Here is a 72,089-nt window from a genome sequence, read left to right as displayed (position 1 = left end):
TCACTCCTCCCACTCGTTCACTCACTCCTCCCACTCGCTCATCATCTCCGGAGTACTAATCATCATCACCTGCATCTCATCATTCCACCACCCTTTATATTCAGCTCCTCTTCTCACATTCATTGTCTGGTCTCGTCTCTACAAGACACACAGACTCTCTTACGCGACTCACCTGCTACTCACCTGCTACTCACCTGCTACTCACCTGCTACTCACCTGCTACTCACCTGCTACTCACCTGCTACTCACCTGCTACTCACCTGAGATTCATCCGCCTTCCGTCTACATCCGAAGCTCTGTCTGCCTCCTTAAGTCTTCAGCCCTCTTCCTGAGATCTTCCAGCCGCCATCTGAAACAGAGACTCTGATTATTCTTCAGTTAAGTTCCTGTCTGATTATCATCTGCTTGCATACTCACCATATCTCCATCTGTTTCCGTGTTTGTGTTAATAAAGCTACATTTCACTTACCACCTGTCTGACTCCTGTTCCATCCGTGACATCTACTGCCTTCAAAAATCGATCAGATGAAGTTGTCTCAGGAGACAAGAAGATAAGCTAACATTGACAGATGTGCCTTGATGCCTTCCTATTAGGGGTGTCGCAATATACCGGTATTGACGATAATCGTGATATTCAAAGCATGAAATATCGACATTGTGTTAATTTAGAGCAATACAATATACCGGTATTGGCGATATTGCCGTTTTCTAGACAGCGCTCGTCCGCGCCCGCGCAGCTAGAGTGAAACACTCTGTCCACACCCGAAAAAAGTAAGCTGAGCTCTCCAGTATTAACAACAGAGTTCTTCGGCTTCAAAGAAAACAGCACCTTAGAGGTGGTCGCACACCGGACGAGAAGCGCAGCGCCACGTCTTTAAAATTCGAACACATTCTGTATGAGTGTACACACACCGGACGAGAAGCACAGCGCGGTTCTATTCGCCGTCTGTCCGCGGCGCCCAGCAACGGCTCAGGACCTTGTTCAAAATCCTGCCGCGACACAGAGCGCAGAAAAAAGTGTTCAGATCACAGACTTAACAACTATTGTATTTAATTGTACAGTATAATCATAACATAGTACAGACATTATCTCAATTCCATAATGTCCTTAAACATAATGATATTGCTGGCCATAAACTGAGAAAGTGCGTGTCCGGTGTGCAATACCTCGAGTTGTCATAGACGCGATGCGGCTATTATTTTACTAGTCATCATGGAATGGGAAACGTGACATTAACTGTTAACAGGGGGTTTCTGTGTTCATATATTTAATAAAGGGTGATTATTAAAATTAAGAACCCCGTTTTCTTTACTCATCTTATTTTTGTATTTGTATTTGCACTTGATTTTTTTATTCAAATCTGCTATCTGCATGACTTTATTGGCGCTGGTGCAACAATAGGTTTAAGAGCTTTTCAGTTCTTCAGGAAACCTTCAGACAGTGTTTGGCTTCAGTTTGAAACCAGATAAACTTCACATTCTTGTCTTCCTTCACAAAAATTTGCCATAGATTGAGTACGCAAGAAGTAAAAATGCATGTGCCTTGTGTTTATCAGTATCCTTATGTTTGTTGGGTAAAAAAGAAAAACTATATGAATTCTTTTGGCCACAATAACCGTGGTGTGAAAAATCTAACATCGTGACAGCCCTACTTCCTACCTTGGAATGCATCCTCCGAAGGCAGCATTTAAGTTTTCGGATGCAGCCAGTGTTGACGTTGAAATTATGAATGGGGTCATCAAAATTAGATGGTTACAATCTTTCATTAATAATGATTCCTCTCCTCATTCTGTTTTGAGATTCCTACTGCTGTAATCAAAAAATGTGGCAACATAAGATTTTTGTTGCAACTCTCTAAACTCCCAGTGAAACTTTCTGCTTTTCAAGTATTATTATACTGAAAATTTATTTTAAAACACAATTTTAGCCCACATAACATGTCAATCTGGAACAACAGATGTACAGTATAACAGTGAACAGGAAATCTTTGTTTATTGATGAGTGGTGGCAGAAAAGAATGTGGTCACTAACACATGTTATGGACAACTTAGGGAATGTATTGAGCCATGATGCTTTTTTGTGGTAAATACAATCTAAGTTGCTCCTCTAAAATATATGATACAATTATCAAGAGTATTCCAATGCCAGTGATTAAATTAGTAAAGGAACATTTGAAATATTCAATGATAATACCTAAAATGCATGATTAGATAGAAAAAGTAAGCTTTGGTGATAGAAAATGCTCTAACAAATTTTAAAGGAATTATTTACTAGTTGGGATATGGGATCCAACTAGTAACCGGAGTTATTTCCGGTCTCAGGGTACGCTGGCGTGTTTTGCTGCCGCTCCTGTTACTGTTTGATTTGTTTTATCATGTTATTTTAAGTCATATTTATTAAGTTTTTAGTTTTGTTTTTAGTACTGTAACGATTGCGATGTGGCGGTGCCATTTTATATATTTTGGATCGTAGTCATTAGTTTTGTGCTTCACCTGGACTAAGCTGCAGGCTGCAGCGTGTCTCTGGATCATCGCCTTCAAAGAAAATGATGGGCTCCTGTTTAATCAGATCACTCCAGCGGGTTTTGGAGTATTAGACCTCCCGAGGCTATCTGGCAGAGGTGGAGGCATTATTGTGATTTACAACTTGAAGTTGCGCACAAGCTCTGTGACTGTTCCCCAGTTCTCGTCATTTGAATGTCTGGTCCTGAGTATTTCTGCTCCTGTATCCATCATCATCGCTACAGTTTATAAACCACCTAAGGCTACGACACACGCAGCTTTTTTGTCAGATTTTGCGGACTTCCTGTCGATGCTGACCATGAAGTTTGACAGAATTCTAATTGTGGGAGACTTCAATATTCATGTTGACCGGAGTGACTCAGTAGCGGCTAAGGAATTTCTGTCGCTAATTGACTGTTTTAGCTTCAAACAGTTTGTAACTGACCCAACTCATAACAAGGGTCATACACTGGATCTTGTGATAGCTAACGGCTCATTTGTATCGCAGTTTTCATCTACTGATATTGGACTGTCTGATCATTCAGCCGTCTTTTTTAACCTCGAACTATATCATTCAAATGAGCCTACCATCCGAACAGTAACTTTTCGGAAGTGGAAGTCTATCGATCAGACGGCTTTCTCCAATTCTGTGGTTTCCACTCTAAGCGATCTTCATCCTATATCACTGGAGGAGAAAATTCTGCAGCTAAACTCCACTCTTGCTGCTAATCTTGATACCTTTGCTCCTCTAAAGTCACGTAAGGTCACATTCGCTCGTTCTGCTCCCTGGTATAATGACAATCTGCGTTCTAAAAAAGCCGCTTGTCGGAAAATGGAACGCAAATGGCGCCTTACTGGTCAAAGTGTCTACTACCAAGAGTGGAAGGATCTTCTGGGGGGTTATCGTTAGGGGTGTAACGATACATCGATATGGATCGATGCATCGATATAACGTCTAACGATACGATGCATCGATTCCACACTTAAAATATCGATATACACCTTTATTTTGACACTCTCATTCTCACGTAACATCCTTCCGCCAAAGCGCACATTTTCGTTTGCTCACCAACCGCCTGCCGGTGTGTAACGTTAATCTCCTCATCTAAAAAAGACGCCTGACAAGACTGACTAAACCCTAAACAAGTTTTTTTTCACAAAAGTCGGTATTGTCCGCTGTCAAGGCATCGCGAGTTCATGTTTTACAGCAGAAACAGACAAGCACTCGCACCCTTGTTGGTGAACACAACACGATAAGTCCGTTTTAGTGACTCAGCGCGCAGTATTCAGGTCAGATGTCACTTTGAAAAGACGCGCTGGCTAAGAGGAGTTTCGTCAAAGCTGACTAAAAGTGATCGAGGATGGATAATTTCAATGAACTCGTGATATCTTCTTCAGGGCGTAAAAGGAAAATAAAACCTGAAACATTTTCATGGACCCTTACTAAAGCAGCTCGTTTAGTGGTGAGGGAAAAGCTCCCTGTACTGCGTGTACATTATCACAACAACAAAGTTTGTTAGGCGTCAGCTGAGGAGATTAACGTTATGAAGATTAACCGAGTGTTGTATTATTTATCATAGCAATTACTTGGTTTTGTTTGACTCAGAAAGATGAAATGTGAATGTATCTGCTCTGCTAAAAAACAAACAAAAAAAAAACAAAAAACAAAGCATACTTTCAATTAACTTTAATTTTGATTGCTGTTTGATTGATATTAACTTGGATGCACAATAATAATAAAAAACATGATTTATGAAAATGAACAAGAACGGAGTACTTGCAAATGATCACTTCTGCTATAAATGTCCCAATTGGGAGAGGGTGTGCAATTTTCAAAGAGTTTAATTAAACGTTCATGTTATATATTTTGATTGCATTTGTGAGTTAATAAAAACGCAACTGGTTGTGTGAACATAATATCTAAATATCGATTAATCGATCGATATAGCCCTGAATCAAATCGAATCGAATCGTATCGTGGAATTTTTTGAAGTATCGGAAAATATCGTATCGCTGGCTGAGAGAATCGATATCGTATCGTATCGTGATGAACTGTCCGATTTACACCCCTAGTTATCGTGCTCTTATGGAGTCTGAAAGATCCTCTTATTTCTCTCAGGCTATCGTAAAAAATCAAAATAATCCCAGACATTTGTTCCAAACAGATTGCTTCAAGTTAATCCTGGTACCACAATGCCTGTTTCTCAGCAGCTCTGTGACTCTTTTCTACAGTTTTTTAATTCGAAGATTGTCAATGCTCGCAAAGAAATTCATGTTAATCCTGACTGTGCCACTTCACTCCTTTGTACATCTGGGTTCACTGGTGTTTCTTTTACTCATTTCTCACTGCTTGATTCTGAGGCTCTCACATGGGAGGTATCCAACATGAAATCAACCACTTGCTTGTTGGATCCAATTCCTACGAATCTATTTAAATCATGCTTCCCTGTGTGGTGCCCTATTATCCTTAGCATTATAAATGAATCATTGGAAACTGGGGTTGTTCCAGCAGTACTAAAGACTGCTGCTGTTACGCCTGTACCAAAGAAAGATAATGCTCCTGTGGATGATTTTAACAATTTTCGTCCCATTTCAAATCTTCCCTGTTTGGCAAAAATACTTGAGCGTGTTGTTGCCTCTCAACTCTGTAATCATCTTACAACCAATAACCTCTTTGAACCCCTTCAGTCAGGTTTTCATAAATGCCATAGCACTGAAACGGCGTTGGTTAAAGTTACCAATGACTTGTTGATGGCCTCTGATTCTGGAGCTACCTCACTTCTTATTCTTCTTGACCTTAGAGCTGCCTTCGATACTGTGGATCATGGTCTATTACTTACCCGTCTGGAAAGTGTTTTTGGTGTGTCCGGGACAGTTTTAGACTGGTTTAAATCCTATTTTACTGATCGTTCCCATTTTATTTCGATGTGTGGCTTTAGGTCTGACACTTGCACGGTGCTTACTGGTGTTCCTCAGGGATCAGTTCTAGGCCCTCTACTCTTTAACATTTATCTATCTCCACTTGGGCATCTGCTGCGATCGCTTGGCCTTAATTATCACTTTTATGCTGACGATACCCAAATCTACATCCATTCTAAATCTGGTGAAGACATTGATGCTTGTTATCTTTCTGGCTGTATTTCTGAGATTAAAGCATGGATGAATAATAATTTTCTTTGCCTGAACAGCGGGAAAACTGAGATTATGCTTATAGGTTCCCGTCATCAAATTCGCAAAGCGGCGCCATTGTCCCTGTTTGTTGATGGCTCTGTTTTAGAGACTCATAGTAAGATGAGGAATCTTGGTGTAATTTTTGACACCAGCCTCACTTTTGATTTCTTTGTCCAGAGTACTGTGAAGGCATCGTTTTTCCACCTCAGAAATATTGCCAGACTACGCCCAATGCTAAACTTATCTGTCGCGGAAAAGCTGATTAATTCTTTTGTGGTCTCGCGGCTGGATTATTGTAATGCAGTCTTAACTGGAGTTTCTAAAACCACAATTAATAAACTGCAATATGTACAAAATTCTGCTGCCCGGATCTTGACGGGAGCTAGGAAATTTGACCATATTACTCCAGTTCTGAAGTCCTTACACTGGCTCCCGGTCAGGTTCCATGTTGATTTTAAAATCATGATGTTGACATACAAGGCATTATACGGCTTAGCTCCGCAATACTTATCTGGTTTATTAACCACTTACACTCTAAGTCGCCGACTGCGCTCCTCACAGCGTAATTTGTTAACTGTTCCACAAACGCACCTAAAATCTATGGGTGACAGGGCTTTTTCTGTCTATGCTCCTACACTTTGGAACTCTCTCCCCCCTGAACTTAGGGAAGCACAGACTTTTGGCATTTTAAAGCTCTTCTCAAAACACATTTCTTTAAACTTGCATTTGAATGCTGATGTCTAATTATGATTGTTTTATAGTTATTTTTATATTGCTGTTATTGTTTCTATTAATTTTTACTTGTAGTATTTCCCGGTGGACTGTGGTTTTATGTACAGCACTTTGAGAAGCTGCTTTTAAAGGCGCTCTATAAAATAAAGTTTATTATTATTATTATTATTATTATTTATTACAACAATGTTCCCAGGACCTGTAAATGGAACTTATATATTCCATCATTATAGGAGAAAGAAAAAAAGAAAGAAAGAATGAAAGAAGTGTGTAAAATTAGGACCAGTTTCCTCTCATTTCCTGTTAACCCTAAATGTAAGGAGGTGCACTTTAAAAGTATGAATCATATATACCCTGCAAAAGAATTTTTAAGAATAAGATTTAATGTTGGTGATTCAAATTTATGTCAAGTTAGAGAAACAGATGAACACTTGTTTTTTTCAGTGTAACTTGGTGTACGCATTCTGGAATGATTCGTTCAGTTTGATGCAACAAAGAATACCTGCAGGACTGATACTGATAGCCTACATGGGAAATTTTTACGTTTGGTTTGTTAATTAAGGATAAAAAGGTGTCTTTGTAATGATAAATCATTTGTTGCTTTTGCTGAAATTTTACATACACAAATGTAAATTTTTCAAAATTCCTCCAAGTTTATATTTTTTTTAAGAGTTTTTTCAGTAACACTTTAGAATAATTGCACGCTATTAATCATTAGTTAAGCATTAGTAAACAGTTAATTTGTCATTTATAAAGCATTAATAGACATTAATAAGCAGTTTATAAATACAGTTATAAATGCTTTGTTCTTATTTGTGCTTTGTTCTTCTTAAAGCATATCTATAATGTGTTTAATAATTGTATTTTCATACTTTATTAAAGATCAATTTATCATTTCTAAATTAATTATTGCATTATTTACAAACCGGTTATTTAGGAGTTGTCAGTGGTTCATAAGATCACTTAGAAAGTGTAAGTAAATGATTAATAAACTGTTTAAATACATATTATTATTCAGATGTAATAGTTACTTAGAGTGTTAATATATGCTTTATTAACATGTATTTGTAATGTTAATTCATGGTTAATTCAGGTAGTTATAAAGCATTTAGTAGTGGTCAGTTAACTATTTTTGTGAGCTCATCTAAAGTGAGGACTATTTATGCCTTGTAAAGCATTTACAACAGAGATTTAAAGGCTGTTAAATATTTTTATGTTCTGTATCACTGTGTTGTGTTTGTTTCCTTTTTCTGTTTAGAAGATCAGTGAGCCTTTAAATCTCCTTTGTAAATACTTTACAAAGCATAGTCCTCACTTTAGATGAGCTCACAAAATAGTTAACTGACCACTACTAAATGCTTTATAACTACCTGCATCTACTACATTTACTTACACTTTCTAAGTGATCTTATTAATCAATGACAACACCTAGTTTGTAAATAATGGTAAATAGTGTTACTGGTTTGTAAATAATGCTATACTTTATTTAGAAGTGATAAATTGATCATTAATAAAGTATGAAAATACAATTATTAAACACATTATAGATATGCTTATAAATCAAGAATAAAGCATTTATAGCTGTATTTATAAACTGCTTATTAATGTCTATTAATGCTTTATAAATGATGAATTAACTGTTTAGTAATGCTTAACTAATGATTAATAGCATGCAGTTATTATAAAGTGTTACCATTTTTTCTAATATATCTGGAGACATTGAGAGGGATGACAAGTCGCAAAGCAAAGTATGTGATGTGAAAATTGTAATGTAATCTGTAATCTCAGTCTTTGTTTGTAAATCTTTCAGTTATGACTGCCTTTCTTTTAAAGGGACATTAAGTAGGAATTTCTCCCATCTAGTGGTGAAATTGTATTTTGCATTCAAACGAATAATGCTCTCCAGCGCCTCACTTTTTCAAATGCGCGTTGCATCTACGGTAGCCGTTATGTACCAAAAAGCTATGACAGGATGTCTTATAATAGCACTTCAAGTTTTTCTTCGGGTGAACAGGTTTGTTATTTAAAACAAACTGAAACTTGAAACAACGAAAAAAAGAATGTTACAGTATGAATTACTGACTGTGAAAAACATTAACTATGGTAATTAGTAGTAATGCCTTCTTTACTCGTTATATTTTTTGAAGTACGTGCATTGTTAGATATCATCATCATCAGAGCCTTCTCTAACGTTACTTTACTCAATAGCTGCTATTCATCAAAGAGCCTGTTTAACTTTTAACTATAAATGTTCTACTGTCTATATAATAAAGTACACAACCAAGCAATGAAAAAAAAGCTTGTAATTAAGACCGTAACATTGACTTACCTGTCGAGAAGAAAGCAGGCAACTTCAGCGTCTCTTTTGAAAGCTTTCTCCTGCATTAGCCGACATTAACCCTTGTTTTTGTAATCTCCGGTCACGTTTCCTTTTACGGTCTATTTTGGACTTTTTCGACGACGAGGACTCATCCTGTGACTCAGCATATGTATGAATGAACGATGTATAAATAACCGTGCAGTGCATCCTTTTAAGCCTCTCACTGCTCTGCGCCTCCGCTTCTGCTGGCTTCAGTCATGTGACGCTGGTTCTGAACGAAAACGCGTTGTGGAAACACGTTGGCCTAGTACTTTTTGTCCCTCTCTGCTATTATAGTTTTTCAAGATGGCGGAACTACATGGAAGCCTCCGTGGACCTACCCGTCCTATGTATATAAAGATAATAAATTCTTCGTTTACGAGGATTACTCTGATCATTGGTATTTGTACACCATTGAGGGCATATTTATTAATAAAAATATTGATTTTAGATAATAAAATACCTAAAAAGCTACACATAGTCCCTTTAATGTTCAACAAGTATATGAATAAAAAAAAGAGTACTGCAGTGATGACGCCAACCCAGAAGTTAGCATCACAATCCCAAACATTTCATGACTAAATATAAAGCTGATATTGATACACAATTCTCATTTTGCAGTGTGTTCAGAAATGTCCATGTTTCTATACTGAACAACTTTCGGAAATTATTGACACATTTATTAAAGATAATATCCAGCAAGATATATCCATAACTTTTAAATATATTATTTTTGATCACTTTGATCCTGACCCTACTAAAAATAATACTTGCTTTTTTATAAATTAAATGTATCTTCTTTGCAAATTTTATATCCATAAATGTAAGTTTACCAACAACAAACCATTATTTTCTACGTTTTTGTGAGTTTAAAATTTATCTTAATACAATTACACCTTCAGTAAATAAGAAAGCAAGTAGAACATCTTCCATTTGTAAAGACTTTTAATTTGTAAAATGTAGATATATGCTCCGATCACAAATGAACCCAACTTATGAATTATGAATCCTAAATACAATCGCCAGAAAAAAGGCTAACCTCAGGCGAACTACACCACGGTCCATAGACATAATAAATACATGTATTATAAATATATATGTATTTATTATGTCTATGCCACGGTCGCTTAAGTTCAGCGTCACCCGCACCGCGCTTCCGACAACTGGCTAAAGGTTGCAGGTTTAGGTTTGCCTTCCGAAATTTCCTTTAAGCTCATACACAGGTTCTATCCTGTTAAGAAATTTTTACAAAGATTTAAATCTGACATTGAGCTAACATGCTCTTTTTGTTTGAATTCTGATGAAACAGTGGTTCACTTATTTTGGTCATGTCACTATACTCAGAAGTTCTGGAATGATATCGGTGTATTTGTCAAGTGTAAAATTTTGCCAGGCTTCTCAATACATATGAGGAACATTATATTTGGTTATTTTGACTCAGACCCCACAAACGAAAATATCTGTTTTGTTATTAATTTAATTTTTTTCCTGAGCAAATTTTACATTCACAAATGCAAATTTACAAACTGTAAGCCTGTCTTCTCTGTCTTCTTAAAAGAGTTGGAAAATTATTTAAATATGATTTCAGTATCTACTAATAAGAAAGCTATAAGGACTGTTAGGATTTGCACTACCTTTGATCTCTTCATGTGAACATTTTATGTGATGTAATGGCCCTCTTCTTATTTTTTTATTTTTTTTTTCTTCTTTCTTCTTTTTTGTGGTTGTCTCATTTATTATTGTTGTGATTGATATTATGTGATGTATACTTTCTCTTTGTATGTTCCCGTTATAAGCAATAAAAAAAAAGAAAAAGAAAAAAAAAAGGTTTGCCTTCCAGTTGCTTTCAAGTGGTACTCGATGCAGAGCCAAATGGGAGGAGCTAGAGCTCCAGCTCCTCCCCTCGCTGGATTTAGTGGGAGGGGCCGCGCGCAGGTTAACTTTCTCGCTATCAAAGAGTTACGTCACGATCTTTTCCCGCAGCGTTGCATTCCGGGAAGGCGCCGCCATTTTAGGTGGTAACTCTATCAGTTGCCATGGTTACTTCTACAGTGAGGCCAAGATAAATAGCAAAAGAGAGAGAAAAGATCAGCTTGATATGCGTTTGCATTTTAGCGATATGCCACAGTTTCTTGGGAAGATATGGAGAAGGAAAAAGCTTAAAGAAACGGCCTATCACGTTAATGACGTAGCCTACGACATTGCCAGAATGTACGATCTGTCCGCACACAGCAGGTCCAAAATGCACATCCAATATCAGATTTATTTCCACATATAAATAAACCCCAGGCAAAATTAATAATTTTTAAATATATTTTATATAGTCCTATAATGTTTTTTATATAATATATTAAAATGTATATTTGTTAAGGCTATCTTCATTGCCTAGATATAATTAAACAAAAACACATCTAACAGAACATAACCTGAGTTGTTCATTTTTTACAATATGTTCTTATTTATTTATTTTTTATTTATTTATTTTTTCATTAACGAAATGTCAATCTTCGTCTTTATAACAGAAGATACAAAAATCTTCAGCCTATTACATGTATAACGGATTATCACCTTATAAACAGTCCTTTGTGGAATAAGGCTATATAGAAATAGCATAGCCTATGGTTATAGCATCTTAATTTAAACTTTATTTTGGTATTAGGTTATTAAAATGCTAACTCGTCTATCTAATGTAAAGAGCTGGATAAGGCTACTTAAATAGGCCTTATGTCATTAAATGTAGGCCATCTACGATAGACTAAATATTTTTAACGTTAGTCATTCATTTAAGCAATGACTAATATCGCACGTTAATCAATCCTGGGTGCAGTTCAAGCATCAAGCACCGGCAAAAGTAGGCTAATGATAATAAATGTGTCTAAAAAAAATAAAGCATTTTCATTATGTATTAATAGGCTGTGTACAGTATCATAACATTGAACAACTCAACAGAAATCAGATGATTTAGATTAATTCACAACACACACGTAAATGCGGTGGACAAAAAATAAATAGGGGTGCACTATCTAAGCTTTCACATTGCCTTTTAAGTCTAGTAATTTGCAGACGCTTTTGTCCAAAGCAGCTTTAAAAGTGAGGAAAACAACGAAACCGTTATAAAGATAAAATAATACATAGATAAAAAGTTTCAACCGTTTTTAGAAACACACACACACACACACACACACACACACACAGTGTGAGCAATGTTCTTATTAGGTGTTTACGCGTTTGTCACAGAAACGATAAATATTTAATCATAATCACGACAAATATTAGAGAAAAATACAGTATGATGTATGCCAGCATATTGCGCATCAAAACAAACTTGTCCTTCCATCACGGTTGAACTCGCACTAGATCCAGCAACAGTGAGCTAGAGCTCTAGCTCCTCCCATTTGACGCTGCAGCGAATTCCCGCTCACTAAATTTAGCAAGGTGGAGCTGGAGCTCCAGCGAGGGGAGGAGCTGGAGCTCTAGCTCCTCCCATTTGGCTCTGCATCGAGCACCATTTCGTTGCTTTTGGCTCGACTGATGCAACTAAGTGTCAACAGACTAGAGGCGCACCGACGATTGGTGGAAGGATGCGTGAAAGCAAATCTGATTGGAGAAATCATGGTCGTACAAATCTGAATCCACGCCTTCTGCAGGACTGGAGGAAGTGTAAACCGGCGTGTGTGCAGGAAGGGAAATGGCGGACGCTGTGTCTATTTTCATGTCAATTGGCCTTAGTGAGCAGAAAGCTAAGGAAACCCTGAAAAATGAACTGCTCTCATCAACACTCAAGAAGGCCATCGAAGTGGTACTTAATTAATTAATACGTATAATGAATAATTCCAGTTGTGCGCTGTAAAAGTCATTAGCCTCTTAAGAACTTACATGGCAATTTCCTTACCTTACATTACGAGGGGTGTTTGAAAAAGTTTGGTAATATTGCTGATGTTACTGTTGTGTTTTTGTTTCTCAGGCTCAAGGGCTGCTTGGGTCCGCTGGCATTGATAAGACTACAGGCACTCTGCTGTACAGTATGGTGACACGACTTAAAGACACGCATCGACTTTCTCTCCTCACAGAATACATCATTACACGAAAAATAACCACGGAACTGCAGTTGTCAGGTATCTGATTGTCTTTATTATTCTGTCACACTGTTCTTTTTTGTTTAATGTTTTGTTTTCTTAAAGTAATTGATGTATATCAATATAATTGTTTAGGAATCAATAATTTGTACATTTGTCATTTTGTCATTTTTTAAATAAATGAGAAATTATTATGAATATAATAGGGCTGATGCTGATATGAGCACCAATGTTTTGTGGAGTACAAAAAGGCAATTTAAAGAGAAAACTATAGTAGAGAACACTAGACTTGGCACACAGAATCCAATGCCACATGTCGATATGCTTAGTGACGCATCCGGTGGCACATCCGGTCTTTCACTGGCGTGTGATGGTGGATAGTGGCATGTGCCACTGACATTGTCGCCAAACACTGACACTGACTGACACGACACCTGACTGACACCGGCATGTTACACCGGCATGTCCAATTGGCATGTGCCGATGGATAGTGGCATGTGTCACTAAAACTTGTGATGTGCCAATGGATTGCGTAATGTGCAACTTGCGGAACAATATGCTTTATGCTGTCAAACTAATTATTTATTACATCGCTAATTTAATGTGGCAACAAAAATGGATTTTATTTATTATACATAATTCCATAAAATATTTTTTGAAATATTAAAGCCACAGAATCTTGTGAGATTGATGAGAATCTTGCGCTGGCCAGTGTTACACTTACTTATACTGACACCTACTGGCATGAGTCCGTGCAGCATCATGCAAAAATAAAGGTTTACAGTAACCAATGCGACTGTTAATGCATTATTTGTAGTGACCCATAATGGATTTAATTTGTCTTTCCTAGAATGGGCAGTTTGCGACTTTGCGTGATAAACAACATACAGTAGCACTGGTATTTCAAAACATTCAGTGGCACATGCCACTCAAATACATGTGCCAGTCACAACTTGTCAATCACAACTTGAGGTGTCACAACATACTGCCACATGTTCCGCGACTCTGTGTCTGTCAGGTGTCGTGTCAGTGTTTGGCGACAATGTCAGTGGCACATGCCACTATCCACTATCACATGCCAATGAAGACCAGATGTGCCACCGGATGCGTCACTAAGCATAGCTACATGTGCCATTGTCTTCTGTGCACCAAATGCCATGTCACTTAATGTTAATGCTGTCTCTCCCCTGCATGATTAGTTCTCACGAGCAAGGCCCTTTCTCATAGTTCACTAATTTGCTGTTCACCACTTGTTGACATTTTTATTGCTGTTATTTTTTCTCAGCGGCATTGGACTTTGTGAAAAGTCACCCTCAGGAACATGTGGATCGGTGTGAGTTTGAGACTGCCTGTGGGGTGGGAGTGGTGGTCACACCTGAGCAGATAGAGGATGCAGTAAGGACGCTTCATTCACAAATGTTCACAAAAAGTTTTTCTGTGGTGTGAGTATAGACTAGATATTATAGGAGGAGAACAAATATGGCAATCAAATGTTTGGACACACCTACACATTTATTATTAAAGGGGTGGTTGATTATGATTTCACTTTTCTAACTTCAGTTAGTGTGTAATGTTGCTGTTTGAGCATAAACAACATCTGCAAAGTTCCAACGCTCAAAGTTCAAACTAAAGGAAGATATTTGCTTTTAAGTAAATCGTTTTTTAAGGACTACAACAAACGGCTGGTAGGGACTACACGACATTCCTCCTGGGTTAGTGACATTTTATAGATTATCATGACTGAATATGCTAATTAATGACTAGAAGATAGTTAACTCCACATCAGCTGCATAAATTCATCAACTAACCATTCAGAAATGTCCTGTTGCATTCTACATGTTGTCACTTCTTGAGTCTCACCATCATTGTCTGACTTCGGTTTGAACATAAAAGGCTAAAAGTTTTTGAAATTTTCATTGCATGTCTGTGTGAGGTAAAAGGACATTACTCCAGTCTTCAGTGTCACATGATCCTAACAGAAATCATTCTAATGCTGATTTGATACTCAGTTATCAATGTTGGAAACAGTTGTGCTGCTTAATTTTTTTTTATAACCTGTACTTTTTTCATGATTCTTTGATGAATTAAAAGTTAAAAAAAAGTTTGAGGGCAGTAAAACATTTTTTTTAAAGAAATTAATACTTTTATTCAGCAACAATGTGTTAAATAGATAAAAAGTGAAAGTAAAGACTTATATTGTTAGAAAAGATTTATATTTTGAATAATTGCTGTTCTTTTTTTAAGTTTATTCATCAATGAATCCTGAAAAAAGGATCACAGGTTCCATAAATTATTAAGCAGCAACAACTGTTTCCAACACTGATCAACAAATCAGCTTATTAGAATGATTTCTGAAGGATCATGTGACACAAATCAGCTTATTAGAATGATTTCTGAAGGATCATGTGACACTGAATAATTTTCGCTTCGAATGGAAGCATTACTCCAGTCTTCAGATTCAGACACCCTCTCTTCAGCTCCTGAACACATAAAAAGTTTATATTTATGTTTTAATATGACAAAAAAAAATTACCTTCCCCAAATTTTCAATTAATTCCCATAAATTCCTGTTAAGTTTCCAACTTGGAATATTTCCAAAATTCTCCAGATTATGTTCCCACTAGTACTAGGGTATCGTTATTTTTGTTTTTGACATCATTTTGTGTGAATTAGTCCCATCAAGTGCAAGACGACGTGAAAGAGAGCTCAGTTTAGTATTCGCGCACTGTCTAAGACACAGCTTTCTAGGCACTCTTCGGATGCTTGTGCACACAGGGCTTTCCACACAGCACACAAGGCTTTCCACAAAGCACGCAAATAATGGATTGATCTCCCTTTTGCGCATGAATATTTAAATTGTCAAGGGTTAAACTTTCGTAATGATGCAGCGCCAACCCGTCAACTGTCCCGAGCATTGTTCGTGTTTGTTCACATTCATGCATTGTTAGAATTCATAAAAATGTTACTGGCCAACTGGCGTGTGACACCGTTTTATATATTCACCAACGCCGATTTTTACTCTCATCTGGCTCTTGGCAAGTGTTAATTTTAGGCCCTGACTACAGGGAGTATTTCACAATTAAAGTGCTGAAATATCAAATAGTTACTTTATAACTGTTCTCTATTGTTATATTTATTTTAATTTATTTTATTTAGTATTGAAATTGTTTCCCCTCTATATTTAAGCTAATTTTATAGTACTTTTATTAAAGTTGAGTACAACACGTTCAAAATATGCTAGATTTCTAGATGATTAGTTTCTATGCTAGATTAGTTTCATAAGAATCCTTATCCACCATTGACCTAATAACTATTCAACAGGTGGAACTAATTATCAAGAAACACAAAGATCAGCTTTTGGCAGAGAGATACCGCTTCAACATGGGAATACTCATGGGTGAGGCAACATGTCATATGTCATATGAGTACAGTCGTGTTGTGCTGGTGAGGAATAGTGTCTGTTTGTGCTCTTTAGGTGAGGCCAGAGCTGCTATCAAATGGGCTGATGGAAAGATTGTCAAGAATGAAGTGGATATGCAGGTTTGTGTGACAGTTTTACTACCTTACTCTAATCAGTCTAAATCATTGTTAATGTACGTGCACTGAATATTTCTGTTGGCTTTTAGGTATTGCACCTTCTGGGTCCAAAAACTGAGGTAGATCTGGAGAAAAAGCCCAAGGTATATATTTTTTCACGGTCACTATTTTGTTGTTTTATTGCTGGTGAGGATCTGGTGCACATCAGAGGGTTCTGTGAACATGTCTCATTACTAGGGATGCCAATTTTCACAAATTCCCATGATCGATCGTGGTTTAAATTAACGATCAATTAATCGATTAATCGTTAGCCTTAATGTTGCAATTTGCGTCTGCTGTAGTGGCATATGGCCAACAGCATGACAGGGTCTGCAAATGCTGCTCAAAACTACATGTTCCTCACCAAATGAATGAGAATGGTTTTTAATCTAAATAAAGGGCTAGTAGGATTGTGAAATGTTTCAATGTGATTGATAATTTAATCAAATTCATTATTTAATAATCAAATACAATGACTAATACAACATGTCATCAACACCGCCTCAGATGCGAGCTTGCCAGAATGTGTGACTGTTGTGGACGCGCTCTTCCTGCAAAAACACGCTGAAAACAGCAACTAAACCCAATGAGACACCCCCCCCCCGCCGCCCCCCCCCCCCCCCCCAGTCATAGAGGAAGCGGGAAAAGACCTAAACTTCAATGGTGGTAGGATATCAAAGGAGGAAATAAGGAGAGCCTGCAAAAAAACTGAAGCTAGGCAGGGCACCGGGGAAGGATAACATCCCACCTGATACTGAAAGCAGATATCAACCTCCACTGATATCCTCCATCCTAAATGACATCTGGGAAAAAGAGGAGATTCCCAAAGATTGGAAGGAGGGGTTAATTGTCACAGTCCCCAAGAAAGGAAACCTCAGCGAATGTAAAAACTGGAGAGGCATTATGCTCCTCTCAGTCCCCAACAAAATCCTCTGCCGAATAATCCTAGATAGAATACAAGAACCACTAGACAAGATTTTCAGGAGAGAACAAGCAGGTTTCCGGACAAACAACTCCTGTACAGATCACATTGCAACACTCAGAATAATTGGCAAACAACGCATTGAACGGCAGTCATCATTATTCATAAACTTTGTCGACTTTGAAAAGGCCTTTGACAGCCTAGACAGAAACATTCTGTGGAAGCTGCTCCGACATTATGGAATACCCATAAAACTGGTCAACATCATTAAATGCATGTATGATGGATTCACAGGTCAAGTCACCTCAAATGGTAAACTCTCGGACACCCTCCTTATAAAAACAGGAGTACGTCAAGGCTGCCTACTGTCTCCCCTCCTCTTCCTCATCACCATCGACTGGACAATGAAAATGCCAGTGGATGGTCAAATTTCTTCTTCTTCTTCTTCTTCTTCTTCTTCTTCTTCTTCTTCTTCTTCTTCTTCTTCTTCTTCTTCTTCTTCTTCTTCTTCTTCTTCTTCTTCTTCTTCTTCTTCTTCTTCTTCAAGACAAACCGCTTTAACAGCCTTTTCTTCTGTGGAAATGCACAGAACAGGGTGATATTTGGCACAAGCTCTGACACCAGCCCTGGCATTATGTTAGTGTAAAACATATTACAGATAATAACGTTATGGAATCCGTATTCCAAAACAGTGCTCAATTTTCTCTGCTGAAGCACGTGCTTTGCTTTTAGCTTTGGAACAAATTGAAAATACACAACGAAAGGATTCTATCATTTTTACAGACTCTAAATCTTGCCTTCAAGCAATGGACACTTTAAAAATTGTTCATCCTTTAGTGGACTGCATCTTAACTAAAGTGGATTATCTACAGAATCAGTTCTTCAGTATTATCTTTTGCTGGGTTCCAGGCCATGTTGAACTTTCAGGAAATGAGCAAGCTGATAATCCACTTTAGTTAAGATGCAGTCCACTAAAGGATGAACAATTTTTAAAGTGTCCATTGCTTGAAGGCAAGATTTAGAGTCTGTAAAAATGATAGAATCCTTTCGTTGTGTATTTTCAATTTGTTCCAAAGCTAAAAGCAAAGCACGTGCTTCAGCAGAGAAAATTGAGCACTGTTTTGGAATACGGATTCCATAACGTTATTATCTGTAATATGTTTTACACCAACATAGTGCCAGGGCTGGTGTCAGAGCTTGTGCCAAATATCACCGTTCTGTGCATTTCGACAGAAGAAAAGGCTGTTAAAGCGGTTTGTCTTGAAGAAGAAGAAGAAGAAGCTGATGCAGCTGCTAAGGAAGCTCTTAATCAGGAAGTTAATGAATGTCAAATTCCTCCCTCAGATATCAGACCTATTATTAATCGGTATATATTAGATAAGAAGAGTGGAACACGTGCAAGAATAATAAGCTGTGTGAAATTCATCCGGAAATTTCAAACAGACTCTTAAAATTAGATCTGATCAAGTGGTATTCACCAGATGTCGTATAGGTCATACAAGTTTGACTCATGCTTTTTTGCTTAAAGGTAAAGACCCAACTTTATGCATGTTCATAAGATTCCCCTCTCTGTTAAACATATTTTAACTCTCCTGGGTATAATACAAGTAGAATTATTTTTTTATGAAGTTATTTAACTTAAGGACTTATTTAGTAAGATTATGCCTTATATAAAATATGATAATTTAAAAACAAAAATTATAATATGACTTGTTGTGTTTGTTTGCTTGGTTTTATTGTATTTATATGATATTTATATTTTTGTAATTTAATTTTTGCCATGAAAATAGCCTTAGATACTGACATGGCATTAAATAAAACAATCTATCTATCTATTACAGATAATTATGTAGTTATGTCAACTATGCAGCTGTGAAATGTGCTGCCATCTTTTTTTCTTTTATCACAGGCAGCCAAAACCAAAGCTGCAGAGAAGGATGTGAAGATTGAGCAGGTTTCTGGTAAGACACAGAAAACTATGAGACATTTTTTACTGCACTTTAATGTGATTTATGCATCTTTAGTTTTGTGCTAGTGAAATGCTGCTTCAGAAATACTAGGGGCTAGGGTTAGGCAGTATGACAATATAGTGGTGATAATATGAAGTTTCTATTGATAGAGGTTTCTTCAATCGTCTTGGAGACGTTGCCACAGTTCTTTTGGATTTAGTCTATCACAGTTTTTTCTGTTTCTTCATGTAATCCCAGATGGACTCGATGATGGTGAGATCAGATCTCCGTGTGGAGCATACTGGCTGTTGTCAGACTCCTTGTGCATACAAAAATCTCACTGGATTATTTTCAGTTAATGGCAAAAGAAATGTGACACTACAGCAAAAGCTACCATTAACTGTCTTAAAACCATTTTTTTTTTTTTTTTTTTTTTGCTGAAAATACTAAGACTTTTGGAGAGTACTGCATATCTGAGTGAATCAGCTAAATGAGAGAATTTAGGCTGAGACTTCCAAAGGAAATTGATTGGATCATTGTTGTTTTCTAATTGCTGCGATCTTTGAGATTTTTGCACAGCTTCAATTGGCTTCCAGTATCAGTCGCTTCCAGTTATTTTAGCTGTACAAAAACAGTCTGGTATGCTGCTTGATACTGCAAACTGGTATTAGTAAAAAAAATATTTTTTAATCATATTCTAATTTATTATCGTAATTGTACACACTGTGTTGTACTGCAAATAGTGTTCTCATTTTTCACTATGTTCTATTTATTTAACTTAAGCTAATGAATCGTAAGTTTCACACAGTCACAGGAAATGGCTTACTTAATTTAAAGGGGGGGTGAATTGCTGTTTCATGCATACTGAGTTTTTTACACTGTTAAAGAGTTGGATTCCCATGCTAAACATGGACAAAGTTTCAAAAACTAAGTTGTACGTTTGAAGGAGTATTTTTGTTCCAAAAATACTCCTTCCGGTTTGTCACAAGTTTCGGAAAGTTTTTTTCGAGTATGGCACTGTCTTACGTAAGATAGAGCGGAATTTCCTTATATGGGTCCTAAGGGCACTTCTCCGCGGCCGCGCGCGCACTCGCAGACCAGAGAGAGAAGAGAGCGAAAGCAGTATGTTACCTCAAAGCGCTCTGCTCGGCTTTAGGGAAGTCAATGTCACCAAAGAAGTGGGTTTTTGGTTGGCAGGGCAAGACAACCCTGCACAGATTCCCAAAGAACCCAGCGTTAAGGGAATAGTGGATGGAGTTTGTTTTTTCGAAGCATCAACGGAGGTTGTGCACGACTCTTTGTTCCCTGCATTTCGACGATGATTGTTTTATAAACAAAGCCCAGATCGACTTATTTGCAGATCGTCTAATGCTTAAGGATCGAGCAGTCACGGTGAGTAAACTACTTCAAATGTCTCTCTGTGTTGTTGTTAGATCAGTTAGCACAGCTATAGCACACCGCCCACACGGCCCGCCCCCAGCCGCTCGGTTTTTTCCGGAAAGACTCGGTACAGCCAATCTTTAACTTATAAATATAATAAAACTAAAGACGTTTTGGAGATATGAAGGATGCAATACTACTCTATAGGTACTCAAGATTAACAGGAGATTGAGTGAAAATGAGCATTTCACCCCCCCTTTAAGGTGGATATTAGATCCGTGTGTTAGGTCACAGTGACAGCAATGTCATTGTCTAAAATAACTCTTCTGTCTAGTCAAGTCAAGTCATCTTCATTTATATAGCGCTTTTAACAATGTAGATTGCTTCAAAGCAGCTTTACAGAGATAAGCGTATAATTTAAGGTAACAGAGATTGTTTTGGCTTTATAGCAGAGTTAAGTTATTTCCATCTAAAGTTAGTTTTGATTGATTTGCTTCCGTCGCAACGATCATTTGTTATTAAATTAGGGGCCGCTAAGACGACACCATTCCCTCTACACAGACTTTAAACGCGAACCTGTGAGAAACGCTGATGGCGCTCACATGCGCATTTAGAATGGGTTCTATAGTTATGTGCGTTTGAATATACGCAGGTTTGGAATTCCCTACAAGCCAAGCAGGGACGTGCACAGACATTTTGAGGGGCAGGGGCTCAAGTGAAATAAAGGGCACTTCTCATAATTACGTATTTTTTTTTCTTTTTTTAAACAAAAAAGTATATATATGTACGCAACTCTAACTTCCTTTTTAAAAAATTAATTTAAAAAGTTAATTAATTTTATCTTCCTCAAACTCACGCAATTGTTTCATTTTCAAAAGATGTCTACAAAATAATCAGTTCACACAGAAACCATGGTCTCCTTAGTATTCACTAGGTTTATAGAGCAGCAAAGGAAACCATTCCACAATGTGCATGTTTTGAAAACATTTTCTATGCTACTAGTTTCAAGTATATATTTATTAATTGTTTAAATACTTTTTGTTTCACAAGCAAAATAACTTTTTAGCTTCACACAACCAAGCATCAGAATACTGAATTGCCTTAATGTTTTAATCAAATACATTAATATTATTATTGCTATGCATGTACACACACAGACACATACACAATAACTGATGGTGACTGACATGGACTTAGTTTCACATTTGAGGAGCAGGGAGGACTATCATCAAATAAAACCTTCAAAATCCACATTTAGATGGAGTTTGTTTTAAACCTACTACACTCTTAAAAATATTCTGTGGCTTAGTAAATATTACAGAAATATTTAACTTTATTAACTTAATAAAATCTCTGAAAATCTTACTTGATTGTTTTAATTAAACTTACCAAAATAATTGAGTAAAAATTCAATAGGCTAAAAGCCAATGTCATGTATGTATTTGTGGTTGTATGGAATACTATTTTATAAAGGTTTAGAGGAAATAAAAAAAAGTTAAATTACTCATAAATAAAAAGTTAATTTATAAATATTGTTATTTTTAATGTTTAATGTTAATTTATTTCTACTCAGTTTTATTTATTAATGTACCAGATGCAGTTACTCAGATTTACTACATTTTTTAGAGTGTATCCTCCATCTGTTTGCATCTGTAGATTTCTTCTAAATTCACCAATTTAGATTTCTAAATTTCAGGGGGAAAGACTCTTGATGTAAGTCATTAACTGGGGACGTTCTGTATGCAAATTAGGCATCAACTAGTTAAAATGCGCACATTTGCATCTAATTGACAGGGCAATGCAGGTAAATAGGATAAACAAAATAACTAAAGCATATCACCTGGTGGTGATATATGCTTATTTTATTACTAACTTATTTTATTACATGGCTTGGTTGAATTCCAATGCATGATTTGCGGTGTGTTATTTCTTGATAACAGACCGCTGTGCGGAGTATAACAGACCGTTGGCATGAAAAACGTTGCGTTGCTATGGACTCTAACCGTAGAGACTGGGCGTACTATTTTCTTTAGCGGAAGCAATACAATCGGGTTTTAATCGGGAGAGAGAGAGAGAGAGGGAGCGCTTCAGAACTCCTGCCCTGATATTTAGATATACTATTCTTCAATAAATATATTTGTTTGACAGGGAAGCTGTGCGCAAAAAGGAATATATATTATTTTTCAAAAAAAAAAAAAAAAACACCCCAGAAAAAAGGGCACTTTCTCTCCAGGAATAAAAAGGGCAGGTGCTCAAGCCCCCTTTGATGTCTATGTGTGCACGTGCCTGAAGCCAAGCCTAAACAAAGTACTTGTCTTTCCTTATAAATTTTGATAAATAATTTTATTTTATTTTGTTGCTTTGGGGTAGGAACGCGAAACGAATTTTCCCGACAACGCCTTATCTGTATAGTGATAGTGGGATCCTCCATAGGGAGAGACTAGTTGGCACTTCAGCACTGCGTTGTCATCGGTCCAGGCGAAGGTCCTTCGTCAGATCTGGATACGGCCTGGATCCGGCAGGCTGCAGGAAACCCTCGGGATAAACACAGACCTAAAGACCTAAAAACTTAATGTACTGAAGAAATCTGGTGAAAAAAATTAACTGATCTTGAACTTTTGTCAAAGTATGCTCACTCTTTTTCATGTAGTATGGTTTATTCAAATTATACTGATTTGAATAAACCCCCTAACTTTTAATTTTTAAACATTGGCATTTCATTTTCCCATGCCATTTGTGCTATGTACAAAATGTATACCTTCAATCATGTGGCTTGTTGATGTGTTGTTTTCTTATTTGCCTGGTGGACAATAAAAAATAATCACATGGACTTGCATTAAAGGGATAATTCACTCAAAAATAAAAATTGTCATCATTTATTCACCCTTGTGTCATTCCAAACCTGCATGACCTTTTCTTCTGTAACCAAAGTTTTGGTGAACATAGACTGCTATTTTATGGACAACAAAAGGATTTCTCAGATTATTTTTTTGTTGTTGTTCTTTGTTTTAATTTTTGGATGAACTATCCCTTTAAAGGAGGGTGTAAAACCACCTAACAGCCTTACATATTTTCTTCTTAAAATGTAAAAGTCTATTTTATATTTCCATCTTTCTTTCTAGGTGAAGGAAAAACAGAGGGGAAATCATTGATGGAGCAGCTGAGAGGAGAGGCGCTGAAGTTCCATAAGCCAGGTGAGAGTGTTGACATATCGGTGTCCAGTTAGCTACATAGGGTGCTACTCATTCCTTATTTGTGCATCCCCTCTTTCTTTCCGCACTTTTTTTTCCCTTCCTTTCTAACTCCACCCCCCTTAGGGTGCAAGGGAAGGATGCAAGGAAAGAAAATGAGGACGAAGGAATCGAAGTGGGGCTACAACAACTAAATAATGTGTGTTGTTCATATCTCGTACAAGTTAAGATTTTGTTTTTGTTTATTGTCAGTTTTAATTTAGTCATTTTAATTTCTGCTTTAAAATGGTAAGCAATTGGTTGATTTTAGGTTTAGAATGTATTTTAGCATAGCCTGTAGAGATACATTCACTATATTTGTTTTTTTATAGGCTTTATAGTACACATTGTTTGGAGAACAGCATTGAGTAGAATGAACAATAATATTGTTTAAAATAATGAATAAAAATTTCAATGTATAATATTTGTTTTTTCTTCATCCGATTAATTTGAAAAATAATCGACAGATTAATCGATTACCATAATAATGATTTGTTGCAGCCCTAAATCGAAGGAAAGCTTATTCGTATATTCTTGATCACTCGAGTGTCACTTTAAAGCGTCATCAGCTGCGTACAAAGGATCTGCCCTTAAGTTGTTGAAGTTTGGTTATTTAAGAAATTCATAATAAATATTAATGAATCAAGAATCCCTTTTGAAATATTTGAGATGTCACAGGCTGGAGGATGGAGGAACCAGGAAGCATCCATTTGAGTATTGAGAAGCACCCACAGACTTTGTGCAAAGCCTCAATATGCAAAGCTCGATGTACCATCAGGGGATTCTTTTTTTTTTTTTAAATGGCTCAAAGTGAATCGTGATTTATTGTTCTTTCTCTAGGGGAGAATTACAAGACGGAGGGTTATGTTGTAACACCCAACACCGTGAATTTGCTGAAGAAGCACCTGGAAGTCACTGGAGGACAGGTATGACCTGAATGCACTTTTTGTCTTTTGAATTAGTGGCACTGAAGTGTGCACAATAAGACCAGGAACATTAAGGAACTAAACTGAGTTCAGTATTTTATGTTTAAATCAAATTCTCTCTTTGTAGGTCCGCACCCGTTTCCCCCCTGAGCCTAATGGTATTCTGCATATTGGTCATGCCAAAGCAATTAACTTCAATTTTGGTTTTGCCAAGGTACATGCACACACACTCTCACATTAACAACTTTGCATAACCAAAAAAATCCTTTCTGACTTGTGTTTTGTGTGAAGGCCAATAATGGCATCTGTTTCCTGCGGTATGACGACACAAACCCAGAGAAAGAGGAGGAGAAGTACTTCACTGCCATCAAAGACATGGTGGAGTGGCTTGGTGAGTATTAAGATCTGACTTGGCTGATCCAATCACAAGCTGTCTGCTGAGACTGAGCAGTTCACTCAAACATATCACTTACTCACCGTCTTGTGGTTCTAAAAACTTGTCTGTTATTTTTTTGTTGAAAGTTGAGCACCTTATCTCACTTGTGGTCTGTTCTTTTCAAACGGTTGCTCATTGTCACAGTAGTTAAAAAGAGAAAGATGACACTTGCTATAACAGACTTTGCTGCAGTGTGTGTTTGCAATGCATTATGAATTGCATTTAAACGCATTTTAGAGCAAAATTTCAAAGAAAAAAGTTAAAGGGCTTTGTGTTAAGTGACATTACACAAATGTTTCAAATGTGAACTTTTCTATTGATGAGCATTTTTCACACATGCATGTATATTTGTTTTTTTGTTCTTCACCATCACTCAGGGTACAGACCATACTGTGTCACGCACGCCTCTGATCACTTCCAGCTTCTCTACGATCTTGCTGTTGATCTCATTCGTAGGTGAGATTACAAACCTGATGTCTCAGTGCTCTATGCTTCTAGAACTTGTGCACCTAATTAAAAAAAAAATAATAATAATTTACGAGCACAGTTGAAGTCCAGTATGTTAATGTGCCATGCACATTATAACATGCACAAGCAGACATAAGAAAGCAAAGTTTAGAAATAACAACAAAATTCAGGAACAAGTGTGAGATTAGGAGATTACTTTCTTTTTTTGTGTGTAATTTAGTGTTTTTATTTATTTGACAAAGTATACAAAATATTTGCAATAAAAGAAAGACAACTTATACGACTACTAATTCCCCTCTAACCTCCCCCCTTCCTGCACCCACTCCCACCCCATTGCACTACGGGACATTGAGCAATATCTTAATAACCAGGGATAAAATAAAATTCATATAGAGAAAGACAAATAAAATAACGTTAATTATAACACCCAAAATAGTAGCTGCAGATTAAGTAACCAAAATTTTCTTTACTGTAGAAATCCAATTCTTCCACATCGACAAAGTCCTAGGGTTAGCGTGATTGGACCGTGCAGATGACAGCTCCAGGTATAATATCTCCATGAAAGAATGTAGCCAATGTTTAATAGAAAAATCATGCGGAGGTTTCCATCGTTGAACAAGTAACTTTGCAGCGGTCATGGCAGCTAGCCAGAATTTTCGTACCTTCTCACATAGAGGAAATTGAGAATTGTCATTCAACAATAAAATAACAGGATCTTTGGGAATACGAATCCTAGAGGCCTTGTATAGAACATCAAGCACCATATCCCAGAATTTTTGTACATTCGGACAGTCCCACAGCATATGTATCAAAGTGTCCACACATCCCGGTCCACAGAAATTACAATACGGGTGGGGTGATAGACCCATTACATGTCGTATGCGTGTGGTTAGATATGCCCTGTGAATAACTTTAAAATGAATGAATTGGTGGTTAGGGTTCGTGGATGCATGGAATGTATTATCCCACACTGTATTCCATTCAATTGTTCTGTTAGAAGCTTTCAGATCTAATCCAAACTCTAGCTTTAGAAAAATTATCTGTATTAAGATTTTGAAAGCAAAGATAAAAATACCTTTTGTAGACCAGGATGGCTGCGCGAAAGGTTGTCCGCCAGAGAGTAAGTTCAGATTATGCCAAATCGGAGTATGAGTGTGCCATATAATTTTAGATGTAAAACAGGCTTCAATCTTTTTGAATATTTGGAGAGAGTAGGAAATTATAGGACCATAGTATAATGAGTATTTCCTGTGAGACAGACCTGAAAATAAAAAATCTTGCAATCGAATTGGTGAAATGCGCTCTTTTTCCTAACTGTTTCCATGAAGACTGAGAGCATGGATCAAACCATTTTTTTAAAACTGAGAGCAGGATAAAGGACCAGTGGTACCATTTAAAATTAGGGCAGCCCATTCCACCTTTTATTTTACTTTTTTGAAGTGTAGACCACTTAATTCGGGGACGCTTTCCATTCCAAATATATTTTATTAGTAAAGAGTCTAACTTTTTCCAGTAATTCACTGGTGGGGGGAGAGGAAGCATAGAGCTAATAAAATTAATGCGGGGCAAAATATTCATTTTTATTGTTGACATTCGGGCGGATGGCGATGAAGGCAGACACTTCCATCTTTGTATATCCGACTCAACTTTCCCAATATAACTTTGGAAATGAGGGGTAAAGTAGGTCTCAGCTGAATCCCTAAGTATTTGACTTGTGTTGAAATCTGAATATTATTTGGAATAGAAAAATTAAAACTATCTGAATTGAGGCATTAAAATAGTTTTAGAATGATTCATTTTAAACCCAGATAATGTGCCAAATTCATCTATGATTTGAAGGGCGTTAGGAAGCGAGCGTTGTAGATCAGATAAAAATAGCAGAGTATCATCAGCATACAAAGAGATAGAATGGGTTGATGAGCCTAACTGAATTGGGGTAATAAGTTTACATTGTCTAACATACTGTGCCAGAGGTTCTAACGATAAGTTGAACATAAGGGGAGAAAGCTGGCACCCCTGTCTTGTGCCTCTGCAGATATTAAAAGTATCTGAAATGAGTCCGCCAGTAGAAACCCTGGCCATGGGATTAGTGTATAGAGTTTGAATCATTCTAAAAGGATCACCGAAATTGAACTTCTTCAATGTATACCATAGATAGCTCCATTCCAGCCGGTCAAAGGCTTTTTCAGCGTCAATAAATAAGAGGCCACTGGGCGTTTCTAATTTCTCGGATTCGGCAATGATATGTAACACTCGAAGAACATTGTCAGAAGCCAAACGACCCGTTAATAAATCCTGATTGGTCTGAGTTAATTCATTTATATATCACTGACTGTAGACGCCTGGCAATAACCTTAGCATACATTTTAATGTCATCGTTAATCAAGGATATCTGCTAGGGGTGTAACGGTACGCAAAAATCACGGTTCGGTACGTACCTCGGTTTTAAAGTCACGGTTCGGTTTATTTTCGGTACAGTAAGGGAAAGAAATGCAAACATTAAACTGCAGGTTGTTTATTACTATAAACTTTTTTTTTTTTACAATTTGTTTACACTTTTTTTTAAACACTTTTTAATAAAATATAATAAAATATATATAAAATAAAAAAAGAATAAGAAATAAAATACTGCTGCAAAGTTCTCCACTAAATAAAATACTCTCTGTCTCAAACCAATATCACATAATAAATGTAATGAAAAATATAAATAAATAACTACGATTACAGTGCAGCATTACCAATCCCAGCTTGTAGGCCTGCTCATATTTAAAAATTAAGGCTGGGAATCGATTAAAAAAAATGAACTAATTAATTGCACAATTTGCTGTAATTAATTGCAATTCCTCCAAGCTTGTAATCATCAATAATTAAACTTAGAATCACCTAATTAAATGAAACACCGGGAAAAAAAGGAACAGAAAATAGCCCTATATTAAAATAATATTAAACATAAATATATCAATGTATTATTATTTTTCAGTAATCAATCAACATAATCAATTTAAGATTTTTTTTTATATATATATTTTTCTAATTATCAAAATAAAATATAGTACTACAAAGCTATTATTACCAGAGCATGTGATCAGAGCCTAAGTGTACCATTGTTGCCAGCATGACTATACCAGCTCAGCAAACAGAAGTCTACTACTGAGAAATTTCACGTTATTTGAGCAGACTTTGCTTTTCCAGTGCGTGATCGGTACATGATTGGAGTGTTTGGGCAGTTAACGACAGAGCAGAACGCGCAGCGCAAACACGGAGTCGAACATTGAACATTGAACATTGAACATTGAACATTGAACATTGAACATTGAGCAGAGAGCGCAGCGCGCAGACACACACACACACACACACGGAACGGAGAGTGCGGCGGCGCACACGGAGCGGAAAAGCTTTTTTTCGCCCTGCAGTCGATTTCATTGGTTTAGGTTACAGTGACGACGGGTAAAACTTTAGAATCAGCTGCAGGGCGAGATTTGCGCTGAACGCGGAGACTTCCGCCACTTAATATGTTCGTGTGGAAACACGAAAATGTACCTATGTTCCGCACACAAAATATTGCATTCGGTCATTCGGTACACACGTGCACCGAACCGAAAGCCCTGTACCGAAACGGTCCGGTACGAATACACGTACCGTTACACCCCTAATATCGGCCTATTAGAGCAGTCCGAATGATCTTTGTCGGGTTTAGGCATAACCGTAATTAGAGCTGTATTGAGATCTTTGTGAAAACGGCCTTTGAATATGGACTCATTTATTGTGCATAACCAGATATGGCCAAGTAGATCCCACAGCGCCAGGTATAAATCTATTGGTAAGCCATCGATTCCCGGGGACTTTCCTTTGTTTGAACATAATAATGCGTTGTGTAATTCTTCTATGGTAATTTCAGATTCAAGGCTGTCGGATTCTTCCTTTGAAAGTATGTTTAAGTTCAACTGATCAAAAAAAATTTTTAACTGGTCATTACTAGGTTGCATTTCTGAAGAGTATAATTTTTCGAAAAATGAAATGAACGTTTTGTTAATGTCTGTGGGCTGAGAGGTGAGACCATTTTTTGAGCTCTGAATTGCTTGAATGTTAAAACGTCGCTCATGTTTTTTGAGAGTAAGCGCAAGGAGTCTGCTCGGTCTGCTTCCATCTATGTAATATTTATGTTTTGTAATATGCATTAAATACTCTGCTCTTCTTCGAAGCAGTTCGTTAAGTGCAACCCTCTCTACGTGTAATTTTTGTTGTGTATCATTGGAAAATTTATAACTTAATTCCCTTGAGAACTACCCAATTCCCCGCATCTTCTCTCTAACATTGATATTTGTTCAAGATACTTTTTTCTTAGCCGAAAAGGAGATAGCATTGCTCCTTAAAAACCCTTTGATGGACGCCCATAGAAATTCTTGGTTAGCAACAGAGTCCTGGTTTATATTAATAAATTCAATCAGTCCTGCTCTCAGTTGAGAAAGAAAGTCTTCATTTTGCAGCAAAAAAGTATTAAATCTCCATCGGGATGGTTTACAAGATGAATTAATCTGAAGATGTGCTAATACAGCATTATGATCAGAGAGAGACTGTGGTAGAAATTCAATATTGATTAGCCCTGAAATTAGCGAAGATGAAAGTAAAATATAATCAATTCTTGAGAATGATTTATGATTTGGGGAGAAATAGGTGTATTCCTTGGCTGTTGGATTATGTAGTCGCCAAGTATCACATACATCTATATCTTTAATGAGCGATCTCAGCGCTGCAGAAGACTGAGCTTGTGGTACTAAAACTGAAGGGTTGGAACGGTCCAGAACTGTGTCAAGCACAGCATTCATATCAGATCCAATAATAATTGAATAACCCTGGAGAGATAGTATGGTTTTGGAGACATTTGGAAAAAAGGAGGCGTCATAAGAGTTCGGAGCATATATATTCACAAATGCCAGCCTCTTTCCTTCTATTAACGTACAGCAATATGCAACTCTACCATTCTCATCAGAACCTGTGTGTTCAATAATAAAGTTAGAGTTACGTTTAAATAAAATTGTCACTCACTTCTTCTTACATTTACAGCTAGATGATACTATACGGATATAACGCCTATTTTGCAGTCTTTTAGCATCCATGGCGGTCAAGTGGGTTTCCTGAAGAAACGCTACATCAACATTTTTCCTATGTAAAAGATCTAAAACCCTTGTTCGTTTAATAGGAGAGTTTAACCCCCTGACGTTAAAAGACAGCATGTTTATTTTAACCATAGTCTGTATTAACCGGGCACACCCAGAATAGCATGTAATGATTAGAGCAAGTTATTGAGTGTACCATTAAGGTTCTCACTGTAATATTCAAAAACAAAAAAGGTTTTAGCAAACGTCTGTGGCGGTCACGAGGCAATGTCTGAACACTATTAACCTTCTTTGCCCCCTATGGATTTAACAGATTGAGGAGATTTAAATTAAAGAACAAATATTTTCAACATCAGAAGAACCGTCAAACATACACTATTATCAAACTAGACTTTAAGGCAACCAGATTTAACTGAAGTCTAAGAACTGTAACCTAGTCCGTCTTATCCGAGTAGACAAACGTGCAATAGTTAAACCAGACCTTCACAATTAACTGACTGCAACCTGCACAATTTGAAAATTGAATTTTGAAAACTGAAAATTGTTTGACAAAATGCAATTATTTAGAAATAAAGAATAGTTTACCATTTCACTTTGGTGAACTAAAACCCATATACCCTGATATAGAATTTGGTCCATTTCTTGCAGGTTATTCAGCAAAAAAAAAAAAAAAAGTCATCTTAGGCCGCCTAACGTTAACGTTACCCCTCCATTTCCTCTGGTGGTGGGAAGTTTAGGGATCTACGAGCAGTGGATAAGGTTGCGTTAACATCAAGACCCTCAAGATATTTTTCAGCGCTCTCCGGCGATTCAAACAAGTATTTCTGACCCTTGTGCGAGACTCTCAGCGATGCTGGGTAGATTAGGAAAGTTTCTGCGCCTTTCTGGTGAAGCTTGAATCTTACGGTCGAAAACGCCTTCCTCTTTTGCGCTGTCTCGTGACTGTAGTCAGCATAGAATTCCAGGCGTGATCCTCCGGGCAAAGTGGGTTTTGCTTTCCGGGCTCCTTGAAGGATGGCTTGCCTGTCAGGATAGCGAAGGAGCCGGAATATCAACGAACGTGGTTTTGATCAGTTGGAGTTCGAATATACTCGGTGAGCTCTATCGATCTCGATCAGACTTGAGCGCGCCGAAAGGTCGGGGATCCATTTAGGCAGCATTTTCTGTAGAAAACCGACCGGATCATCCCCTTCCATTCCAGTTGGTAGATTAACCAGGCTGACATTGTTGCGACGTGACCGGTCTTCGAGGTCATTGCATTTTCATTGCATCTGTTCAAGCTGTGATAGGCAGAGGTTCGCATCTTTTTTAGTGTTGCGTAAACTGCCCTGCATGTGTCCACTTTGGTTGTGATCGACACCATATTTTTACTCATGGAATCCATTTCCTCTTTCATCGCTCGAAGAGTAGCGTTGTTTTCGTTGATAAAGTCCTTGAATGGGTTAAGGGCCAATTGTATTGCCTCTGTCCACATGCGGGAAACCATTTCGCGCATGGCCTCCTGTTGTGCTTCGATTGCATGGTTAACAATTGAGGCTACGTCGTCCTCGAGTGTTTTGAGTCTTTTGCAGCCCGTTGACGATTTCTGCTGTGAAATCGATTTCTTAATAGTTGCCATACTAGAAATAAAACATGAACAGTTGTGCCGAAATATGATATTCTTCCTCAGTATGAAAAAAAACTTTCAATTAGGAGGTTTTAGTCAGGAGACTAGTGCTGTGCAGCCATCTTGCAGCGCACGCCACCGGAAGTCTTCAAGATTAGGAGATTACTTTCTGATAAACCAAATTTGTTATTACTCTGAGACAATGAAAACACCGGATCATGACCTTCTTGTGTGTAAACGAACATACGCCTTACTCTGAAACGTTCAGTGGGTCAGATTATAAATGCTCTTTAACCGCAGGATATATAGTGGAAATACAACTTTATTTTTCTACTTCATGGCTCCTCAAGGTAGTTCTCAACACATGAATGAGGGAAACGTGGACATAAGTTAACTAGCCTAAGAAAAGAGGTTTTTAATGGGATGGCGGACGGCAGTGTGAGTAAAATAATAGATGCCTATACGACATTTTAAGTTCAAAGTCTGGACACACTTCGCCTTTTATACCATTTATGGGACAAACGTTGTAAATAAACATCTTTGATGCTCTTCACCGAGCACTTGCACAGACACACACGGGAGCGTTTGAAAGCAGGCATCTATCATTGAATATGTCTAACAGCGGATATATTAGCGATCCGCTGATAGCATACCTGTCAACCCTCCCGTTTTTTTCGGGATTCTCCCGTATTTTACATTGCTATCCCGCTATCATCCCGTTTAAATATTTTCCCGTATTTCTCCCGTATTTTTAATCTTTCTATAAAAAAAATTTTAAATCCCAATGGGCGCAAACCAGTTAAGCGAAAATCCCGCCCTGCAGCTAATTTCATTGGTTAAGGTTACAATGACGGGTAGGTTTAGGGATCAGTGTTTGGTGTAGGCAATCAGTACTGTGATTCACATGACCAATAAAATCTTTAGAATCGGCTGCAGGGCGGGATTTCCACTGAAGTAGTTTGGGGGAAAAAATCGCGCGAAGAAGAACAGCAGCATCCGAGGATGGACGAACATGAGAGAGATGGCATTAACACGCAATTATGTCAAAATGTCCGTTTTGTCGAGTATCCTCATAAGAGCAGTCTGAGCAGTCTTAAATTAGTTTTAAAAAAAGTCGTAAATGAAAGCAAAGAGTTGTGAGAGAATGAGACGCGTGTGAGATCCATCAGCGGCTGTTTTTTAAGAGACAGTAGCCAATAAAGCTTTCTGTCAGTAAAGTTAATCAAAGAACAAAGGTAACAGAGAAAAGCACTCACTGCTCTTGACTAAAGATCTTTTTTTACTTTAATAAGGATTAATCTATGTACAATTTAAATTGTATGCAGTGCAAACTGTTTGATAACTTCAATTTCTGTATATTTTTCCTACCTGTTAGACAAATATTTAAAATATACTGTTTTATGTTTTTCTACCTTAATTTGGAGATTACTTGTGAAATTATTACATTATAAAATATGTTAAAAAGTAAGTTTTTTTAATGGCAATTAATCGTGATTAATTAATGTAGTTAATTGTTGCAATTGATAAAAATAAATAAAGAAACATGAATAAGTCTTATTTGTTTATTTTAATTGAATAGTATGTATTTATTTCTGTTAATATCTGCGCAATTAATGTCTATTTAGCCTGCCTCTGCCATCAAAATGGCCAATCAGAGGTGTTTAAGAATCTGCTCAACAGCGCTCAAAATGCTAGGGGGAATTGCTGGTATCGTCACATTTAAAAAAAAAAAATTAAATGCCCAAGTCTGTACCTTAACAACAATATTCCCAGGTTTATTGTAAGGAAGCTGGTAAACACTTAGATGTTCCCAGGTTTAAATAAAAGAGGTTGGTAAATTTTTAAATGTACCAGGTTTATAAAACAAGTTGGTAAGCAGGTAAATGTGTCAGTTTGCACATAAAGAAAAGTCAAGTCAAGTCACCTTCATTTATATAGCGCTTTTAACAATATGAATTGTTTCAAAGCAGCTTTACAGTGATAATAGGAAATTACAGTAACAGAGATTGTTTTGGCTTTACAGCAGCTCTAGGATAAAGTTATTGTCCAGCTAAAGTTAGTTTTGATTGATTAATTCACTTCCGTTGTGAAGGGGCCGCTAACACGACACCGTTCTAACAGAAAACCCTCAACGCGCTCCGGCTGCCCATCCGCACAAAACAGTGCATGGTGGCTCGAGAACGCACTCCCAGAAATGGGTTCCAGGGTGCAAACGATTATCAGTTATCTCTGCACAAACACTGACGTTGTGCACATGCGCATCACGTGTTCAGTCCATAGGTATGCGCGTTTTAATATATATGTGCGCAGGCATGTAGTCCTTTTTTACAAATTAACCCTCAACAAACTACTTGTCTGGCCTTAATTTATAATACAGAATTATTTATCGCATCCGCATAGCCACGTGGTGACTAAAGGGTAAAGGGAAGGGAAGGAGGCCTTCACAAGGGAGAGCCTAGTTGACACTTCAGGACTGCGTTGTCGTCGTGTCCAGGCGCAGGTCCTTCATCAGATCTGGATACAGCCTGGATCCGGCGGACTGCGGTAAACCTCGGGATAAACAGAGAGACTAACATTAACGTAGACACCATCCTTCTTATGATGTAACAAGTACATCAGGATTTATGGGAAGTGTTCCCGGTTCCAGCTGACCTAAACTATGCCAAGTATATAGCCCTTTTAACAATGTAGATTGTTCCAAAGCGGCTTTACAGTGATAATAGGAAATTAAAGTAACAGAGATTGTGTTGGCTTTATAGCAGCTCTAGAATAAAGTTATTGTCCAGCTTAAGTTAGTTTTGATTGATTCACTTCCGTCGCAACGATTATTAGTTATTAACTTAGGGGCCGCTAACACGACACCATTCTAACAGAAAATCCTTAAGTTCTCTCTGCGCAAACTTTAAAAACGCAAACCTGTGAGAATGCTGATGGTGTGCACATGCGTATTACGAGTTCAGTCTATAGGTATGCGCGTTTGAATATATGTGCGCAGGTGTGTCGATTTTGATCTTCTAGGTATTATCAACTGGCCGTAATTTTGAAATCGCAATATTGAAAAAAATAAAAATGAAAGTTTCTGAAATAAGGCCACAAAACACATACTAAATATGTGTCCACAAGACTTCTGAATAATGCATTTTGTCGCCTAGAGTTTTTTCTTCAAAATGATCTGAAAATCATCCTGCCTAATCATTCACATAAACCAATACATTCATTTAAATTTTGTAAGGCACTTTTTGTTTGGAAAGGCAATATGCGAGTGGGCATGAATGATCCAATGACACCATCATGAATATAGAGTGGTTCACACCTGAGGAAACAATGGGGCCCGCATACATAATGAGTAGGGGTGTAACGATTCATCAACTACATCGATGTATCGATTTATATTCTTAATGATCCAACTACATCGATCTGTGCTTGGCAAGTTATATCGATCTAGACATATATCGATCTAACATCGTTTTAAAAGGTAATGAATCGATTGTATCGATACTATGAAATAACGCATTGGATTTAAGCACGTCAGACTTTATAAGGTTGTTTTTTACTTTATAAGGATGCACTTTTAATGATAAAGGCGTTAAACGTTACTCGATTCAGTCAGATCTGTGACGTGATCGCCATGCGTGACGCGCCAGCAGCAGCGCAAAGACAACAAGCAGCGCAAAGTCTCTCACCTCAGAAAAACGGACTTTCCTGTCCTCTCAGCCGCTATACTGCAGTAGCGCGCACTCTTCAATTGCACGCGCAAATGCGGCGGCGCGCGCTGCAGGCTTATATCGTTTCACTAGCCTATATATAAAGCACAAAATAAACTACAAGCATGCAACGTCGTTACGTTTTAAATTAGAAAAAAAGTGTTGTCCAGATTCAGTATCTGCGGTCAGATGATATTGTCAGGCTATATGTCCGTGTCATTATTCTATCATTATTTTCATAACTTGTAACGAAATAACGTCTCTCACCTCAGAAAAACGAAATCTCATGTCCTGTCATTGTTATACTGTGCTCGTAGCGTGCACTCTTTAATTGCACGCGCATAATTAATTGATACCTGATTCCCTTTCAAGAATTTTCACACACTGTTTGATCCGTTAATAACGGAGAAATGTGAATGTTTCTCACTAGATCTCGCAGCAATGTTATTACTTCTGTGCCGAATTCGAATGCTTTCTTTACTGGATCTCTTAGCGCTGTGTAGTAACAGTGTCGCTTGATCAAGATCGGCTCGCGCTGCTTTGGTCCAAACTGATAAGCAACGGTCCGTCAACCACACAATAACGAGTAGCTCAGTTTCGTTCCGCTTACATTACGTTTGCCATTTGATGTCGGACAATGTTGTTGACCCGCCTACATTTGAAATAACGAAATTTTGGTCGGCAGGAAAAATGATCCAACGGTTCGGTTTGAAAATGCGTACCGAACACTGAACCGAATTCGGCTAGGTATACATCCGCGCTAAAATATCAAGGTGAAAGTCATCATAGCTTGCTTAGTATAGACCCAGCTCCCAACCCAACTTTGAGAATAGATTAACGGCGATGTTTTTTTTTATCGCCTGATAAGAGTCTCACGTTAACGCAGCACGTTAACGCCGATAACGGCCCACCACTGTTCCGCTTTAAACGAAACTGCGCTACATCTTCTAAGTTGTGTATTAGATCCATATGTAAATACCTGGAAATAAAAGCTGAAATGTTTATCTCTTGTCTCATTCATTTTTTGTTGTCAAACCCAAATGTTTTCATTCTACAGAAAAAATAAAGGAATTGCCCTCACTGTTCCAATACTTTTGGAGAGGAGTGTATATATGTGTGTGTGTTCTGAATGTGGTCTATATTATTGACTACTGAATCCTTTTTGTTTGTTTGTGTGTAAGGGGTCATGCGTATGTGTGCCACCAGCATGGAGAGGAGCTCAAGGGTCACAACGTCCCTCCCTCCCCATGGAGAGAGCGACCTGTGGGCGAGTCTTTGGTTTTGTTTGACAGGATGAGGAAGGGCATGTTTGCAGAAGGGGAAGCCACTCTCAGAATGAAGATGGTCATGGAAGATGGGAAAATGGACCCTGTGGCGTACCGGATCAAATACACGCCACATCACAGGACAGGAGACACATGGTAAGACACTTTGTTTCGCTCACATGTTGTGGTTTTGTTTCTTTCAGGGGTGCAAACAGCGCGCTTTTCGGCGCCTCCCGCTTTTTTCACGTCAGTTTGGGTGACTTGTGTGAATCGTGCAGATCCGAAGAGTTTTTTTTTTAAGGAGGGGGGGGGGGGGGGGTTGTTTGAGGGTCTGATTATAATTTAACCAACAGTAATTCTGGATTGCGTCCACCAACAAGTAAATAGGAAATAAGCGAATCAGAACACTGCGCGCCAAACCAGCAGTATGTGCGCAAGCGTGAACCACTAGTGTTTCTGTCTCACTCTGGATCTGCCACTGCATCACATTTCTCTCTGCGTGGCGTGTCGTGTCCGTTTTTATGTCGGCTCTCATGTTAACTGGTTAGAGCTTGTGTTAGAGCACAATGCCTGCGTGACACACACACTTCTCGAGCCGCGCCGAAACCGCGTGCTAGATATAGAACCGCAACCGACGCCTATTTTTTACGCGACACGCAAGAGTGTTGGAAGTTTTCAGACAAAATAGAAGGCGCAAATACATATTAATAAATTACATTTTGATGCTTGAAAGTCTCCCGGTTTTGACAAATGCATATATAATTGTAATTTAAAAAATAGGCCTAATTATCGATTTTCAAATATTGCCCCTGTCAATAGGCCTACAGATTTTTTTTTTTGCCGTCAATACTGCCGACGTTGTCTTTGCTGTATCAGGCTATATATATTATATTTAACATCCAAATGTAGATGGTCTGTCGGCGCACAGAGCCACGCAGTCGCAGACAGCACGTGAAGTTCGTGAACACCTAATTCCCTTTTCTTTCTTATCTATTTGTGTTTGAACAGACATGTGCACGAAAAAATAAGCCAGTGACCGTCTCAACGAGTTTCCCCGTAAACGCAGTCAAAATAAAACGGATGCGTGTCATTACCGGTATTAGATACGTGCATTCGTCTTAAAGGGACAGCACCCAATATACCTGCAGCTGTTTGTGTCACCAAAGTTAATTTAACAACAAAAGAGAAAGAGAAAAATCACGTTTTGTCAAAAGCTAAACTGTATTAATACTTAATACAGTTAATTTACCTGAAAAACATAAAGCACTGCTTTATTTCTCGTGTATTTGTGTTTTATTGTGTTTATATTTGTATTATGTTTATTAGTTTCTATGCAGATGCACTAGGCCTACCCTACACAATTACCCCAATCATCCTAGAATTATTAATTCTTTACAAAAAGAGCTATTCAAATCATCAGGTGAAATTGTTTTCAGGAAGTAGCAGTAAAGCAAGAAGAAGAAGTGCAAGATAGTTTTTCTAAATTTCATTTGACTCTATGTGCCTATAGGGGTGGGTTGGGGATGGTGGCAATGTAGTATCTGGATATTTGCCGCGGGACGAGGGCTTCGATTTTACCTCTCTCTTTTTTGACCATACATGTGTTTGCACCCCTGTTCTTTAATTTTATGCCGCTCTGTTCTTGTGTACAGGTGCATATACCCCACGTATGATTACACACACTGTCTGTGTGACTCCGTTGAACATATCACACACTCACTGTGCACCAAAGAGTTTCAGGCCAGGTATGTCACTCAACATTTTATCAGAGTATCAGGTAGGGCTGGATGGAAACATATGGGTAGCAATATTCAATTTGAAATGTAATATGCAAAATGACAATGCAATATGTAAAATGGCAATGCATTTCTGTATTTAAATTTAAAATTTCCATTACATTTGTGCAAGGTTTGGTGCAAAATGAAAATTCAATTATATAATTTACATTTGCCATTTCATACACTAGTTTTAATATGCAAATTGAATCCATATTTTAACGCTTTATAACTTGCAAAATTAAAATGAAAATGTATTACAGAAATGATTAGATATGTTTAACATGTTCAAGCAAAAACTGTAGCAAAATGATTTTTTTTTATTGCATTTACACTCACAGTTAAGACACTTGTGATTGCATTTCCATTAAGTGTCCCACAATGAATGTAGCAAAATTCAATGTGCAATTTGAAAATGCATTCTGAGCCGATCAAGTGCCCGTCCCACCGTCAATCATTCAATAACATTCTCTTCACCGGCCTCGCTCCGCTCCCACAGCTCTCAACCCCACCCTGCTTCACCACACATACAAATATTTAAATTGCACATAAGACCATTTTTATATTTATTGATAGACTTGTTTCTACTCCAATTCATTGTTGAAATATAAACATTTAAACAGTCGCTGTCATGACAGATAACTTCTGTTTTATTCAAACATTCATTAAGACATCACTAACAGATTAAATAAAAATATAATAATATGTATTAGTGCATATATTTATAAATAAATATATTTGTACAAAAATTATCTTCTCAACAGTTGTTTTTTTCTATTTGACTAACAAATTTATGGACATTTAAATGGCTCTCCTGAGGTAAATGTAGCATTGCGTGACATTTATATATGTTTTACTGAAGTCTTTTCACAGAAACTCTTATTGAGCAATTACATGAGACCTGGTTCATTTCAGTAAGTTGTACTGTTTCTTTCAACATGCCTTCTGAAGTTCATTCATGTTTATTTTGTGCTGTAACTTGTAGTAAAAAGATGAGATTGGTTCACGCCTGGACCGTGCTGCCGTCTTACTGAATTTTTAAATTTTGGGGTGAACTTACACTTTAATACTTATGCTTTATCCAACACACCTGCCTGGAAGTTCCTAGTTTTCCTGAGGACATAGATTGGTTGGTGACATGGACTGGAAAACTATCAAGTGGTCCTCCAGGAGCAGGATTGGTCAACTCTGCTCTAGCGGTTGAGGCGTAAAGCCCGAAGTATACTTCAGCCATCCGACGTTTCAATCATGTTCAATCAGGTTCACGTAACATAATTTTGTCATCAGGAGTGTCCGCGCAACACTGTCTGTGTGACTTGAGTGCTTGAAAACAAAGTCCACTAGATTGTGCGCACGAGTCGAACGCATCTATAGCCCCAGAGCATAATGTTTACACCTCCGTGCTTGACTGTAGGGATGGTATTCTTGGGGTCATAGTCAGCATTTCTATCCTCCAAACACGGGGAGTTGAGTTAATGCCAAAGAGCTCAATTTTGGTCTCATCTGACCACAGCACTTTCTCCCAGGTCTTCTCTGAATCATTAGATGTTCATTGGCAAACCTCAGACGGGCTTCTACATGTGCCTTCTTGAGCAGGGGGACCTCACGGGTGCTGCAGGATTTCAATCCATTGCGGCGTAGTGTGTTACCAATGGTTTGCTTGGTGACTATGGTCCCAACTGCCTTGAGATCATTGACAAGCTCCTCCCGTGTAGATCTTGGCTGACCCCTTACTTTTCTCATGATCATCCTTACCCCATGAGGTGAGATCTTGCATGGATCTCCAAACTGAGGGAGATTGATCACACCAACAAAAGTCTCCTTCTCACCAAGCTTCTTGCTGATGGTCTTGTAGCCAATTCCAGCCTTGTGCAGGTCTCCAATCTTGTCCCTGATGTCCTTTGACAGCTCTTTGGTCTTGCCCATGGTGGTGTAGACGATGGAATGGAAGATACAGATTCTGTGGACAGGTGTCTTTTATACACATAATGAGCTGACATTACGAGTACTTTCTTAAAGTGACTGGACTAATCTGTGTTTCACATGGGCACATAACCAATCTGTGGGAGGCAGAATTCCTGCTTGTTGGTAGGGGATCAAATACTTATTTCACTCGATCAAATGTTAAAGGGGTGGTTGAGTATGATTTCACTTTTCTAACTTTAGTTAGTGGGTAATGTTGCTGTTTGAGCATAAACAACATCTGCATCTCACAACAGTTCCTATACGAGCGATTTATAGATTAACATGACAGAATATGCTAATTGAAGATAGTTAACTCCACATCAGCAACGTAAATTCATCAACTAACCATTCAGAGACGTCCTGTTGCATTCTACGTTGTCACTTCTTCTTGAGTCTCTCCATCTTTGTCTGACTCCGTTTTAACATTAAAGGCAGAACAGAACAGTCATTTTAGTGTGTCTGCGTGAGGTAATCGCAGCTGCTAACACATGAGCTCTAGAAACCCCGCCCTCTGCAGCAGCTCATTTGCATTTAAAGGGCCAGGCACAAAACGGTGCGTTTTTGCAAACCCTCAAAAAGTGACAACTTTAACATGCTATATAAAAATATCTGTGGGGTATTTTGTGCTAAAACTTCACATACACACTCTGGGGACATCAGAGATATATTTTACATCTTGTGAAAAGGGCATTTTACCACCCCTTTAATCAATTTATAACCTTTATATAATGTGTTTTTTCTAGATTTTTGGTTGATATTCTGTCTCTATCTGTTAAAATAAACCTACCATCAAAATGATAGACCCTTCATTTCTTTGTAAGTGAGCAAACTTACAAAATCATCAGGGGATCAAATAATTATTTTCTCCACTGTACAGAGTAGCTAGTTAATAGCTTTCACATTACGACTGTTACCATATTGTGTAGTTTAGTACAACTGGAATACTGTATTAACCAATCCACATTCATGGCTCCAACTATCCTTAGAAACTTTTTTTTTAAGAAGTTGAAATCAAGCTCAGAATAATAACACAGTTCTTTCTTTGTGTGCATAGATCTTAGGCTACAGTATGTATGTATTACATGATGGTTTTTCTCTCTTTCAGACGATCATCATATTACTGGTTGTGTAATGCTTTGGATGTGTACTGCCCGGTGCAGTGGGAATATGGCAGACTCAACCTTACTTATACTGTTGTTTCCAAGAGAAAGATCATCAAACTGGTGGAAACAGGAGTTGTTAGGTAACAACGCACATCAAATTTTTTTTGTCATTTATTTGTGAATTTTTGGATTATGTTTGTGTCCTGTGTTGTATGTTTCAGAGATTGGGATGATCCACGACTCTTCACCCTCACAGCTCTCAGGAGACGTGGGTTCCCTCCACTAGCTATCAACAATTTCTGTGCCCGGGTGAGAGAAAAATGGAGCAACATTGTATGATATCATAAGTAGGGCTGAACGATACATCGAATTTTCATCGTCATCGCGATATGAACTCGCGCGATGAACACATCGCAACAGACAGCCTGACACGATGAATAACACCTGGTTCAGATTACAAAATTTTTGTGTCTGTTACGATAGTCACGGTGTCAGATTACTCGATTTTGACTCCTAAAATCTTGTCGTGTCATGGACAAGAAACATGTCAGACTACACGTTGCTTTCCGACCAGTCATCGCGTGCCGTCACACGCACACATTCACTCGCAAACATTCACTCGCACACATACACACACACACACTGTCCCTCGCTCGCTCGCTCGCTCGCACGCACACACACACACACACACACACACTGTCCCTCGCTCGCTCACTCACTCTCGCGCGCGCGCGCGCACACGCACACACACACACACACACACACTGTCCCTCGCTCACTCACTCGCGCTAAATAGTAATCCAGGCAGGTAATAAACGTTTGCCCTATCACGCAAATAACCTATTAAAGCACTAAGACATGGGAACAGTATATTCTATTTTACAATGTCTATTTAAAAAAAAAAAAAAATCAGGAATTGTTGTTAGCTATAGCTAACATTCACATTTGAATATTTATCGCAAGTCATATCGTCATCGCAATATTAAACAATGTTATCGCACATCGCAGCTTTTCCTCATATCGTGCAGCCCTAATCATAAGTAGTTCAAAGCAAGATACTTGAAAGATTGAATGGTAGCAGGAGCTAATGATCACTACTAGAGATGTTATACGTATTCAGGCCACGGAAGTGAGACTGGAATTCCTGATGACTCGTTTAGTCTGTTCAGAGTCGATTCTTTTTTATTGGGAGACAATAACTTTATTTATCATGCACTTTCAACTTTACAACTTTACAGTCTGTTTACGTTCACACTCACAGGCAGCGATACTACACACTGCATGAAAGGTAGTATTTGAAAAATCAAAATAGAGGCACTTTAATGTAATTTTATTTAGATTTTGGCTTCCAAGGATTGTGAAGGGAAGATAGTTGAAGTAAAACTATTTAAAACTAGCTGCATTCCTTTTATTTCCTTCACAGCGGTGTGCATTCGTTCCTCCCTAAAAGTTCAAACTTAATGTCAGAATCAGCAAAATAGGGGATTTTTGTAAAATGCAGTCTAATGTTGCCAAATTGCGGGATGTGTTTGATAATAAAAAGTTATTAAAAGCACAATAATCCGTGCAAGAGACTCTTTCCCAACCGCAACTTTGACAAGCAAATTATACTTTGGGCTTCGATCAGATACACACAAAAATATGTCAAAATGGCCAGCTTGGGGAGTATTCACTTAAACGGCTGTTTATGTCTTAAGTGGATTTCTTAGATTTCTTTTGTAGGCTATATCTACTTACCTGAACAGTAATGTTAATAGACCTTCCTGAAAAAAATTAACTTGTTTCTTTGTTCTTGTTCTTTGTTCTTTATTCTATTGTATGTTATCTTATGCATATAAAACACTAAAAATCGATGTTTTATATAATGTTTTTGCTTAAACATTGCTTTTTATTTTGGTATAGATATTTATTTTACATTTCAGAATATAAAGCACTGTTAATTCTTTATTTTTTTTTTTAAATTTAAACAAATATATAATAAAAAGAACCGATAAGAACAAAGTACCAGATCAATAAGCAGTATTGGTAAGAGAGCTCATTAAAACCTTAACGATAACCATCCCTACCTATGCATGTGTCATGTGTTTGTGTATATTGTTTCATTCTGTTTCTTTTCATGAAAGTGGTGTGCTTTTGCTCCTCCTTAAAATCCAAAACTTAATGTGAAAATCAGTAAAATCATGTAACGTGACTTTTGTAAAATGCAGTCTAATGTGGGACGTGCGAAAGAGATCTCACACTGTTTCCCAGTTTTGGGAAACAGTGTGAGATCTCTTTCGCACTTTTAATAACTTCAATATTAAGCACGTCCCACAGTACACTGCATTTTACGAAAGTCACGTTACATGATTTTACTGATTTTCACATTAAGTTTGGGCTTTTAAGGAGGAGCAGAGGATCACAGATTAATTAAAAACGTCTGTAAAATATTAACATTGATTTTTACTGATAACGGATAATATCACAAAGCAACTATCAGTGCCGATTACTCTGCAAATTATGTTCGTCTGTCAACCTCAATCACCACAAATTCAAAACACAACATTTAATGCTATTTGCAAGACATTTACAGGAATAGTTCATCAAAAAATTTAAATGGACATTTTTAAGAGTAAATTGTCATTTTCTCATACATTTAAATTACTTTTTATTTTTTCCATAATGCACAAAAAGAGAAAATTAGAATACTATTTTCAATTATCTTTTTAATGCAATTAAAATAAATGGATGTTTAAGTTTTCAAGCTTTGTGTCTGGATACAAAAGCACCTTAAAAGTATTATAAAGGTAGTTTACTTATTTTCCGTTACATTCTGAAGTCACATAGCTTTGTTTGAGGAACAGATTGAAATTTAAGTTATTTTCAAATAAAGGTTTAATTGAGCTTTAAGATAAGGATAGGTTTGTTAGAAACTTGATATCTTAGAGTATTGCTGATATACTGTATATCACATCACAAAATTTAATGATAGTAAACAACACATTCACATGGTAAATAAAACAACACTCCACAAGACATGCTGTTTTGGAGATGCTCTGATCCAGTCATCTAGCCACCACTATTTGGTCCTTGTCAAAGTGATTCAGATTAGGCCTGCACAATTAATCACAATGAAACCACACGCGATTTGGCAAAGACTGATTATTTTATGCGCAGCTTGTCAGTGCAGCACGGCTGATCGGAAGTAAATGCTGCTCCATCTGAACGCCGGAGGGTGTCTCACGCAGACACGCCAACTATGCCCTGCCGCAGAAGTAGATAAGACACATAATTTCAGATAATCCCTATCAGGCATCATACTATTACTGTAGCTGAATAAACAGAAGATTGAAACGCTTTGATTAAACATGACTATGTACATGACTACCTTATTCTATGTAAGAAGCCACATCATCTCACAGAAGGATGCTCAACTGTCGTTATGAAGTGAGTTTGGAGTAAAAGCATGTAATTAAATGTTGTCTTTTGTTGGACAATAGGTTCATAAATGCTTCTCATGTTTGGAAATGTTTGACGCGTGTTGCTTTTTCAAATGCACGTTATAAGTGACTCAAACTCACAGGGCTCTCAGATGGAGTAGCGTTTACAGAGCTGTACATCAATGACAAGCTGCGCATAAAAAATAATCGCGATAAGCCAAATCGTTTTAAGTGCGATTTCATGGAAATTGTGATTAATCATGCAGCCCTAATTCAGATATTTTCGCTTGCATATTTTTGCATCTAACACATGACATATAAGAACAGACTGTTCACTTGCTGCCTAATATATATTCCACCCCTTGGTGCCATTGTAATTATATAATCAATGTTAAATATTCACTTCACGTATCAGTGGTTTTAATGGTGTAGCTGATTAGTGTATTGCCACACATAAAAAAATATCTGGGAAAAAAGCTTTTTTTTTTTTCAAACTTTAATCATTACAGCAGAAATATCAGAAATATGGAAGACCTTTGAATATTGTCTTAGACTGTGGGGAACCTTAGAGTTAAAAAGGTTGAGAACCACTGATCTAATAGCTGAATTTACCAAAGGTTACAAGGTCCATGGAATTAAATCTTTATTGGGTATTCAAATTTTGCCAAATATTGATGGAATATGACAATTGTTATAGTCAAGTCAAGTCACCTTTATTTATATAGTGCTTTTTACAATACAGATTGTATCAAAGCAGCTTCACAGTAATAAACCCCCGTTCAATTGGCCCAAAGGAGGCATCCGATCGGCGGGTGAAGGTCTTTGCGCATTACTGTCCTTCCACGTGGCAAAGGAATTTGATTCATATGTATTTTCTCATTATTTTATCTGACTCCATAAATGAAAAGCTTTTAATGATCTGTGCATCATTAAATGTGAGCTAATGTTTGACTCTTCTTTTTAACTCTTTACTGAAAATAATGTCAGAGTCGATTAGAATAAAATCAAATATTTACAATTTATTATGTCAGGTAAATGTATCAATGCTAGTTACATAATCAGTTCAAAGATAATCAATACAAAACATCAAATGCAAATAAAGAACAAGCGTTTTGGAGAAATACAAATAGTGTTATTATAGAATGTTATAGATGTTGTGTGCTTCATTGTGGAATTCCAAATAAGTCTTGCATCTAACACCAAACTGTCAAACAGGAAAACTAATTGGCCGATTCTGATCGTTAAAAAAAGAAATCCAGATGTTTGCCCTTTTATCCATTGCTGATATATTGGTTAACCACCAAAAACTGTACCCTGCTGTTGACATCTGTTTTTGTTTTTTTTTAGGTGGGTGTGACTGTTGCCCAGACCACCATGGAGCCACACCTGTTGGAGTCGTGTGTAAGGGAGATCCTTAATGACATCGCCCCTCGTGCCATGGCCATACTCGAGCCCCTGAAAGTCACCATCACTAACCTACCAACCAATGCACAGGTACAAAATTGCATAAGTGCATTAATGTTTGTTACATAAGGCATAATATACAGCAAAACAAACAAAATCAGTTAAGCGCAGGGCCGGATCTACCATACGGGCAATCTGGGCATGTGCCCAGGGGCCCTTGCGCAGAGAGGAGCCCTCCGTGATCTGAGGTTTTTTTTGTGCGCTACATAAAATATTACTTGAGAACCAAGCAAGTTGGACTCATGAAACCATTCATTTACTATAGGGCTGGACCCGAATATTCGTTCGGTGGGTTGGTATTCGATTTGAAAATGTGACATTCGAATATTCGTTTTTTTTTTGTGTTTTTTTTGCACACCTGGGATCCCCCGCGAAACGGTTCTCATTTGCGCTTGAATAAGGCCGGCGACACACTGGCTGCGTGGCGTGTCCGTTTTTATTTCGGCTCCCATGTTAACAGGTTGGAGTTTGCAAACTGCCTGTGTGAGACACACGTCTCAGGCGCGGCTCGAGCCACGCGGAAAACGTGTGCATGCTAGAAATAGAACCGACGCCTAAGTGTTCCAGCAACGGGAGTGTTCTCTGGCTAGAGCGCAGAACAGCAGAGTTTGTATGGACCGAAGTGCATGTCTGAGCTTGTGTTTTGGGTTAAGCTGCATTGCTTTGACATTGTGGAAAATAGAATAATAGAAACAAAATGTATTAGCCTTTTACCCATTATTATCAATCTAAATTAATCTCGTTTTTAATATAACTTAATTTCGTTTTTCTTTATTTAAATTTCGTTTTTCTTTTATTTAAATTTCGTTTTTTCTTTATTTAAATTTCGTTTTTCTTTATTTAAATTTCGTTTTTCTTTATTTAAATTTCGTTTTTCTTTATTTAAATCTACCCTTTACTGTGTCAGTAATTTGTTAGTCAGAAAAATATTAGACTACCTTAAAAGTATTGCTTAAGTTAACACACCTGTGTGTGTGCGTTTTATATCACTAATGCAGTGTCTGTTCTCGGAGCATGTAAGCCCTGCCCGCGTGAGGTGTGCCGCTTCCCACTCGCGCTGTTCTGTAGTTTACTAAAAGTTTATTAATTTTGAATGTCTCGCGTCTCGATCTATATTGCACCAAATGCGACACTGCACTCCCTTGTGAAGTCGATTGGATGAACGGTTCTCGAAATAATCAAAATGCAAACGGACAGACAGACACAGATTCCTGCCTTTATTAGAGAGGAGAATATGTTCAGCCCCCTCTCTCCGAAGCTTCGAATATTCGATGTTCATTACTACTGAAGCTTCGAAGCTCAAAAAATGGTATTCGGACCAGCCCTAGTTTACTATATCACAATCACAATATTGACCTCAATAATCGCAATATGACATTTTCCCCAAATCGTGCAGCCCTACTTTTCAAAAAAAAAAAAATTGTATCATTGTCTTGTGAACTAATCATTCAGCTTTTGACCAATAGTGATTGGCATGTCAAATTCCACACTTGGTGGGCCTTAGTATTGTGTGCGTGCGTGCGTGTGTTCCTTTGGAGGGTGTGGTGGTCAGGTAGGGTAGGGGGGCCCATGAGCTTCAGTGCCCTGGTAAACACTGGTATTGCTATGCCAATGCAGCTTATAGCTTGTTTTAGGATTCATCACTGTGGAGGTGTAGTTCAATTGTATTAATAAATTTAATTTTGGAGTTATTTCATCTGTTAACTCTCACTCATTCCTACTCACTCTTTACATGGCATTAGTGGTTTTAAGGAATAGGAGTTGGTATACGTATTCAAGGGTGTGCAAAGATGGGTGGTGTTTATGATCATAGTGGGCCAGTCTAAGCCAAAATGCCAGGGCTGATTTTTTATTTTATTTTTTTGCAGTCACTGCAGCTGCCATTAGAAGCTCTGTTTCCTATAGAAACAGTCAGACGCACGCTTCCACTGCGCATGCGCATTTGCTTGATCCAGCCTGAAAATTTTCGTTTTCTGTCATGATTTGAGCGTTTAGAAACAAAATTTGAGACAGTTGTTGTCAGATTTTATTGGTGATTTCAAGTTTGGAGAATTAGATGTTTACCCTTTGAAAGAGATAGGAGCTGTACTTGCACGGCCGAGAGGCATTTCAAAGATGGCCGGCAAGTGAAATGACTTGTCTCAAAGGGATGTTTTTTCACATTTCCAAGCAACCCACATACCTGGACTGATTAAACACGTACCTGAACTCCATTTTGCAGACTATTGAAGCCCTGAGCACGCCAAGCTCAGTGCGAAGTCTTTTTTTGCCACGGTTGACATTTCTGAGCGTTTTTCCCTTGTACTTTATCTTGTCTCGTTTTGACCCTTGCTGTTTTTGGAATTGTTACGACCCTTGCTGCCTGCCTTTTGACTCTGCCTTGTTTTGGATTACTCTGTGATTGTTCGCTGCCAGCCCTGACTACATGCCTGTTATGACTTTTGCTGCTTTATCTACGTTGGCGTTAATCCTGGTGCTTCGACCCATGCCTGTTTGTTTGTTGACACTCCAGTTATATAATAAACTGCACATGGATCTCAACACAAGTTCATCTGAGTCTCCGTCACAGATGGTACATCAAATGGTACATTATCATGATTATTATGTGGCTACTTGCCAAATAAACCAAATAATAAATAACAGATGGAAATTAAATAATTTGTTGAACTCTCTAGTTTAGCTAAAAGCTTGCATAACAAAACAGTCCATTACAAAATAGAAAATATCTCTTGCAAAAAACAAAATATCTCTTTCCAAAAACAAAACAAAAACACTGCAATGTTACAGTATTCATTTATGTAAAAAAATCAAAATCACTTATCAAGTTATGAACTAATTAGCTCACATATTTAGCATCAATGTGTCCTTTTTTCTGTCATCCAGCTCTGTTTCTCTTTTTTCTTCTCAGTTTTATGCTCTCTACTAAAAAATACTACTGAAGTCCTCTAAGGTCATTTTTACTATAGTTGCTTGTTGTCTTCAGATGCAAAGACTTAAAATGATATGAGAAACATCAAGGTTATACATATATATATATATATATATATATATATATATATATATATATATATATATATATATATATATATATACATACATACATACATACATACATACATACATACATACATACATACTGTACATACTGTACATACATACATACTGTACATACACACATACTGTACATACACACACACACACACACACACACACAGATAGATAGATAGATAGATAGATAGATAGATAGATAGATAGATAGATAGATAGATAGATAGATAGATAGATAGATAGATAGATAGATAGATAGATAGATAGATAGATAGATAGATAGATAGAAAATATCTATCTACCTCTGTTTTTTCCCCTATTCAGAAGGAGCTTCGAGTCCCAGACTTCCCAGCCAATGAAGCCAGGGGCAGCCATGTGGTTTCCTTCTCAAAGACCATCTTTATTGAGCAGAGTGACTTTAGAGAGGTGGTTTTAAGATTATTTCATATGAGGATCTGTTTTGAATTGGACCAGCATCTCATATAAGCAGAGGTGACAATTTTTGCTGTTTTGTGTGTTTGCTGTAGGTAATGGAGAAGGGCTATAAGCGTCTGACTCCAGATCAGCCAGTAGGCTTGAGACATGCAGGATACGTCATCTCTGTACAGAGCGTCATCAAGGTGAGAAACCACTCACTTAGCTCACATGATCTACTTAGTTTGCATAACATTTTTTTTTAAAGTTTGCATGTTTTTGCAATCTTTTAGTTGCTAAAAAAAAATTATAAGCTGATTGACCAAAAGGCATGTAGAAGTTTGTGTACAACAGGCTTCTCAGCAAAGTTTTGATCATGTTGATAATTTAGAGGCCTTAGAAATTTGCATATCAAATATAATACAGTAGGCTTTGTAGAGTTAAATGTCTTTTCTCTTGTCAGGATAACTGTGGTGAACTGTGTGAGTTAGAGGTGACGTGTGTCAGCTCAGACTCTGTGGAGAAACCCAAAGCATTCATTCATTGGGTGAGCGAGCCACTGCAGTGTGAAGTGCGCCTGTATGAAAGCCTGTAAGTTTCCTTATGTGCTGTCAAACCAGAGGTTTTTATTTCATTTTAATATTTTATGTCTCGCATCTATTTGACAAGACTTTGATAAGTGTATGTTTTACCCTCACTCATGTTTTTGTCTGTAGTTTTCTCCATAAACACCCAGAGGACCCAGCTGAAGTTCCTGCTGGATTCCTGAGTGACATTAACCCTGTAAGGCAATACATTATATATGATAAACTAGAATTTTTAAATGAAGTTTGTTTACAACAAACTAAAATGAGCTATGCACCAATGTGCAAACTCTAAGGAGCGGATTCCCGGACAGAGTTAAAATTAAACCAGGAGTAGGCCTTAATCTAGAAAAGTCAATCGTGTCTTAAAAAATGGCTTTCTGAAACAGATTAAGTACAGATTACTAACACCTGGGGTCTCATTTATAAAGCGTGCGTACGCACAAAACGGGGATGGAAACGTACGTACGCCAGTTCCCACGCAAAGGTTGTGATCTATAAAAAACAAACTTGACGGGAGAATGTGCATACCTTTAAGCAAACTTTGAGCCGTGCGTACGCACAGTCTGGAGACAAAGGGAATTGGCGACACCGATGGTGAGCTGGAGTTAAGTGTCTTTTTGCTCACTTTTAGACAGAAAATCTAAAGAAAATTTTACATATACAGAAAGATAATACAAATATAATTTCACTCACCAAGCCTGTCACTTGAAGCAAATATCCATCCCTTCTTAAATGTCCGCGCCAGCGAGCGCGTTGGGCCGTTTAGTGAAACTGACGCAAATAACAGTTTAAATAAATAAAATAATGATTTAAACCATGTTTTACTTCTGATATAAACATTTAGATTAAATATGCCATTCAAATTAATGGAGTTAAGCACTTAAACATGAAATCATTACTGAGAAGTTACAACATTTTTATATTCAAATTCAGTCAATAGAAATATTTGTTGTGGATGCGGTGTTTTTGAACACTTTTCCTCTGGCATGCTGTGTTTTAATGTTTTAACCACAGAGATAACTGCTTATCATGATAATACCAGATTGTCTGAGAAAATAGTTTCGTGCAAATAATGCCCAAGGCCTATCTGTTTCCATTAAAAGTATCAATTAAAAATACAATTCGGCCAGTGGAAAAGATTGAGAAAAACTTTCTCTGAAATGTATTTTACACTATTTGATTTATGTATTCAAAAACAAGGCAAGGATAGGCAACTACTTGATTTTTATTAATGTAATGTGTCTTGTACCGTTAAACGTTATCATGTGGATGAATAATCATATGCAAATGATATGCAGATGAGGATCTGCATAGTAAAACTAGGCGTTGTAAGCTCCATATATGGTTATTTCGGGGAGGAGACGCATGTGCACACAATCTTCCGCTGACTGGGATTTATAAAGTGAATTCTGCGCAGGTTCTGGCGTACGAACGGTTTTATAAATCCGAATATTATTTTGCGTACGCCACTTTTGGCTTTCGGGCGCACGTACACTTTTAGTAAGGTTCCTACGCACAGTTTTATAAATGAGACCCCAGGACTGTAGAGTATGAACTAAAATAAACAAGATTAATTTAAAACCAACTGTGATCTGAATTAGCATGACAGAGGTTGCCTATAAAACATCGAATTAACCAAGAAAAGCTAATCCAAGGAAAACAATGGCATCAGAAAAATAATGCAATCAAACAAACTTTACTGAACAAGAGATCTCTTTTGAAGCAAACAGCAAAGAAAACCTGCACACATCAGCTGTGGAATCTACTAAGCCCCTAAGGGACATGGTGAAATCAGTGCATTAAACTCCAGACTTGACCAAGTCTAGGAATATTTAAAACAATGACAGAGAAAGTAAGTTTCTGTCGATCTGGTTTAAAAGGTTACTTTAGTCCAGGACTAGGCTTAATCTCTGTCCAGGAAACCGCCCCTAAATGATTACCTAACCACCACTAATGATTTTGTGCAATATGCAATAATATAGACATTTTGGTTACAATTATTAAGTAACTTTTTGGAAAAGAATTGGTTGCTTATAATTATGCATAATTTACAGTTATTACAATAGTAAGTACATGTAATGTAACAAGGATGCTAAAGTGTTACTGACATTTCTCATTTTTAAAATATTAATAAAAAATGTTTTGGTCATTCCTAGAATTCCTTAACAGTGATTGAAAGTGCCTTAGTGGATCGTTCCGTGGGCAAGGCCAAAGTGTTTGATAAATTTCAGTTTGAAAGAGTGGGTTATTTTTCTGTGGACCCTGATAGCACATCTGAAAAGGTATTTCCAGAAACATTAAATTGTCAAAAAGATTAACATACAGTAGAGGAAAACACTTGTCTCATCTGTCACCTCTTCCTCCCCAGCTGGTGTTCAACAGAACCGTTACACTCAAGGAGGACCCAGGGAAGATATGATTGGGCTACAAGAAAGAAGTTGTTCTTTGACATCAACCATGCATCACAAAGCAGTTTTCAATATAAAACCAATTCAAATAATCTGGGGAATTCAGTGTATCCTAATATTCTATCCATACTATGAAAAGGGTTTTTTACTCTCAGGTGCCAAGATATTTTGTACAACCTATTCATTCTGCTGTGGTTTGTCATCTATGAATTAAACAAATTCATGAAAGATTTTGACTCGTGAATACATGTAAATGTGTTTGATGCAAATGCAAATGGGATTAATCGCACAAATCCCATAAACCCCGTAGTTGTCAATTAATAGAAAAATGACTTTTTGGGATAGTTTCTAATGGTAAATGCATTTCCATTTGAAATAACCTTTCTTGGAAAATCAAGCTTTCCAGTGGACAACCAACAAATCCATTTAATTTTGCATGGGTGAATTGTAACAATATCCTTAGACACAATAACAGATTAGGGTTGGTGCATTTCTAATTCATAAAATGTTAAAGGTTCCCAAGATGGTATCCTACCTTAAGTGAATTTTCATAATATTCCTTTGTTGTGATGACATTTATGGCAGCAATGCAATATAAAATATTTTAATCACAGATATATTGGTATTAATCGTGATCTTACAGGTTTATTATTGAGTACTTTACAAAGGCAAGTATTTGTAGTGCCTTCCAGGGAAAATAACATTGTCTATAAAGCACAACTATGCTAATATACCATACCATTCATGGGACTGAAAAGCCATGAATTTACAAATAATTGACAAGGTATATTTTGTCCAAAAAAAAAAAAATCATTTAGAAATGGCAAAACGATGCATAATATTTTTTTGTCCATGTGCATAAAGAGTAAGATTTGACCATTTGTCATGTTTTGTAAATAATGAAACCACATTAAGATGGCCACCACAGACAGCTTGTTGCGGTACTGGATCTGAATAAAACTTAGGTGGTGTATACACAACAGTAAAGATCATTGCAAAAAAAAAGAAATCAAGAAGTTGCATTGGTCTGGAAAATGAAGGTATAAGGAACAAATTTTCTCTTCATATAAGGTTGTTAACCTAAAAGGTAATCGTAACATTAGGTTTCTGGATTAAAAATATGGCAGTCATTATAAGTGAACATGAAACGGCTTTAGCAGCCCAATTTACTTCCATAATGTGACACAGCAGAGTTAAACATTCAATGAGAAAAAAAAAAAGTAGGGTGGAACTTGATTTTATCCATAGTGAATTACCTGCATGGTGAAAAGTGTTTCATATCCACACATCAGAACAAAGTAAGTTGTTACATTGTAATTAAATATACAAAAACAAACATTTCCTCTTCTAGAACATGCACTGTTGAATTGTGCACAAGAAGACCAGGAATATAAAGTAGATGATTTCATGATGTTCACTGTAAAGCCCAGCTTCTTAAGGCTTATTAATGTAATATACTCTAGACAGTAGTTGGATCTACACACACACCAAAAGCTGGTGGTGGTGTGTTGGGGACTGTCTTCTCAAGGTTGTTATTTTCCTGCAAACAGAATGTGAGAGTTTGGGGAGTGTTGTTGGATTTGCTGTTGCAGTATGGGTGCTCTCTTCTTGAGCTCTTTCGGGGTCTGCCAACAGCTCTACGTCCAGCCAGAGCCCCTTTCCTCCGTGGACCTGCAGCTGGTTGTACACTGATCTGATTGATTGTCTGAGTGGCCTTACCAAAACAAAAAAGTGATGACTGCAGAGCACTGTCAGTCTTTATTTGAAAGAAATTGGACACAAACGCTCTTATAGGTGGTGTAAAACTTGCATCCTCGTTTAGCTTCTTTTTTAGCATCCCAAAAATCTCCTCGAGCTGTCCATCCAAAGACCCAACGACCTCTTCAGCTCCGCCTTAATAGATACAATGATAATGACTGTGTTGTCTGTTAACAGGATTAGTCTTATTAAAGAGATAGTTCACCCTAGCCTGACTAACGTCAGACCTCTTTCTCATTGAGATGTGGTCTGGGAACCACATGTTCATTTTCTCGTATTTGAGGCGTGGTTTACGAATGCCCAGAGCCGTTTATTGGGCGCTACGAATGTCTATCAAATGCGCCTGCACGTAGCTCATAGCCAATCGTTTCAATTATACCAGATGACGTATGTAGAGCGACAGAAATTCAACGAGGAAGAAGACAAAATAAACTTGCGTTCTAAACTACTTAGAACACTATCTAAGGCTGCATCGAAAGGTAACTTCGTGTCTGATGCCATGTTGGATCCATAGATATAAACAAACTGCTCCGGTGTGTCGCATAGACGTCGTCATCGTCTTGCTGCTCCCTCCCCGTTCTGTGATTGGTTCCCTTTTTGAGGGGAAAATCTGGTCCATGGTGTCCAGGCTGCCTAGGGGCAGTCATGGCCTAGTGGTTAGGGAGTTGGACTGGTAACCCAAAGGTTGCTGGTTCGATTCCAGAACTGGTGGGAAATGACTGAGGTGCCCTTGAGCAAGGCACCTAACCCCTAATCGCTCCCCGGGCGCCACACAAAGGCTGCCCGCTGCTCTGGGTGTGTATCCACGTTTGCAGTGTGTGTGTGTTAACTACTCACTACTCTGCTCCTAATGTGTGTGCATTAACTTGGATGGGTTAAATGCAGAGGTCAAATTCCAAGTATGGTTTACTATGCTTGGCCGTCACTTTCACTTTCACTTTCACTAGCAGCGTGAATAAAATCGCACTGCGCGCAAGGCAGCATGAGGAAACCCAGGCTAAGTTCACTCCCCCAAATTTTTTTTTATCTTATGTCATCCCAAACCTGTATGAGTTTCGTTCTTCTGTTGAACAGAAAAGAAAATATTTTGAAGAATGTTAGTAACCAGACAGTTGTCAGTAACCATTAACTTACATAGTATTTTTTTCCTACTATGGAAGTCAATGGCTGCCGTAACCATCAACTGTCTGGTTACTAACATTCTTCAAGTTCAAAATATCGTCTTTTGTGTTCAACAGAAAAAAAGAAACTCATACTGGCTTGGAACAACCTGAGGGTGAGTAAATGATGACAGACTTTTTGGGTGAACTATCCCTTTAATGTAAAATGCTTTAAGAAAAAAAATACGTACTTGGGCCTGGCTCATTGTCTTCTGTAAAATCTTCTCCTTCTAAATAGAAGACATACAAATAAACAAAACATCTGCTTCCATATTAAATCTTAATCTCAGAAAACATCGAGACACAGCTCACATAAAGAGTCGAAACAAATAAGTAAATTTTGACCTCCACATTCTCATTCGCATCCATATCCACATTTCTAATTCATAATTTCTGTGTTTCTTTGCCAGTGTATCACACTTGCCTGTTAGTCTTGTCAGTCGATCTAGTCTATTAGTCCATTTTTTTCTGTCTTGCTCACGAAATTGTCCTCTGCTCAGTTAGATCTGTGGTTGCCTGTCTCCAGAGCACAGCGGTCTCGGACTGCCCATCCTGATGCTGAGCATTACATCCCTGGCTCTGGAGATTAGATTGGTTCAGCTCACCCTTCTGGCCTGTGTCTGACCTGTGCTTGCCCTTGACTCTGTTTTAGGTTTGTCCCCGTTATTCCCGTTTAATCTCCATTTCTGCCCTGGTCACCGGTCTGACTTCCCCTCTTGCTTACAATTTGGATTTGATAACTGATCGGACTGCTGGTTGGACTCTCGCTTGGCTGACCAGTCTTTGTCTGGCTACAGTGAGGAAAATAAGTATTTGAACACCCTGCTATTTTGCAAGTTCTCCCACTTGGAAATCATGGAGGGGTCTGAAATTGCCATCGTAGGTGCATGTCCACTGTGAGAGACATAATCTAAAAAAAAAAATCCAGTATTTATTTGTATGATACAGCTGCAAATAAGTATTTGAACACCTGTCTATCAGCTAGAATTCTGACCCTCTAAGATCTGTTAGTCTGCCTTTAAAATGTCCACCTCCACTCCATTTATTATCCTAAATTAGATGCACCTGTTTGAGGTCGTTAGCTGCATAAAGACACCTGTCCACCCCATACAATCAGTAAGAATCCAACTACTAACATGGCCAAGACCAAAGAGCTGTCCAAAGACACTAGAGACAAAATTGTACACCTCCACAAGGCTGAAAAGGGCTACAGGGAAATTGCCAAGCAGCTTAGTGAAAAAAGGTCCACTGTTGGAGCAATCATTAGAAAATGGAAGAAGCTAAACATGACTGTCAATCTCCCTCGGACTGGGGCTCCATGCAAGATCTCACCTCGTGGGGTCTCAATGATCCTAAGAAAGGTGAGAAATCAGCCCAGAACTACACGGGAGGAGCTGGTCAATGACCTGAAAAGAGCTGGGACCACCGTTTCCAAGGTTACTGTTGGTAATACACTAAGACGTCATGGTTTGAAATCATGCATGGTACGGAAGGTTCCCCTGTTTAAACCAGCACATGTCAAGGTCCGTCTTAAGTTTGCCAATGACCATTTGGATGATCCAGAGGAGTCATGGGAGAAAGTAATGTGGTCAGATGAGACCAAAATAGAACTTTTTGGTCATAATTCCACTAAACGTGTTTGGAGGAAGAAGAATGATGAGTACCATCCCAAGAACACCATCCCTACTGTGAAGCATGGGGGTGGTAGCATCATGCTTTGGGGGTGTTTTTCTGCACATGGGACAGGGCGACTGCACTGTATTAAAGAGAGGATGACCGGGGCCATGTATTGCGAGATTTTGGGGAACAACCTCCTTCCCTCAGTTAGAGCATTGAAGATGGGTCGAGGCTGGGTCTTCCAACATGACAATGACCCGAAGCACACAGCCAGGATAACCAAGGAGTGGCTCTGTAAGAAGCATATCAAGGTTCTGGCATGGCCTAGCCAGTCTCCAGACCTAAACCCAATAGAGAATCTTTGGAGGGAGCTCAAACTCCGTGTTTCTCAGCGACAGCCCAGAAACCTGACTGATCTAGAGAAGATCTGTGTGGAGGAGTGGGCCAAAATCCCTCCTGCAGTGTGTGCAAACCTGGTGAAAAACTACAGGAAACGTTTGACCTCTGTAATTGCAAACAAAGGCTACTGTACCAAATATTAACATTGATTTTCTCAGGTGTTCAAATACTTATTTGCAGCTGTATCATACAAATAAATAGTTAAAAAATCATACATTGTGATTTCTGGATTTTTTTTTTTAGATTATGTCTCTCACAGTGGACATGCACCTACGATGACTATTTCAGACCCCTCCATGATTTCCAAGTGGGAGAACTTGCAAAATAGCAGGGTGTTCAAATACTTATTTTCCTCACTGTATTTAGAATTGGCCTAGAGTAAGGAGGCTCACTGTTTTTTTTTTAGTTTGAACTTTCTCAGTAAAGTTGACTATACATCTGTCTGCTCTTGGGTCCTTTCTTCCAGAAAACCTGACAAAAATGAACTTTTTGCTACACTTGCCATTGGCGGGTGAGAAAAAGTACTGATCATAAACATTACATTTATGTTATTTAGCATTACATGATGGATAGATTGACACATGAATTTTTGCATTGCTGACCTGTTTCATATCTAAACATGTGAACTGAGTCAAACAACGTGACAAAAGATGAGTTGCTTCACCTGTGGTGATGACTGGTAGAGTAGTAACAGACACCCCATCTTCAATGCACGTAGTGTGTCCATCTGTTTTAGAGAAAGGGCAAAATGTTGTTAAATCATTTCTATAATATCTCTTTGTAGACAACTATTAATGATATAGTCTTGTTTAATTTCAACAGGGACATAGTCACCTGTCACTGTTGTCGTCTCCCATGACTGTTCCACTTCTAATGGTTTAAAAAGCTCTTCTGAAATGTCCTTCTCTGAATAGACATCCATATTTCACAAGAAAAATGCTGGGATTAAACAACGCTATTAACAAATATTCTGCAATTGCATGTAATTTATTATCATTTGATTTGACTAAAAGGACTTAAATGTTGAATATATTTGTAGCACTTTTCAAATGAAAGTATCCATCCTATTTATACACATATTGTAATAAATTACCATGCTATATTGTGAATGCAGTCACTACTAAAGGCTTTTGTTACCAAACACAAGAGTATATTCACAATATATCCTTATACCTTGTTGCTTGATTGTAACGTTACCTCCTTGTATCCAGTACTGTCTTTGTTTATTTCCTATTTATCACTTTTAAATAAAACCCCGCGACTGTGCTGTATTTTAGCACAGATGGATTTGCATCTGGCACTGCAACTATTTGTTTTATAATTTTGAATATTAATCAAATACAGTAGTCAACATTTGAAGTGGATCAAAAAAGTTCCTCAAAGTTGTCCTAAGACAAGAACGGATATTGATCAAAATTCATGTATAACTTTGATGAAAGGTTTTGATTCACTTCAAATATTGACTACTGTATATATATTACGCACACAAACACATATCAAAACTGCCAGATTAATCTAAAAAACTCTTCTGTCCACTCTAACATCTTACACCTGTGTGACCCACTTCATGGCCACAATAAACTGACTATCTCCGCTGCACTGCTCAAAACTGTTTTCTAGACACTGCAGGTTTGCCAGAATCATCTTACCTGCAGGTTCAGCATATGACTTTTGATAAAGCTTGTAGTATAATCTGTAGTGAAATATAATAAAAAGTAGGGCTCAGTATTCAGTAGTAACAACATGTATATTAACATAAAACAGAATTAATTCACTTCTGCAATTAACGTGTTTTCAATTTGTGGGGCATAAATGTCAAAGTGGTGTTAAAAAAAAGTTTTATAAAAACATTTTCAAAGAAAAAGTAATATATTGAAAACTTTAGTCCACTAAATTCAGGTCAGTGTGGTGTGACCAACATGAACGAAGCCATTAAAAAGGGAAATTGTATCACAGGGAGGATACCTGTAGGCTGTCATGACTGTGTCAAGGTCAATAAGTATCTGTTAGTTAAGTTTGTCAAATTTTAAAATCTTATAGAAACATCACAATATTTAGGATAAAAAAAAAAATAAAAAAAAAACATGAATGCAAATATTGTTTTGAACTAGAGATATTTTTATAATGAAAATTCTTTGTTGTTACTGACTCATAAACAGCTTCACTACATTATCATTACATAACACATTTTAAATATAGATTTTACTATAGTTTATCAAACACCCTTGAATGACAGACCTGTAGCAGAACTGAAGGTCCGGGCAAATGGATCGATCTGCAATAGCGTAAATGTAGTTATCACCTTCCTCTTCCTGCAGGTTGTATTTAATGCTTTTGAGTGCAGATGAAGGAGAGTGACCAGTTCTGTAGAGCTGATGTAGCTTTTCAATGGTGTCATTAGACACATCTCTCCACCTCATGACCTCAGCAGTGTTCAGTCTATGATTATGTTCGTTCCTCAAGTTCACATGAAGGAAATAGCCCTCTTCTATGTGCGGGTCTCCTGATCTGTGGAAGGATAGATTAGATAAGATAGGATTTTGTTTTAACACAGAGTTTCAAAATAGATTGTATGACCTATTGAAAATTCAATTTCTAATGACCAAATGTTTGGGTGTTAAAATTTTTGTGGTTTTGTAGTGCATCACCTTAGTCTTATTTTTATCTCACCTGGACTTTCTTTCATGCATATGTCTCTTGAGAATTAGAAACATGGTAGCAGGGCAGTTGGTATTTTTGGATGTCTTGGATGATGAACTGTATGTTTTGTGTTGGCATCTCAGATCCACCTGGTAAATACAAAATACAGTACTTAAGCAGTTTTGAGAGAATGGCCTTACGTTTAATGTTTAAAAAGAATATGGAATCAGGTGGGGTTTTTTTTGTTTTGTTTTTTCAAATCTTCTTTGCTTTTAATCCTGTAACCATTATTACATCATCGTTAATCATTTTAGAGAATGTTATTACTCTGATGAATTGCATAATAAGAACAGGAACATCTTAAGAAAGTATACAGACTCAATTGTGATATCAGGTTGCCTTTAAAGCTCTGTCACACACAGACAGGATGTTCCTACTCTGTATTTGTTGTAGCGTCCAGAATCAGGGTATGTCCTGGATTTCCTCCATGTTAAAGCTGAGGTCTTTTGGAAGTCCTCCAGCCACTTTTGGACCTCCTCCTTTGTAGTCAGCTGCAATTTAAGACACGCTCGAAAGTTTTCAACATCCCCAGACATTTCCAGCAGTTCATGACGACACAGCAGATGACTGTACCCTGGTGGCAAGATTTTCTGCAATACAATGTTTCAGGTAATAAAACACACTGAATTAATTTCACAATAACATGTCCAGGTCAAGATTCTATTGCTCTGTCACCTTCAATTGTAATTGCATTGTGAAATATTCATGCCAATTAAACACATTTAATGCCTAAGATTTAATAACTGTAATTTACTTTTGAAGGGTTTTGTGTGTGTGTGTGTGTGTGTGTGTGTCATTTTTATTGTTCTTAATGAAGATTCCAATTGGATTATCATTACTATAATAACATGTTTTTGAAGAAATATTGCAGTACAACGAATTTGTGTTTGAATCAGCATAACTTATATGCAGTACAGCAAATACTTCCATCACATATACTTTACAATGTATTATGTGTATGTTTTATGGAGGTTTTTTTTTTCTTCACATTAATGATAATTTGATGGAAAATGCTCTTACAATCACTTAATGAAATCAATGCCAAAAAATATTATTTCCATGAAAAAAAGTATTTGGTATAGTAACTTTAGCTTTATTAACTATTGTGTTTTGGCAGCAAGATTTATAGCATTATAAAATGCGTCACATTTCGACTATGGCAGCAGTGGTGATTGGTTCTTCGTGTGTTTTTAGACCTTTAGACGTTTATTTTTCATAACATATTTCGGTTTGTAAAAAATAAAAATAAAAATTGCACTGAAGAAAAAAAAAACAATTGCACTGAAGAGCCACATGGTTTTACCAAAAGGTAATGACAACGGTTATTATACAATGGTATAACTGTTCTATAACTATGATAAAGATTCATAATAGTAAGCAAAACTTTCTTTCATTAAAACCCTACTTTAATAGGCTAAAGAGCTATATAATGTTAATGTAGTGTTAACGATAAAGGTAAATATATATAAATCGAGTCAGCTGTGCTAACGTTAGCCAGCTAGCTCACATAAACTCAGGCTTTTCTCTTTAATGGTAAAACAGCTGCTGTATAACATAAATAACACCAAACCTCCACGTGATCTGTGTCCTCTGCTGCTTTATCTTCTCCAATACAATGCTGACACTTTAACAGTGTCATTTTGAGCAGTTGAGCACAGCCAAAGAGCTAAACTTCGTGATCGGGTTTATAGGTAACCGTCTTCCGGAAAACTCTCGCGACTGTCGCGAGAAATGGGCTTATCTCTCGCGTACGCGCTCTCTCTCTCTCTCTCTCTCTCTTTCTCTCTCTCTCTCTCTCTCTCTCTCTCTCTCTCTCTTGTATTGCCAAATCATTAAAACAACATAGAAAATTATTTAGTACATGTGAACATTTCGTAAAGCCTATGTAGAGAAAATAATAATAATAATAATAATAAAACTAAATAAAAATAGACAATAGGCTATTATATTAAACACATGGCTAGATATATCAAATAATAATAACAACTAATAATAAATAAAACAGATTATAATACAGGAGTCATGAAACAACTACTGAACTTTGAATATACTTTATTTTATTTTATTTTTCTGACTTTGATAATTCTTTTACCGAATTCCAAATGTAGAGTTTCAATCAGATGTTTTTCTCAATTTAAGAAATCAAATTTTATAGGAGGACCCCACACTTCACTGCCATATAAAACAATTGGTTAAATTATTGATTTGAAAAGTTGGGGCCAGATTTGGTTGTCAGTTTTAATTGATCTCTTTGAGTTCTCTCTAGAGAGGTTCTCTCGTACTGCGTAATATCTTACGCTATGGGGAAAATCTCTTTTCCGCGAGATATTGAAGCCAAAAAATTATCCTTAATTTTGTATTAATGTAAAACGCGTTGCAGCAGCATGCAGACATAGGCAAGACGGCTCGCGTGCCTATTGGCTGCTCTGCGGCAACTGCACCAGCCTATCGAGAGAGGCCCTCATGACGTCAGATCCAATGAGGGCGCGTCACGTCCCGCCAAAACGGACGTGGCCAGGGCCTATAAATATAGCTCGACGGGCTGGATAATCAGATTTTTCATCTCTTCAGCGAAGCTCACGCATCGCTGGATCCAGAGAGAAAGAAGCCGTGCCGTCTGAGAAAGCTCTTCAGCGGGACGAAGCCACTGCACCTGAAGCTGCTGGCCGTGCCGCCTTCAGTCGCCGTCCCTGCTGCGCTATCCGGCGTTATATCCTTTTCTCTGCTAACTGTGTTTTGTGTGTGTGTGTTCGCCGCCGCGACACACACTCTCATTGCCTAAAAGAGCCGGGCGTCTTTTCAAGATGCCCTTTCCTGCCTGGGTGAGGATCACGCAGCTCTCGCGCTCGTTGACGGAGGCTGCCCTCGCTGCGAGCTACTGCTTATGGCGACTCTGAGGACTCGCCTGGCATCCTTCTCTGAGACTGCACCTCCGCCCGCCGAGGGACCGCGCCGTAAAAGCACTGTGCTCAACGAGTCCCGGAACTTCCCCCAACCTGCAAAAGCTCGCCGGTGCGCCCCGCCTGCTTCGCTAGAGTCTCTTCCTGATGGACAGCGGCCGCCGTCTGCTGCTGCTTCCGTCGTGGATATCGACCAAGAAGCCGCGTCTGTGGGGGATGATACCTGCTCTATCCTGGCATCGGGGGATGGATCTGGGGAGCTCTGTGGATCTCGCGCCCTCTGCTCGCGAGCCGTCTGCAAAGAGCCAGCAAAACGGGGCTAGTTTTTCTTTACAGGGCTCGCGCACATAAAATCGACCCATGTCGATTGTGCATTAAATGTAGTAAATGTGCCCACGACCCAGTGCCCACAAACACTACATTCTGCATGTCTCACGGTTTCTGTAAAACGAAACCAGCACACATTCAATCTGCCCAGGCAGACATATTCAGACTGCACTGTATTCAGTGCAGTAAATGTGCCCGATGTCCCGCGCCCACATTCACTCACAGACATGACAAGCCCCACGGGGCTCGCCCCGCCCTCCCCCTCTCGGCTGACCGCCGCAGAGGAGTCGAGCACGAGCAGACTGCCCGCTGTGATCAGCGCGCCCCCCCCCGCCTCGAATGTCGCAAGCACGGCGTTCATGTTGCAGCAGACTGGTCGCCATGCGACCAGAGCTCACATTTCATTCAACCCCTAGCCATTCGTGCAGATGCATGGGCAGTGCTTCCCGGGGTTTTCAGAGTGGGTGCTAAACATTGTAAAGAGAGGCTATTCACTACAGTTCAGTCTACGCCCCCGCCGTTGTGTGGCGCGCGTCGAAACTACGGTAAAGAAAGAAGTAGTACACCTACTTTGAGCCGAAAACAACGAAACTGTTGAGCAAAGGGGCCATAGAGCTTTTATCTCAAGCTCAGAGCGGAGGGGGGCTGTACAGCAGATATTTTCTGGTACTGAAAAAAGGCAGGGGTCTCAGACCCATACTAGATCTAAGACAGCTGAACAAAGCGCTTGCTAAACGCCAGTTCAGAATGCTCACAACCAGAAAAATCCTCACGCAGATTCGCCGAGGGGACTGGTTTATGTCAATAGATCTGAAGGACGCGTATTTCCAAATACAAATAGCGTCACGTCACAGGCGGTTTTTGAGATTCACCTTCGAGGGCCAGGCATATCAGTACACAGTCCTGCCGTTCGGCTTGTCCCTGGCACCCCGTACATTTACGATGTGCATGGACGCGGCGCTCGCACCCCTGAAACTCTGGGGCATGCGAGTGTTGAACTACTTGGACGATTGGCTGATTCTAGCTCAATCACACTCAGAGCTCATGGAGCACAGGATCATTTTACTCGAACCCCTCGAGAATCTGGGTCTCAGAGTCAATTGGTCTCCCAGTCAGAAAATATCTTTTCTGGGTACAGAGCTGGACTCGCTGTCTATAACAGCGCAGCTATCGCCACAGCGTGCACTGAATATTCAGCGCATGACGGAATCCTTCCGCTGCGGCGCTATTGTCCCGCTCAGGAAATTTCAGAGAACGCTGGGTCTCATGGCCTCAGCATCGTCAGTACTTCAGCTGGGTCTGCTTCGCATGCGCCCACTGCAGTTCTGGCTGAAAGCTCGAGTACCGAGCCGAGCGCGGACCTCCGGTCTGCTTCGTCTCAAGGCCGGTCAGAAATGCATCTCAGCTCTGAATCCTTGGAAAGCAACCGACTGGTACCAATCAGGTGTAAGCCTGGGGACTTCCTCGAGTGTGAAGGTGGTGTCTACGGATGCCTCCACCTCGGGATGGGGAGTGCTGCTCGAGGGCAGACTGTTCTTTGGCCAGTGGTCAGAACGGGAGAAGCTTCTGCATGTAAACTGCCTGGAAATGCTGGCGGTAGACAACGCATTAACGCATTTTTGGTCCTCAGATAAGAGGACACCACGTCTTGGTCCGTTCGGACAACATGTCAGTGGTGGCTTATATAAATCTCCAGGGAGGTATCAGGTCCCGAAACCTTTACAGGCTGACGGAACGCCTCCTGGTATGGGCTCAGTACGACCTGCGCTCGCTGAGAGCAGCGCACGTGCCAGGCCTTCTAAATATAGGACCAGACAGACTGTCCAGAAACAATGTTCCGGCAGGGGAATGGTCTCTACACCCACTGACAGTCCAGCTGCTGTGGAAGACATTCGGCAGAGTGGAGGTAGACCTGTTTGCGTCTCAAGAAAACACTCACTGTCCGGAGTTTTTCTCCAAGAGCAGGGACGCATGATCTAACAGCGATCATGCAACCCTTTGGGCAGTGTGTAAGACCCACAATATTCATCAGACTAGGCCGAGTTTTCGCCCTGGCTGTATGGTACTCTATCATTATAATTGCTCCGTATAGGATGCTGTTTATTACAGGAATGATGCTATTGTAGCCTCTCTTCCTGGACTCTCTGCGAGTCCTTGATGATTTTGCACTGTATGAGCCCCGGGCACCTGCCCACCTGCCCTTGGTGTTGGATCTCAGCACGCACGGCGTTTTACACTGTGTTCCCCATAGCGTAGTGTCTTTTTGAATTTGTAAATTCATTCATGGAAAAACTGTTTTAGCTTGTGTGCTCCACAACAAATCAGAAATTAGTTCAAGATTATTAAAGATCTTCATGCACAAAACAATGCACTGGAACAATATACAAATATGGTTCTTCAAAACCATATGATGCTTGCAAATCAAATGGTCTGAAAAAGGGAAGATCCTCTACTCTTGACAAACCAGAAATATTCTGTTCTCCTGTACAGTAAGCATGAAGATGCTCGACAAAACCAACAGTTTCGAAGTCTTTAGTCACCAAAACGTTCTGGTCATCTATAAGAACAATTTCAGCTATTTTACTGAAAATAACTTTTTGCACTTTTCCATTTTAGTGCAAACCAGTAGGTCATGATGATACTCAGTTCCAGAATCCCTTAACCATGAAGCTACTGTGATCTTATTATACAAAAAATGTGGATACCTTTCAAGAATAGTGTCATGGTATTGCGAATCCTCAACATACAGAGTTCTCTTACGAGAGTACTCTCGTGTTGCGTAAGTTTAGCTTACGCTATGGGAAAACTCCTTTTCTCGAGAATACTGAAGCAAGAAAATTATCCTTAATTTTCCAAAATCTAAAACGCATTTGCTGCAGCAGGCAGACCTAGGCGAGACGGCTCATGCGCCTATTGGCTGCTCTTCAGCAACTGCTGCAACCTATCAGTGCATCTTGGCATGACTCCAACGCCTATGGGAAGCCTTCCCGCGCTACGTCATGACCCGCCAAAATGGGTGTGGCTACAAGCCTATAAATACCCACCGCTGATGTTGCATGATGATTTCGTCTCCTTCAGCGAGTGACTTCACATCGCTGAACCTCCGGAAAGAAGCGGCGCAGTCTGTGACGGTCATGCATGGTTAGGTGTTTAACTGTGTGGTGTTGGGCAGTTTACAGTCTCCTTTTGTCCCTGAAGGTATCAGTGCCCGTAATCCAGATTGGCAGCACCTGCGCTAGAGCCAGATTGGGAACACCTGCGCTAGACGCTGTGGAAAGGATAAATACTCCGGCTCTTTGGATTTCGCGCTCTCTCTGATTCGGTTCCACTCCTGCTAGCAGCAGCACCACACCTTTGTTTAGTTATATTTTGTTTTGTTACCGCTTCTCAACACCAAAACGTCACTCTAGTCAAACATAAGTGATGTTTCAAAGGGAAAGGAATTTTTTTTTTTTTTTTTTTTTTTTTTAAGAGGTTAAGTGTTCACGGAATAGATTGGTTTTCAGCTGTCTTTTGAATGTTGTCCACTATCTGCGTTCCGGATGATAGTGGGGAGAGCGTTCCACCAGCATGGAACTGTGAATGAGAATGTTCTGGAAAGTGATTTTGTGGCTTTCTGTGATGGAACCACGAGGCGTCGCTCATTGACCGATCATAGGCGTCTGGTAGGGATGTAGACTCGTAGGAGTGAGTGAAAGTAGGAGGGAGCTGAGCCTGTGACAGATCTGTAAGCAAGCGTCAATGCCTTGAACTTGATGCGAGCAGTGAGAGGTAGCCAGTGCAGAGAGATGAACAGTGGAGTGACGTGTGCCCTCTTGGGCTCGTTGAAGACAAGGCGAGCTGCAGCATTCTGGATCAACCATTCTGGACTAACACACTCTATAAAAAGCGCCGCTCTCAAAGGCCACCAGAACCTTCGGTGAAGGAGAACTCGCCGGCGGCATCTCCGCGAACCTCCTTCTCGGAGTCCCCCGTCTCTTTCCTCGATGGCCAGCGCCCCGCTGCGGTCGAGACAACAGAGCGGGATGCTATGGAGGATGACAGCTGCTCTCTCCTGGCATCCGGGAGCGAGGAATGGTCGGACTCTATCCCTGACCCCACCCCGTCGACACAGGAGTCTAGCGTGAGGGCCTCGGTCGACGCTGAGCTTCTCCGCCTTCTCTCGAAGGCCGTCGAGGACCTCGGCCTTGACTGGACCACGCCCCAGGAGCCTGCGCCCAACAGATTGGATGGCTGCTTTCTCTCAGGACGCCGCTCTGCACCTGTTTCTAGGCCCACTCCCTTCCTCCCCGAGCTTCACGACGAGCTCTCCAAATCATGGGGAGCCCCGTACTCGGCCAGGCTGAGATCCTCTGTCTCTTCCACGCTCTCTGCGGTCGACAGCGCGAAGGACAAGGGTTATCTCTCTGTTCCTCCGGTTGAGGAAGCAGTGGCAGCGCACTTGTGTCCGCCCTCCGCTGGATGGCGCGCCAAGTCAATTCTGCCCACCAAAGCCTGCCGGACCACGTCAGTCTTGATCGGCCGCGCCTACGCTGCCGCCGGTCAGGCCGCATCTGCACTGCATGCCATGGCTGTTTTGCAGATCCACCAGGCCAACCTCCTCCGCTCTCTGGACGAGGCTGGACCAACTAAGGAGTGTGTGACGGATTTGAGGAGTGCGACGGACTTGGTACTCAGAGCTACTAAAGCCGCCCCCCAGGCCATCGGCCGCAACATGGCTTCTCTCACCGTCACGGAGCGTCACCTGTGGCTCACCTTGTCCGACATGTCAGAGTCCGACCGCGCCACCTTCCTGGACGCTCCTATCTCTCCGACGGGTCTCTTCGGTCCCTCTGTAAAGGCTTCGCGGAGCGTTATTCGGAGGTGCAGAAAACGTCTCAGGCCATGAGACACTTTCTGCCGCGGCGTTCCAGTTCTGCAGCAGGCCGTGCTAAGAAGCAGCCGCCCACTCGAAGAACGGCCCCCCACCGCCTCCGCCTCCCACTCAGCAACAGCACCAGGCCCGGGATTCACGCCAGCGCTCGCGCTCGTCGAGCCGTCACAGACCGCCGCCTGCCCGGGGACCCAGACCTAGGCTCGCGCCCAGCTTTGAGCCTCCCAAGTCTTCCTAGCCCTCCTAGGAAAGCGCTGACGGTCAAGTCGCGCTGTGGCCGGACCGCCGTCGAAATCAGCACGAACCGCTCTCGCAGTTCTCGACTCGAAGAGTGTACTTAGCAGTCAACGAGCCGGTTCCAAAACTCGCTCGCCTGCACACAAACACCGTTTTTACGGCGACCCACATAAATCTCAAAAAGAGCATTATGTCTGGTCATATTCCAGCTCAGGCCGAAGGTGTTTTGAATGTAGCAAAGGTGCCCGCTGCCCAGTGCCCACCCACGCACATAAACACTACCCTCTCTGTGTGTCACACTCATCCAGGGTCGAATACAATAAAGCTGGCTCAGGCCACTCGACCACTAAGTGTAGGAAGTAAGTGCCCACTGCCCAGTGTTCACCCCTACACACAAGCACTACCCATACAGTGTCTCACACCACCACAGGGTTCATATCAGTCAAACCGGCTCACGCCGTTCATGTTTTAAGTGTAGGAAATGTGCCCGCTGTACAGCGGTCACCCCTGCCCCTGAAAACGACTGTATCTGCGCTACGCACACACATACCGCCTCAGCGTATGAACCCAGCATGAGCTGGCAGTGTTTCAAGTGCAGATCACGTGTCTGCTTTTCAGCGCACACACTTTGTGAAAAACTCTCTGCGCCTTGCGCTGCGAGCTCACATTGCTGTGTCTGTAATGCAGCATCTCCCTGTTCTTACGACCGGAGTGCTAGCTACAGAGCCACCACACAAAACACTGTCTGTCCCATTCAAAATAAACATGATGAACGAACCGTCCTCGAACGTGAGCGAACGGAACCCAGACTTCATTCTACCCCTGTCAATTCACGTGAAAGCATGGGAATTGATACCAGGGGTTTTAGAATGGGTGCTAAAGACGGTGAAACAGGGCTACTCGCTGCAATTCACTCTCAGACCACCGCGCTTCACAGCACGAGTTGAAACGTCGGTGAATCAAAAAGTAGCACACCTACTTCGCGCCGAGATAGCGAATTTGCTGAGAAAAGGGGCAGTGGAACGCGTTCCTTTAGCCCAGAGCGAGTCAGGGTTTTACAGCCGTTATTTCTTAGTACCAAAGAAAGACGGCGGACTCCGCCCTATATTAGATCTCAGACGCCTGAACAAAGCGCTGATGATACGCTCGTTCAAAATGATCACGACCAGACAAATCCTCGCTCGAATCCGACCAGGGGACCTTGTTTATATCAGTGGATCTGAAAGATCCAAATAGCAGCCTGTCACAGGCCATTCTTGAGATTCGCCTTCGAGGGCCAGGCTTATCAGTACACCGTCCTTCCCTTCGGCCTGTCTTTAGCACCTCGTACATTTACGAAGTGCATGGACACGGCACTCGCGCCCCTCAGACGGGCGTGAGAGTCCTGAATTATCTGGACGACTGGCTAATATTAGCCCAGTCGAAGGAGGAACTGGTGACACACAAGACGTTACTGTTGGCCCATCTGGATCAGCTGGGCCTCAGAGTCAACTGGGCCAAGAGCATTCTATCCCCCAGTCAGGAAATATTCTTTCTGGGGATAGATTTGGACTCCAGGTCTATGATAGCACGCCTAACGCGGGAGCGCGCGGCGGCAATTCAGCGCTTTGCAGCAACGTTCACCGTGTGGAAAAATCTTCCCCTCAGAATGTTTCAGAGGATGATGGGTCTCATGGCCTCAGCCTCGACGGTGCTGCTGCTGGGTCTGCTACACATGCGCCCTTTTCAGCTGTGGCTGAAACAGCGCGTACCAGCGAAAGCGTGGAAAACAGGTTCACTCCGTCTCACGACAAATCAGATATGCGTTGCAGCTCTGAAACCGTGGATGAGAACCGGCTGGTACCAGACCGGTGTGAACTTGGGCGCCGCCTCTCAAATCAAAGTCATCTCGACAGATACCTCCAACACGGGTTGGGGCGCCCTGTACGAAGGGAGACCTTCCATGGGCCTGTGGTCAGATGCAGAAAAGCGTCTACACATAAACTGTCTAGAGATGAAAGCGGTTGAAAACGCCCTTCAGTTCTTTCTCCCTGTGGTAAAGAATCACCACGTTCTGATCAGAACAGACAACACCTCAGTGGTGTCATATATAAATCGCCAGGGCGGTCTCAAGTCCCGGGGCCTTCTTGCACTAGCAAGACGCCTCCTCATATGGGGCCAGCACAACCTGCTCTCGCTGAGAGCGGCGCATGTGCCGGGCATCCTGAACGTGGGCCCAGATATGTTATCCAGGGCCAAGCTCTCCCCAGGAGAATGGGCTCTGCATCCCAGGATGGTGCAAAATATCTTGGAAATTTTCGGCAAAGCAGAGGTAGACCTGTTCGCGTCACAGACCAACGCTCACTGCCCAATGTTCTTTTCAAAAGAAAGGGACGCGCTGGCCCGAAATTGGCCCAAGCGCCCTCTATGCGTTTCCCCCGGTCGCCTTGTTACCACAGGTAATCAAGCAAATCAGGGAAACCAGATGCTCGATACTCCTGATAGCCCCGCTATGGGAGAATCAAGTATGGTTCCCAG

The 72,089-nt window shown here is 39.3% G+C and overlaps 2 protein-coding genes across 2 annotated transcripts; one reads left to right on the top strand and one right to left on the bottom strand.

Annotated features, from left to right (window-relative positions):
* The first annotated feature begins 12,222 nt into the window (after positions 1–12,222).
* On the top strand, positions 12,223–53,826 carry qars1 (glutaminyl-tRNA synthetase 1). The gene is made up of 23 exons (XM_079897704.1): positions 12,223–12,562; positions 12,728–12,878; positions 14,125–14,234; positions 16,161–16,236; positions 16,315–16,379; positions 16,466–16,519; positions 19,247–19,298; positions 23,789–23,860; positions 24,737–24,822; positions 24,950–25,036; positions 25,114–25,213; positions 25,636–25,714; positions 37,335–37,574; positions 39,071–39,163; positions 42,264–42,401; positions 42,483–42,570; positions 47,028–47,174; positions 50,517–50,618; positions 50,720–50,812; positions 51,070–51,197; positions 51,323–51,389; positions 53,350–53,475; positions 53,562–53,826. Exons 1-23 carry the CDS (start codon positions 12,452–12,454, stop codon positions 53,610–53,612), a joined length of 2,316 nt encoding a protein of 771 aa, XP_079753830.1. The 5' UTR covers positions 12,223–12,451; the 3' UTR covers positions 53,613–53,826.
* LOC307174049 (uncharacterized protein) lies at positions 53,042–62,959 on the bottom strand. The gene is made up of 9 exons (XM_079897705.1): positions 62,806–62,959; positions 61,613–61,825; positions 61,206–61,324; positions 60,774–61,043; positions 60,185–60,228; positions 59,370–59,441; positions 59,200–59,262; positions 56,711–56,749; positions 53,042–55,494 (listed from the first exon to the last, which is right to left on the bottom strand). Exons 1-9 carry the CDS (start codon positions 62,872–62,874, stop codon positions 55,061–55,063), a joined length of 1,323 nt encoding a protein of 440 aa, XP_079753831.1. The 5' UTR covers positions 62,875–62,959; the 3' UTR covers positions 53,042–55,060.
* Between the last annotated feature and the right edge of the window lie 9,130 nt (positions 62,960–72,089).

Source organism: Squalius cephalus, assembly GCF_949319135.1.
Source record: "Squalius cephalus genome assembly, chromosome: 16".
NCBI lineage: Eukaryota > Metazoa > Chordata > Actinopteri > Cypriniformes > Leuciscidae > Squalius > Squalius cephalus.
The sequence above is the reverse complement of the archived record's forward strand: the minus strand, read 5'-3'. Positions and strand labels throughout refer to the sequence as shown.

Excerpts from the sequence above, each read along its gene's own strand:
- qars1 (XM_079897704.1), top strand. The coding sequence starts at position 12,452 with ATGGCGGACGCTGTGTCTATTTTCATGTCAATTGGCCTTAGTGAGCAG. Across the intron at positions 12,879-14,124 it reads CACGGAACTGCAGTTGTCAG|CGGCATTGGACTTTGTGAAA; the intron begins GTATCTGATTGT and ends ATTTTTTCTCAG. Across the intron at positions 25,214-25,635 it reads AGACATGGTGGAGTGGCTTG|GGTACAGACCATACTGTGTC; the intron begins GTGAGTATTAAG and ends ACCATCACTCAG.
- LOC307174049 (XM_079897705.1), bottom strand. The coding sequence starts at position 62,874 with ATGACACTGTTAAAGTGTCAGCATTGTATTGGAGAAGATAAAGCAGCA. Across the intron at positions 60,229-60,773 it reads GACCTTCAGTTCTGCTACAG|ATTATACTACAAGCTTTATC; the intron begins GTCTGTCATTCA and ends ATTTCACTACAG. Across the intron at positions 55,495-56,710 it reads AGACAATGAGCCAGGCCCAA|GCGGAGCTGAAGAGGTCGTT; the intron begins GTACGTATTTTT and ends GTATCTATTAAG.